The following is a 72,089-nucleotide window of genomic DNA, read 5'->3' as shown; positions in this document are numbered from 1 at the left end:
ATAGAATTTTTGTAGAATCAAGTCATGGATGTGGTCAAACCACACTTACTAGATTCTAACCGATTAGCTATAATTCTTACGGGATAAGATCCACATCATACTACGCCTTGAGTTAGGTTTGGCTAAATCGCCCAAGACTTAGTATGATCGGTAGATAACTAATTATCAATTACATCTCTATGCAACTCTTGTTTATAGGATCAAAATTTTCATTTACATTAAAACTTGAGTTAGCTTTGGCTAAATCGCCCAAGATTTAGTATAAATGTGATTTTTATCCTATCGTCCAACCGTTGGAAAATGCGTATAGTTATACCCGATCCAATTGAGTTAACTAGTTATACTCAATCTAATTGAGTTTGTACTCACCCAAGCTTTGATAGGCGGGACCAAGATTGTCCCTCCGCACCCTACCAAGATAATATGTGTTGCTCTGCTTTGGCAGATTCAACAACAATATGTGATCGAGGTAGTGATGGGTATCAAAATGTGGTAGGCATTTCGAGTTGACGCGATTAAGATCTAATCTAATCGTTAATGTGTATCATATATGTGATTAAGATCTAATCCAATCATTAAGATGTATCATATACGTAATTAATATCTAATCTAATCGTTAATATGTATCATATACGTGATTAAGATATAATCTAATCGTTAAGGCACTAATTAATTACTCTACTCTAGCATGCATCACATACACTTAGTCCAAGTAGACTCACTCTAAACAAATGAGCTCAATATCTCATATTGACTCATTTGGGCATGGTCATGCACTTAGTGGTCTCACTCTATCAAGAATGATGATGTCACTCCCGTCATATAGGAGGGATAGATCTCATCTACATCACTCACATCCCTCCGCATAATTTGTTACATACCCAGTAATCGCCTTTATAGTCCACCCAGTTATGGGTGACGTTTGACGAAGCCAAAGTATGCAACTGTAACACCCACTAAGCTTTTAAGATAAATATGAGAATGATGAATTTTCCTTAGAAAAATATTAGTAGAATGTTGAACCAAAAATAAATAAAAAGAAATAAAAATAGGGAGTGGTCAAGGATTGAACCTTGAACCTCTCATGATGTAAATGATAGGATTAATGGGTAATAACCAGTTGGGATAGGAATGATATATTGATAGCAAAGGAGGGAAACTCATGATAAGGATGAGAGTAAAAGCTAGCCAAAAGAAAGCAAGAAAAGAGCAAGAGAAAGGCAACTTGCCTTCCTTCTTTTCTCTCCCTCTTCCTCTCCCTTTGCCGTGACTTAAAGAGGACAATTAAGGGGATTCATTCCCCCTTGTTTCATCATGAATGATGAGAAAAAATAAATAAATAAAATAAAAAGAAAAAAAAAAAGGGCTAAGGGAGAAGGAAAGCAAAAAACTAATTTTGCTACCTCTTCCCCCTTAACATAAAAGGGAGCATGTAAAGAGAAGATTTTATTTTTCTCTCATTTCTCTCATTCTCTCCTCTCTACCACCAAGAGCCTCAGCCCCCTCTCCTCCATTTTCGGCCCCCAAAACAAGGTTCCTCCTAGGATACAAGGAAGGCTACCAAGAGAAATCAAAGGAGGAGAACAAGAAGAAGAGACCCTTTTTTCCATCACCACACTTTAGAACCACAAGCGAAAAGGAAGTAAGTATCCCCTCACCTGTGGTATAAGTGGTTTTAATGTGTTTTTGGATTTTATGAGGATTTTAAAACCTAGAAACAAAGTTGTGAAAATTCGGCCAAAGAAAGGACTTGTTGATCCTAGGAATGTTTAATATAAGCCTTGATTCATGATAATTTTTCTATACTTTGTAAGAAGGTTTTCTCTCATATTTTTATATATATGTGATGCTGGATTAGAGATGTACCTAACCCTAGAGTTTCGGCCAAAAAGGTTTTATAAGGGCTAGGGAATTTATTTGTTTACCTAACTTGCACAAAACCCTCTAAATAAATGGTTAAGGATCCATTATTGTTTTCATACTTGAAGGTTACTTGGAACCAAAAGTACCCCACTCACAAGTTTCGGCCAAGGAAGGGTTTAGGGTTAGGAAGACTTTGAATTTAAACTCACCATGTTTATATGATAGAATATAGAGTTTCTTAAAGAGTTGCATGCTTGTATGTTGATAGAAACTCATGAACATCACTTTTAATGTTTCGGCCATGGTAAGGTGGATGGTTTAGAATAGCTTAAACAGATTTTTTTTTTACATGCTCAAAACCTCCATGACAATAAGATATGAAAGTTGTTTGATGCTCCCATGCTTAATTAGAGTATAGGAAAATTGGTTGCATGATATATGATAATTATGACCACAAGGGTCCTAGCTTGTTTGTGAACCAAACTTATATGTATAGTTCCTTTGATGTTTTTGCCATAAAACTTGTTTAGGTTTTCCATACTTTAGGCCACCTAAAACCTAGTTTAAAGACTTGGAAGGTTTCGGCCAAACATATGCTATGAGATAAAGAAAGGAAAAACCTAGGAAACCTAAGACACAATTTAAACGTATGCTTATAGTGCTTGACTTTTATACATGTTATGAAATGTGTTATGACTTTCTATGCTTTTATGACATTTGAACAAATTCCATGCTTGATGAGGTTCGGCCATGTAGGGTTTAAAGACCTAGAAACCTTAAAATTTAGACCTCATGTATTAAAGATGCTTCTTATGAAATTGAGATAACATGTTGATTGTGTTCACATGCTTATATATTTAACTATGATTCAAATGGACACCTTAAAGTCTCGGCCATGAAGGGAAACATGCCTTAGAAACCCTAGAACTTACATTGAACATGCTCATGTCACTCTCCATGGAATATGAAATGTAGAAAGCTAAAAATTCACATGCTATATGTTGTTAGTGACCTAAATTGATGCTAAGGGAAGTTTCGGCCATGACCACTTGTATGATGCCATTTATAAATTTATACATGATGTTAGAGTAAGTTCACATGCTTGTATGCTTGCTTGAAAACCTAAATGAGTACTTGTAAGTTTCGGCCATGACATAATTTTAAGGGCTTAAAGGATTTAGGAACTAACTCAATTGTGCTTACCATATTCCTTGAAACAAATGCTATAAATATGGTTAAGGTTTCCATGCTTTATGTCATTTAGAACCTTGTTTCACACTTGTTAAGGTTCGGCGAAATGAGGTTTAAGGACTTGGAGAACTTAGAGTCCAAGTAAATCTTGTTTATAATACTTCCTATGAAAATGATATGTGGATGAATTAGGTTCTACATGCTTGGATGTTGTTTAAAACCTGAATTGGCACCTAAGAGGGTTTCGGCCAAGATAAAAACCCAAAGGATTAGGAAGCTTAGTACCCAAATTAATCATGTTTCATTGTTCCTTATGATTGGATGAGCACATGATACACTTTTATGCTTAGACATATATGCTTGTGAGCTATACAAGATGAGAATTTCTACGATATGTTATGAGTTCAAAATATGCATGCTTTATGTTATGATATGTGGGTAAATTTTACATGCTTTGATGATATGATATGAGCTGAAAATATGCATGCTTATATTATGATATGTGGTTAAATTATGCATGCTTTGATGCTATGTTTAGTGCTTAAAATATGCATGCTTTCATGATATGCTATGTGGTTAAATTATGCATGCTTGATGATATGCTTTATGCTTAAGATATGCATATTTTTATGATCTATGCCTAAGTGATGCATATTGTTATGATATGATGTATGCCTAAGTGATGCATACTTTTATGGTATGATGTATGCCTAAGTGATGCATACTTTTATGACATGATGTATGCCTAAGTGATGCATACCTTTATGATATGATGTATGCCTAAGTGATGCATACTTTTATGATAGGATGTGTGCCTAAGTGATGCATGCTTTTATGATGTATGATATGTATAAGTATGACATGTACTTTACTGTATATGGCTTGTACCAAGGGTGGGCTCCATAAGCGCCCCGGGGTCGATGGAATAAGACTCGAGCCTAGTTAGGGATGGGCTCCTAAGTGCCCCTAGGTCGATGGAGTAAGACTCGGGCCTAGTATGTTGCCTTGTAGGGTTCAAGACTTGCTACCTTGGACGTACATAGGTTGCGCGCAATATGTAAGTGGTACATAGCCGGGATCCCCTTTAAGTTGAGATTATGTTCAAGTATATATGTAAGAAGAAATGGTTTTAAAGATCATGAGACATACACATGTTTTTCGGATACATGTTTTTTAAAATCATATTGCATATACCTTATGATGATTTATGATATGCCATGGTTAGATATGATTATGTTATGTTCCATAATATGTCCATGTGTAGGATATGCCATGACTCCTTATGACGATATGTCATGATTAGATACGATTATGTTATGCTTCATGCTATGCTTTACGCTATGATATGCCATGACTAGTTATGATTTCTTCATGTTGCATGATATGCTTAAAAGAGTATGTTACATTATGTCATGACTAGTTGAAATGATGCCATGTTGAGACATTCTTTGATTATACTATGATTTTCGGTTTTAGTGAGTAGGAAAGGAACTTACTGAGCCATGAGTGCTCACAGCTTACTGTCCTTGTACCACAGATAAAGGAAAAAGCTGGATGAGCTAGAGGAGCAGCAGGAGAGGCAAGGAGATGTGTGTGGCAGTGGCTAGACAACCAAATAAGAACTTGCTTTAAAAAAAAAAACTTTTAAAGAACTATGCTTTGATATCATGAATTGTAGTACCGTATGTGTGACTTGATGTTATGTTTCTACTAATTTTGATATCATGTTATTGAGGCCATGGTAGTGTAGTTCGGATTTGATGAAAGGGAAAACAAAAGAAAAGTTTTTATTAAACTAAGAGAATTATTTTAAGTCTTCCGCTATTTTTTTTTAAAAAAAAAAGAGAAAAATTTGTACATAGAGTATCGTAGCCCCGTCCCTTAGGGTTAGCAGGGAGGGCGGGCGTTACAGCAACTCCTTATGTAGGGAACCATGGTGACTTCAGGTCTAAAGACTAATAATCATACTAATAGCCACATGAGAAAGTATATGACACTCATATAACGATCCATGATACTTTTTCATGGCGGGTCATTCAGTATACATTCTCCAATGCATACACATGTGTCAACTTGATATCTCTATATCCAAGACTTGTGAGATCAAGTCATCGAGTTGACCTACATGCTAGTCTTATCGCATTAACATTGTCCCTGAATGTTAATACTTGACTAGAAATGATTAAGAGTAGTGTTCTCTATATCATCTCACTATCGATTCAACCAATCGATTGATATAGATAAGAACCTTCTACTCAAGGACGCTATTATACTTAGTTTATTTGGCACCAATACAAATAAGTATAATAACCATAAAGAAATGTCTTTATAAATATATAAGAATATGATACATCGAGTTCATACAACAATCATCATATGATTGGATCTAGGGCTCTAACTAACAATCTCCCACTGGCACTAGTGCCAATCAGTGTAGGCTTTAAGGCCCAATGACCTAGTGTGACCATCATGTTTTCTCTGTGCCAAAGCCTTGGTCAAGGGATCAGCGACGTTAGCCTCTGTGGGTACTCTGCAAATCTTCACATCTCCTCTATCGATGATCTCTCGAATGAGATGGAAGCACCGTAGTATGTGTTTGGTCCGCTGGTGTGAGCGAGGTTCCTTAGCCTGCGCAATTGCTCCATTGTTGTCACAATAGAGCCCAATAGGATCTGCAATGCTAGGAACCACCCCAAGCTCAGTAATGAACTTGAGGATCCAAAATGCCTCTTTTGCTGCTTCTGATGCAGCAATATACTCGACCTCTGTTGTAGAATCAGCAACTGTGTCCTGCTTCGAACTCTTCCAGCACACAGCACCAACATTCAAGCAAAACACGAACCCAAACTGCGATCTATAGTCATCCTGGTTAGTTTGGAAACTGGCATCACTGTAACCCTTTACAGCTAGCTCATCATCGCCTCCATATATCAAGAAATATTCTTTAGTCATTCTCAAGAACTTAAGAATATTCTTGATCGCTATCCAATGACACTCACCTGGATCTTACAGGTATCTGCTCGTCATGCTCAAGGCATTCGAAGCATCAGGACGAGTACATAGCATGGCGTACATGATAGATCCTATGGCTGAAGCATAAGAGATCTTATCCATGCGGTCTCTCTCCTCTCTAGAATAGGGACTTTGAGTTTTTGAAAGACTCACACCATGTGACATCGACAGAAATCCTTTCTTGGAATTCTATATGGCAAACTGTAGTAATACCTTGTCAACATATGTACTCTGACTTAGGCCAAGCAATCTCTTAGATCTATCTCTATAGATCTTTATGCGTAGAATGAAGGCTGCTTCACCTAAGTCCTTCATTGAAAAATAATTCCCCAGCCAAGTCTTGACAGACTGCAGCAAAGGGATGTCGTTCCCAATGAGTAGTATGTCATCCACATACAATACAAGGAAGACAACTGTGTTCTCAACACTCTTCTCGTAGACACAGGGTTCATCTTCATTCTTGATGAAACCAAACTGTTTGATCGCATCATCGAATCGAAGATTCCAGCTTCGAGAAGCTTGATTTGGTCCATAAATGAACTTATGCAGCTTGCATACTCTGTCAGTATGCTGTGGATCTACAAAACCCTCAGGTTGTGTCATGTACACATCCTCGAGCAAGTTTCCATTCAGAAATGTGGTTTTTACATCCATCTTCCAGATCTCATAATCGTGTTATGCTGCAATAGCAAGCATGATCCGAATGGACTTAAACATCGCTACTGGAGAAAAGGTTTCATCATAGTCAATACCATGAATTTGCTTGAAACCTTTAGCTACCAAACGACCCTTATATATAAGTCCATCCATGTCAGTCTTTCTTTTAAAGACCCACTTACACCCAATGGGTTTGACACCTTCAGGTGGATCAACCAAAGTCCATACTTGGTTGGTGTACATGGATTCCATCTCGGATCTCATGACCTCTAGCCATTTCTCATAATCTGGTCTCATCACAGCTTTCTGATAGGAGATAGGCTCATTCTCAACGAGCATAACGTCATCATGGTCAGACAAGAGAAATGAGTATCTCTCAGGCTGACGACGAACCCTACCAAACCTGCGAAGAGGTAGGTCTACTTGAACTGGTTATTGTTCCTCAACTCCTTGTGGAACAGTCTCATCATCCACAACACCCTGTGGTTCCAGTTCAACTTCCATCAAGGCTTCAGTGCTATGGTCCATATCCTGAACTTCTTCAAAATTGAACATACTCCCACTAGTTTTTCTAGAAACAAAGTCCCTTTCTAGAAAAACCCCAGTCTTATCCACAACTACTTTGTGTTGACTAGGAATGTAGAAGTAATATCCCTTTGTTTCCTTGGGATATCCTATAAAATAGCACTTATCGGATTTGGGTCCCAGTTTGACCGAGACTTGACGTCGAACGTAAGCCTCACAATCCCAAATCCTCATAAAAGACACCTGGGCATCTCTCCCAGTCCATATCCTATATGGTGTCTTTATCACAGCCTTGGATGGAACACGGTTGAGTATGAAGGTTGCTGTGTCCAGAGCATAGCCCCAAAGAGATATAGGAAGATCTGTGTGACTCATCATAGACCGTACCATATCTAATAGGGTACGATTCCACTTTTTGGATACACCATTTCACTGTGGTGTTCCAGGAGGAGTGAGTTGGGATAGAATCCCACACTCAGCTAGATATTCACGAAACTCATGGCTAAGGTATTCACCACCTCAATCTGATCGAAGTATCTTTATACTCTTGCCAAGCTGTTTTTGCACTTCATTCTTGAATTCTTTGAACTTTTCAAAGAATTCTGACTTATGTGTCATTAGATACACATAACCATATCTACTGAAGTCATTAGTAAATGTAATGAAGTACCTATGACCACCTCTGGCAGCGACATTGAAAGGGCCACATACATCACTATGTATAAGTCCTAACAAGTCAGTCGCTCTTTCGCTGTGTCCACTAAAGGGAGTCTTGGTCATCTTGCCCAGTAGGCATGACTCGCATTTCTCATATGTTTCAAAATCAAATGAGTCCAGCAAACCATATTTATGAAGCTGGGATAAGTGTTTGTCATTTATATGACCTAAGCGACAGTACCAGAGATATATTTGGTTCATTTCATTTGATTTGAACCTTTTGGTATTTATGTTATAGATGGGGTTCTGTAAGTCTAGAATATAGAGTCTGTTCATCAAAAGTGCACTACAATGGAACATATCATTTAAATAGACGGAACAACATTTGTTCTTTATGATAAACGAAAAGCCTTTCTTGTCTAAACAAGAAATTGAAATTATGTTCTTAGTAAGAGCAGTCACATAACAACATTCATCTAATTCTAGTACAAGCCCAGAGGGCAGAGATAGAAAGTAAGTCCCTACAGCAACAGCAGCAACCCGTGCTCCATTGTCTACTCGTAGGTCCACCTCGCCCTTCATCAATGCACTGCTATTTCTCAATGCTTTCACATTAGTACAAATGTGAGAAGCACATCCGGTATCTAATACCCATGATGAAGAAATAAAGAGATTAACTTCTATAACATATATACTTGAAGTAGAAGTCTCACTTCTCTTCTTCTTAAGATCTTCCAGGTAAACCTTGCATTTCTCTTCCAGTACCCGGTCTGACCGCAGTGGAAGCAAACAGCATCCTTGGCCACCCCTCCTTTAGGTTTTAGTGCCTTGCCCTTGCCCTTGGCTTGGGACCTTCCCTTACCTTTAGGCTTGCCCTTGACTTTATGCTTTTTCACCATCAAAATGGAGTTAGGCTTCACCTTCTTAAGGTTAAGCTCAGCAGTTCGTAACATGCTTAGTAGTTCAGGCAGTGGCTTGTCAATTTCATTCATGTTGTAGTTCATGACAAATTGACTGTAGCTCTCTGGTAAGGATTGCAAGACCAAGTCAGTGGCCAGCTCTTGGCCAAGTGGGAATCCCAACCTCTGTAGGTTCTCTATGTACCCAATCATCTTGAGTACATATGGGCCTACGGGAGTCTCGTCTTGCATCTTGCACTGAAATAGTGCCTTAAAGATCTCAAATCTCTCATGCCTTGCTTGTCCTTGATATAGTTGATGAAGATGTTCAACCATATCATAAGCACCCATTAACTTATGTTGCTTATGAAGCTCAGAGTTCATGGTTGCGAGCATGAGACATGACACATCTAATACGTCATCTTGATGCTTCTTATAAGCATCTCTGTCAGCTCGCGTGGCAGTGGCAGGAGGTGCCTCAGGAATGGGCTGCTCCAGGACGTACAGTTTTCTTTCTTGAGAGAGAACTATTCTCATATTCCTATACCAGTCCAGGAAATTAGCTCCATTGAGCTTGTCCTTATAAAGGATAGAACGCAGAAAGAATGTGTTCGTGTTTATCGACATGGCAATGTACAACAGAACAATGCAGAAAATAAATACCATATTCCACTAATCATTTAATTAGGCCTTTAATTAAACGATGCTCCCACTGAATTATAGAGCTTTTGTAGAATCGAGTCATGGATGTGGTTAAACCACACTCACTAGATTCTAACCAACTAGCTATAATTCTTGTGGGACAAGATCCACATCATACTACGCCTTGAGTTAGCTTTGGCTAAATCACCCAAGACTTAATATGATCGGTAGGTAACTAATTATCAATTACATCTCTATGCAACTCTTGTTTATAGGATCAAGATCCGCATGTATATTAAAACTTGAGTTAGCTTTGGCTAAATCGCCCAAGTGTTAATATAAATGTGATTTTGACCTATCTTCCAACTATTGAAAAATGCATATAGTTAAACCCGATCCAATTGAGTTAACTAGTTTTACTCAATCTAGTTGAGTTTGTACTCACCCAAGCTTTGATAGGCGGGACCAAGATTGTCCCTCCGCACCCTACCAAGATAATGTTGGGACCTTGACGTTCGCTAGAGGGGGGTGAATAGCGTCTCACCCAAATCATCGCTTTCTATGCTTGTTAGTGCACAGCGGAAACAAAAATACTAACAAACAAAAACAAAGCTAACCCTAAAAAACAATAAACAAGAAGCAAACCCAATGACACGTTGTTTAACGTGGTTCGGAGATGAAGCTCCTACTCCACGGCTGTCCGTAAGGTGGACGATCCCGATCCGTCGATGGATGACTCCCCGGAAAACCTCCGGCTAGCTCGTGTAGCTCCTTGTGGGTGGAGAAACCTCGCCACAAACTCTCACCAAGAACACTTGGACACAAGAGAACCTTGAGCACTTTGGTGACTACTAATTAGGCTTTAACCAAGTCTAATTTCGTCACCTTGGTCGCTCATCCCAAGCTCCTTCTTATAGAGCTTGGAACAAATCAGTAAGCTGATTTGCCCGTTACCAGTCGACTGGTCCTTGCACCAGTCGACTGGTGTCAGCCCAACGGCTCTCTCAACGGCTCTTTACAGTGCACCAGTCGACTGCTACAGTCACTAGTCGACTGCTACAGTAACGCTACAGTACTACTGCTGTAACGCTACAGTACTGCTGCAGTAAACCCTAATTCTAGGATTTTACCTCGAGTACATTCACTCAGCACTCGTTCTCGCCCGACCAACCTACACCTAGCCTTCTAGCCTCCTTCATCAGCCTTGCGTCCCTCGGATGTCTCCCCATCCTTCACATCTTGCCTTTTGGAACTTCCATCGGCCTTGTCATTATTGTCGGGTCTACCTTTGCCAAGAGGCTCCTCACCTCCGGGACTTCATCCATTGCCAAGTCACACTTGGACTTACGTTGCCAAGACTACATACTTGGACTTACACCGCCAAGACTCATCCTTGGACTTTCCTCCTTTGCCAAGATCACACTTGGACTTTCCTTGTTGTACCTGTATCCTGCACACTCACAATGCATATCAAGTACAACAATAAACCTAACTTAAACCTTTGCCCAAACATCAAAACTTAGGGCACGTAGATTGCTCCAACAATCTCCCCCTTTTTGATGTTTGACAACCTGTTTAAGTTAGGGAAACATAAATGCAATACATATGCAAATAAATATACAAATCAACTCATGCATAAATAATGGAACCTAAATCCCTAGGCTCCCCCTTGAGCTAGGATTTCCCGCAAAGGTAAACTTCTCCCCCTTTGCCTAAACAATCTCTCCCCCTTCACCTAAGCTCTCCCTCAAGTTAGGATTTCTTGCAAAGGTGTATAGGTTTCCCACTTAAACCTAGACTTCTCCCCCTTTGCCATACATCAAAAAGAGCTCCAATAATATCCCAATTGTTGAAAACATGTCATCCAAATTGACCCTAAACTCATGTATTTATCCCCCATGGATCTCATACATTTAAACGAGTTGACACGGTCAAGAAAAACATTGAAAAACACTTTTAGGCTAGTATCAGTCGACTGAACTAGGTACCAGTCGACTGCCCCCTTCGACAGAACCTTACAGAAGCATTCTGTGGTCGAAATCTACTGTTACCAGTCGACTGGTATCGGCACCAGTCAACTGGTATCGACAAAATGAGCTTACAGAAACATTCTGTGCTCAAAAACACTGTTACCAGTCGACTGGTATCTGCACCAGTCAACTGGCACCCTATTTCTGCAAAAATCAGCCTTATCAGGCCAACTTCAGAAATGCACCAGAAATTCCCTAGATCTCCAAAAATCCCCAAATTTTGTGGAGAGGTCTATTGTACCATTGTCTACTTGGGAAAAATATATATAAAAATATATTTATCACAGATCCCAAGATTGACATAAAATTCAAAACTAGCTAAATAGTTTAATTGAACATTGACCTAAAGTCCTAGTTTTGGCTTCCTCTTGATGTATCTTCCCATACTAAATCACAATACTTCCCTAGCATGGGTTTATATGACATCTATACATCAAAAACTAATTTTTATGCAATATGACCCCCCAATGTCATATTTTCATGCATGAAACTCAACCCAATTGTGCCAACCAAGTATAATAGAGACTCAAATCCATCTCTAATCCCGTTGTCACATCTTGGTTCACTTAAGATCATTTACCATATGTCCCAAAGACTCTTTGAGCTCCCCCTTGAGCTCTTAATCTTAGCCACCTCCCTAGGTGACTCATTTACTATGACTAGGCTACTTCGGTGCACCTCAGGTGACACTTGGCCTACAAAACTCTCCTTCTTAACCTTAGACACCTTGTCTTTGGTTAATTTTTTCTTGTCCTTAATCTTGGACACCTTATCCTTGCTATAATTATATGTTACTCTAGCATATTCCTTCTTATTAGCCTTGGATAACTCTCCCTTGTTCTTGGTAACACCTCCCATACCAATATCATGTGCTACCTTAACATCTGACCTCCTTTTGGTCTTTGAAAAGATTTTTATGTTTTCAAAGAGTAACTCCCCCTAAAAATATGGTCAAACTTCTATCATTGCACCAACAATGACTTGGGGTTCCTAAATAATTAGGAAAACCAAAACTCGAAGTTTTGAGGTTCAAAATTCAATAATGAAACTAAACCTCAACCGAAACTTCACTTTGGTTTTTCGTAACAATACATACTTGTTTTCATCATGAAAACTCATGTAGACATTATTTAGGGTATACTTTATCAGGGGAAAATAGTTTTCTATGAAAATACTTTCTATTTTTAAAGATTGACATAAATTTGAAAACTCTTGAAAATTTCAATGTTTTCTCCTAGTTTGTGTCTAACTTTCCAATGATGATTACTATCAAAAGATAATCTTCACCAAGGTTTTTCAAAAGTATTTTGAAATCATTTTTAAAACCAATATCCAACCACGTTCTTTGGACTCAATGCACATGACTTGTACATTAGCTTTCCCAATGATTGGAAGACACATAACTATGTGTTTTGATGAACCTAAAACTCAACAAGATGCACTAGATCAACATCTTGAGTTTAGTTCACCATCTTAACATCTCACTTGTATCTAACATGTATTAAAACACATACAAGTCACCTTATAGCTCTTTGTGAGATGTATATTTGGTCTTGCCCTAAACTAAGGGATCATGCATATCTATCTAGGCATTATGAAACTTGTGATCATCCAACTTGGATGTCATTTGTTATAATCCCACTTGTTGGGATATTTACCATTCTTAATAAATGCCTTTTGTCCTTAATTACAAGGAAATTAAAATAATGCATGATGTTTTATGGCATACATCAAAATAAGTAATTTTTAAAGAAAAACATGCTATAACTACATGATGTATGTATGACATGACATGATATTTTTGTGTTTTTCATAATAAAGATGAATGAAAAAATAAATATGATCTCATGACATATGATGGGCAAACAAAGCATGACAAATTAGTATACATAAGATACCTAGATTACCTATCTAAGTGTCCTTAAACCTAGCTAACTCAAAATTTAACCCTAGATTGCCCATGATTTCTCATGAAAATGCCAAAACCCAATTTTGGCATTTCTTTTCCCTTTCTAAATTTGTGTCATTTTAACTTAAACCAATTTTTCAAAGTATGGCACATTTTACTCTTTCAAAGAGTAAATGAAATCAAATTAAGGCTTAGATTCGCCTTTAACCTTCTAAGAAAATGTCAAAACCCCAACTTGACATTTCTTATCTTTTTCTAAATGTGTCAATTTAAATTAAGTTCAAATCCTCAACGTTTGACACATTTTACTCTTCCAAAGAGTAAACATTTTACATTAGGACCTAGATTTCTCTTAAATCACTAAGAAGATACCAAAATCTCAACTTGGTATTTCTTATAATTCTCCAAATTGTGCCAATTTAATTCAAAGATAATTCCTTAAGATTTGGCACATGTTACTCTCTCCAAGAGTGATAATTTGGATTAAGGTTTACATTTCCCTTAATTCCATAATAAAATGCCGAATTCCAAATTTGGCATTACTTTTGCTTCTCTCAAGTGTGTCAATTTAAATTAGATTCAACTCCTCAAACTTTGACACATTTTACTCTTTCAAAGAGTAACACTTATCATCCTTTTCATTTTCAAAGGTTAACAATAACCTTGAAAATACTCTCAAGTGTCAACTTTAATAAGGTTAGGTTAACTACCCTTCCAATTTGAGTTGACACTCTCTAAACCCATCTAGGGTGTAGAGAATATGCTCCTAGGAACCCAAAACCTATTGGTGCTCCTTGGATGCTTTAGGTACTTACTAGGGATGACTTCCCTAGATACCTTCCTAAGGACCTTTCTAGGCTTCTTAGAAGCCTTGGTCACTTCTACTAGGTCACTTCTAGGAATAACTTCCCTTGTAACCTTCTTTGTGACTTTGTTAGAGTTCTTAGAAGTCTTCGTCACATTGGTCTTGCTAAAAGTACTTTTAGGGATTCCTTCCCTAGTATCTTTGGCTTGACATCTAAACCTAGGGTTGGTCCCATAACTATATGGAACCCTATGAAAGGAAGTCACATCCTTCTTGGCTTTAGGTTTGTATCCCAAACCTATATAGCCATTGGATGACTCTTGTCTAGCTTTTCCTAGGTTATGCTCATTTTGACCCCTAAGAATATTTTCCATTCTTGCTAGGGTTCTTTCTAAATTATCAAGTCTTGACCTCAAGACTTGGTTTTCCGTCATTGAATCCATAGACTTAGATTTTTCTTGACCCCTATGAGCATTTCTATATCTAGGCATATATCTATAATCCTAGAGTTATTGCCTAAATTGTTATCTACCTTCCTAGCCTTAGGTGTGATAAATCTAGCATGAGGAGGAATATATTTACCCTTAGTGTCATCATGCTTCCTACTTTCATGATAATTAGCATTAAAACGATTTAAATTTGAACTAGCATTTAAATTAGGGTTTACCACCCTTACCCTTGAAGCTCTCTTCTTCTCCCACTTCTTCAAGTGCACCAATTTCTTGAGCTCTCTTCTCCTTGGGCACTTTGTGTGGTAGTGACCCCACTCACCACATGTAAAGCACCTAATATGCTTCTTCTTCTTCTTCTTCTTCTTCCTACAACTCACATTAGTTTCTAAATTAACTTTAGTGAGTTTAGGGTTTACCTCCTTTACCTTCTTGAGCGAAAGACATCTACTCTTGTAGTGCCCCATCTTACCACACTCAAAGCATTTGATGTGGTCCTTTGTGCTCTTCTTGGTAGTTGAGGTGGAGGGTTGAGCTTCCAAGATCTCCTATTCCTTGGATTGCTCTTCTTCCTCTTCACTTGAAGATGTGGAAGGTTCCACTTCTTCCTCCCTTGATGATGTGGATGATACCTCCTCATCTTCCTTCTCCTTCTCGGATGTTGAGCTCATGTCAACATTCGATTGGTCCTTCTCTTCTTGGACCAATGAACCCTTCTCCTTGGGCTCTTCCACTCCTTGGATTTTTGTAGGGTCTTCATGATAGGCAATGATCTTTTTCCAAAGATCACTTGCATTTGTAGTTTCACCTACACTCAACAAAATATTAGAAGGTAGTAAACTATGTAAAATTCTCGTTACCTCCTTGTCCGCCTCCTATTGCTCCCGTTGCTCTTCGGTCCAATGCCGAGGTCGGAGGCGTTTACCCTTCTTGTCCGTAGGAGCTTCAAATGGGTCACTCAAGACAACCCATTGGTTCCAATCCATTTGGAACCATGTCTCCAACCGCTTCCTCCAATAATTAAAGTCTTCTTTGTCGTACGGAGGTGGAATTCGGATATCCCATCCGAGCGGTCCTTCAAACTCCATCTTCTTCTTCCTCTAGCTTCTTGCTCTCTTGGCGGTTAGTCCGTAGAAGAGCGCCCTCGCTCTGATACCACTTGTTGGGACCTTGACGTTCGCTAGAGGGGGGTGAATAGCGTCTCACCCAAATCGTCGCTTTCTACACTTGTTAGTGCACAGCGGAAACAAAAATACTAACAAACAAAAGCAAAGCTAACCCTAGAAAACAATAAACAAGAAGCAAACCCAATGACACGTTGTTTAACGTGGTTCGGAGATGAAGCTCCTACTCCACGGTTGTCCGTAAGGTGGACGATCCCGATCCGTCGATGGATGACTACCCGGAAAACCTCCGGCTAGCTCGTGTAGCTCCTTGTGGGTGGAGAAACCTCACTACAAACTCTCACCAAGAACACTTGGACACAAGAGAACCTTGAGCACTTTGGTGACTACTAATTAGGCTTTAACCAAGTCTAATTTCGTCACCTTGGTCGGCCATCCCAAGCTCCTTCTTATAGAGCTTGGAACAAATTAGTAAGTTGATTTACCCGTTACCAGTCGACTGGTCCTTGCACCAGTCGACTGGTGTCAGCCCAACGGCTCTTTACAGTGCACCAGTCGACTGCTACAGTCACCAGTCGACTGCTACAGTAACTCTATAGTACTGCTGCAGTAACGCTACAGTACTGCTGCAGTAAACCCTAATTCTAGGATTTTACCTCGAGTACATTCACTCAGCACTCGTTCTCGCCCGACCAACCTACACCTAGCCTTCTAGCCTCCTTCATCAGCCTTGCGTCTCTCGGATGCCTCCCCATCCTTCACGTCTTGCCTTCTGGAACTTCCATTGGCCTTGTCATTATTGTCGGGTCTGCCTTTGCCAAGAGGCTCCTCACCTCCGGGACTTCATCCATTGCCAAGTCACACTTGGACTTACGTTTCCAAGACTACATACTTGGACTTACACCGCCAAGACTCATCCTTGGACTTTCCTCGTTTGCCAAGATCACACTTAGACTTTCCTTGTTATACCTGTATCCTGCACACTTACAATGCATATCAAGTACAACAATAAACCTAACTTAAACATTTGCCCAAACATCAAAACTTAGGGCACCTAGATTGCTCCAACAGATAATATGCGTTTCTATGCTTTGGCAGATTCAACAACAACATGTGATCGAGGTAGTGATGGGTATCAAAACGTGGTAGGCATTTCAAGTTGACGCGATTAAGATCTAATCTAATCGTTAATGTGTATCATATACGCGATTAAGATATAATCCAATCGTTAAGATGTATCATATACGCGATTAAGATCTAGTCTAATCGTTAAGGCACTAATTAATTACTCTATTCTAGCATGCATCACATACACACAAGCAATTAATTAAATTTTTGATTAGGTCATGGCCCTACTACGATCTTCTCAAGCCAATGAGAAGATCGGACAGTCAACCTAGGGTCAATAGCTTCTCCAAGCTCCTCCTTTTGACCACCATGTGTTGCTCGCACCATCCTCGTAACTCCGTCTCGAGTGGACCTTCCACCGCTTCATTTTATTTGTATATTACAAATTTGAAACTCGAGTTACATTCGAGTCTAAAATCTATTTACAACAAGAATTAAATTAGAAAGGCACGACGCGCAGGTCGCGTATCAAATACAACACGCACAATCACACAAAAATGACACGCAGACTATATTATGAATTACAACACATATTTCCAATCAAATTGGGTTCTTTCGGCCATTACCATCACAAAATTATACATAATTCTAAATTATGTAATTTCCATACATTTCTATAATTTTATTACTATTTTTACAATTTTATGAGTTACAACTTCCCGACGGCCCCGTTTAGCAATTTTCGGGCGCGATCGCGGGACAATGGGGGGGGGGCACCCCTTCTCGTGAAATGAGTCTCACGAATGCCCCACGACGATCTAACAGCGCCTTAAGCCACTGTCCCAAAACATTTTGGACGAGACCTTGCCATTTCGGAAGGTGTTTCTCGATAGTCGAAGCCTACAAGTGTCCAAATACTTGTTGCTTCGCCTCTACGAGAAAAATACTCATAAAATACATAAAAATAGCAAATTTACAGAAACTTATAGATTTGATATTTTTCATAAAAATACAAAACGAAACAAGTACATGCTTTGCACGTGACTCTGATACCACTGTTGGGACTTTCGGGCTGCAAAACCCGCTTTTTACGTTGCGGAAACCCCGAAGTCTTGCCACGGATCCGTGTGAAGATATATAAAAATTATCATGTACATGTTTCCTAATCCTAGATCTACACTAGATCTACAAGAAAGGGGTTTATACCTTTGAAGTGAAGCCCTTCGCAAATCCCGCTCGTCCAGAAGGATTGCCGGATCTCGAGAGTCTCAAATGTACACTCCTCTATGTGTATCCACACGAACAATAGGTGGAGAAAAACAAAACTAAGAGTGTGCTAGCACCCTTAGAAGGTCACGGCAATGGAGGAAGAGAGGGAGAGAAGAGAGGAAGAGAGGAGGAAGAAGAAGGAATGAATGAGCACACAATTGCATTCACTTGCAATCAAGTGGCCGGCCACTTCATGGAGAGGTTATAAACCTCCATGGGATATCAAGAGTCAAGGCTGGATATCAAGAGTCAAGGCTCTTGATCTCCCTCATTAGGTGGCACACCTTGATGATGTGGAACACCATGATTGGTTGGCCCATGCCAAGTGGTTTTGGTCAAGTCAAACTTGACCAATGAAGTGGCATTTAGTCAAGTCAAACTTGACCCTTCACCTTCCCTCTCAAGTCAAGTCAAACTTGACCCATTTATCTCCCATGGTTGATCAAATCCAACCATAGATTCAAGTCAATTTGATTTAATGAATCTCTATTCATTAAATTAAATTGATTCAATGAATCATAATCTAAATTAGACTCATTGGACACATGAATCAAATTGAGTCCAACTCAATTAGTTTAATTTGGATTACTCTTAATCCAATTTGGTTCATCATATGAACCTAATCCTCTTGGTTCATCATATGAATCCATTCTCCATCTAATTTCCCTTTGTGTGTGACCTTATAGGTTCTTGTAACATTGGCAATGCTCCTAAACCCATTTAGAAGCATAAGTAATGAGCGGTATCTAGCAACACATCATTACTACCCAAGTTACAAGAATGTTGAGATCCAACATCACCTTGTGACTACTAATTGTGACCCTTCACAATATATGATAATGTCCTTCTATCCTTGACATCTAGATTCATTAAATTGAGGCATAGACCGTGTCATCCTCTAATCAATCTATATCTTGAACTCCAAGTAGACTCACTCTAAACAAATGAGCTCAATATCTCATATTGACTCATTTGGGCATGGTCATGCACTTATTGTTGGTTGCTACTCGGAAAACCTAATGGCTCCACTGTACAAAATTTTGTACGTGATCTGAACCATTCCTAGCTACCATGTGTTCTTTTAAGTTAAACTTGTATCTCCTGCGGAACTTAACACGTTTGATTCCAAGTTTAACTTATATGTTCTTTTAGGTTTAGATATGGATCTCCTGCGGAACTTAACACGTTTGATCCAAATCACCTAGGTTATAAATTCAATTAAATATTAGTTTCCAAAATTGGCTTCCAGTACTGCATGGCGAGGCACTTGGCCTTCTTGGATATGGGAGCAACCACCACCGACTAGACAAAGCCTTTTAAGGAAAGTTAATATTTAATTTCCTTATATAACTCTAGGTTAACCAAAAGGAACAATCAAATCACAAGGAAAAAAGAAAAGAACACAACATCAAAATTAAATTCGAAAAACAAGAATCGAATGTCTCTTGTATTTGGTATTTATACAAAGAAAAATTAACTAGTATGATGCGGAAATTAAATACTAGTTATACCTCTTCCTTGTATGCTAAAAACCTCGAGATCTTCTGCCGTATCCCTCGCCTCCTCTTGGACGTCGTGTGGGCGACGATCCTCCAAGACGAACACCACCCGGAAAGCTTCTCCTCCTTCTCTAGAATTCGGCCACCACCACCACAAAGGAGCAAAAGAGAGCAAAGGGAAGAGAGGGAGAGGGGCTGGCCACTTGATGATCTCCAACAACACAATATTAATTGTTATGTATTTCAAGGTCTCCCCTTCCCGCCTTTTTATATTAGTTTCTCAACGGAAAATTATGGAAAGAGTTTTATAAAAAATTAGACTCATTTCTATTTCCTTTTCTTTTTCTTTTTCTTTCCTTTTAATTAATCAATCCTAAATTGATTTATTAATTAAACAACTATTTTTTGATGTTTAATTATTTGACCGGCCCCTTGCTTGGGCACCAAGCAAGGTGGCCGGCCACTAATTAAAAGGAAAAGAAAGAAAAAAAATTTATAAAATTTTAAAAGAAGAAAACTTCTAATAAAATTTTACAAACTCTTTTTTTTTTAATGTGGATATTAAAAGGAAAGTTTTAAAATTTAAAACCAAGTTTTAAAATTTAAAACATCTCTAATAATATTTCTTTTTAAAATAAAGTTTTATAAATTTTACAACTCTCTTTTAAAACCTTGTGGCCTAATTTAAATTAGGAAAATTTTATAAATTTTTAAAATCTCTCTTTTTACAAATTGTAAATATCTGAGGAAATTTAAAAATTCAAAAACAACCTTCCTAATTTAAATATTGCGGCCGGCCCCCTTGCCCAAGGCAAGGGCCGGCCATTTCTAGAGAATATGTGGCCGGCCATTGCTTGGTCACCAAGCAATGAACCGGCCCCTTCTTGGACACCAAGATAGGCTTTTCTTTGGATGGACTTGAGGCTTTATTGAGGCTACAACAAGGACCTAGAGGAGAAATTGGTTTTGCCTTCCGATGAGCTTGAGTATCCCGTGCTCGCCCCGAACACACAACTCAAGTTCATCGATAATAACTCATTCCACTAGAGAATTATTAACGCACTACCGCACCAATCCCAAATTACATTATGGGCTCCTTCTTATCATGAGTGTGTTAGTCACCCTATGTTTAAGATTACGAATGTCCACTAATTAAGTGAGTTACTGACAACTCATTTAATTAATATCTAGCTCCAAGAGTAGTACCACTCAACTTTATTGTTATGTTGGACTAGGTCCACCTGCAGGGTTTAACATGGCAATCCTTATGAGCTCCTCTTGGGGAAATTCTCAGCATAGATAACTAGGACACAGATTCCTTCTATAATCAACAACACATACTATAAGTAATATCATTTCCCAACTTATCGGGCATATTGATTTATCGAGCTAAACCTCACCCTTTGATAAGTCAAAGAAATAAATATTAAATATACATGCTTGTTATTATATTAGGATTAAGAGCACACACTTCCATAATAACTAAGGTCTAGTTCTTTTACTAAGTCAGTACAAAAAGAACTTACCTAAATGATCCTACTCAATACACTTAAAGTGTATCAGTGTAATTTATTAGTCAAGATAAACTAATACTTAATTACACTGCGTCTATTCTGATGGTTTGTTCCTTTCCATCTTAGTCGTGAGCAACTGTTTATAATTTATAGAGAATCGACAACATGATCTTCTAAGTGTGACTCCACACTCCATGTTATCTACTATATAAATTAATTGAACAATTACATTTAACAAATAAATGAAACATTTGACCAATGTGATTCTTTATTTCAAAATAAATGTGTACAAAAGATAAACTTTTAAGTATACACTCCAACACTTAGTGGTCTCACTCTATCAAGAATGATGATGTCACTCCCGTCATATAGGAGGGATAGATCCCATCTACATCACTCACATCCCTCTGCATAATTTGTTACATACTCAGTAATCGCCTTTATAGTCCACCCAGTTACGAGTGGCGTTTGATGAAGCCAAAGTATGCAACTCCTTATATAGGGAACCATGGTGACTTCAGGTCTAAGGACTAATAGTCATACTAATAGCCACATGAGAAAGTATATGACACTCATATAACGATCCATGATACTTTCTCATGGTAGATCATTCAGTATACATTTTCCAATGCATACCCATGTGTTAACTTGATATCTCTATATCCATGACTTGTGAGATCAAGTCATCGAGTTGACCTACATGCTAGTCTCATCGCATTAACATTGTTCCTGAATGTTAATATTTGATTTAGAATGATTAAGAGTAGTGTTATCTATATCATCTCACTATCAATTCAACCAATCGATTGATATAGATAACAACCTTCTACTCAATGACGCTATTATATTTAGTTTATTTGGCACCAATACAAGTAAGTATAATAACCATAAAGAAATACCTTTATAAATATATAGGAATATGATACATCGAGTTCATACAACAATGATTATATGATTGACTTTAGGGCTCTAACTAACACCTAATTCAACCAAATGATGAAATATTTTTTCTCAAGAATGTAAAAGGAAGTACAGTCACTTGGTTATTTAAATTTATAGTTTTATTTGAGTGATATAGATTTTACTGATTTTAAAATCATATATACTGTTTGTAAGAAAAGTCAAGTTACTAGTTTGGATTGTTTTCACTTACTAAGAAACATATTGTTTTGCTTAAGTATGAGGTTAATGATGGCATGTAGTATTATAATTGTTTGAATTTTGATTTATAATTGTGTGTACATGATATTATATAATTATGTACAGTATCTATATGTGGTATTATAATTGTATTGATATTTGTATGTGGCATTATAAATATGTGTATTATATGTGGTTGACATTACACTCTAATTATAGCATGCACCGTGAGCTATGGATACTGTTAACCGCAATGCACACCGTAAGTTACGGATTCTGTTAACCACAGCATGTGTTGCCAGCTACGGATGTTATTAACCATAGTCCTCAGCACACACCATGAGCAATGGATGTTGTTAACCACAACACGCACCTAGCTGTGGATGCTGTTAACCATAATGTGCACCGTGAGTTGTGGGCACTGTTAACCACAGTGCGCAATTGCGTGCTATAAAGTGAGTTAACCATAGCGTGCTAGAATACACTCTCGATGTAGACTTTCAACAGCTAGCAGTTGTGTGTTGCATGTCAATGCGCGCTACGGATAAAATAATTGTGAGATGTGGAAAGTCATATTTATTGTAGTAATTAGATGAGCTTCATCTTTTACAAGAATTGCATTTTTGGTAAGCAAAAATAATTATTTTAATTGTCACCCTCGAGTAATTTATAACAAATCTTAATTCAACTCTTAGAATTTAGGAAAATTTCAATCTGTGATACTATTATTCATGGAGAAAGTTACGAGAATATTGTTACCAAAGAAACTATCACTCAAGAGGTGAAACAGCCTTAACTTGGCTTCCAATGTTATCTATGTAAAATTAAATAAATGTTTGTCAATTTTTTCATTTGTATTCATTACAAAAATGAAGTATGATGTTTCCTTATTGATCGATATTTTTTTTCTCTATTCCTATTATTTTGTTAAAAGATAAAGTAAGTTCAAACCCCTCCAGAGAGGAGTTTTAAAACTTCAACGTGATAATGAATTGATTCTTATTTTATTGCCTTACTAAGAGATGTACATCACTTGTGATCAAACTATTATTTCACTCCACGCAATATATTTTTTATCCATTCCACAAACATAGCAATTTTAACATATATGTCATTGTTTGGGCACTCAAACAATTATTTCTTAAATCTATTTGCACTAGTAGTGCACGTAATTAGTTGAGTGCATATTCTGCTACTGCACGAGTATAAAAATTTAAGCGTGACAGTTAAAGAGAAAATATCACTGGAAAAAAAATGGCAACATGTGCCATTGTGGCTTACAAATATTATTCTTCATTTTGATGCACTTAAGATCAAATGTAACCATCTTGTTGGTGGAGTTGGCGCGCATATCAAACCTTGCATTATATACAATAAGAAGAGATTTTAAGATTTTCTTATTATTCTTTTCTCAGAAGAATTCTTCTTATATGCATTACATAAAAATAAATAAATAAATAAAATACAATAAACTAGGGTTGGAATTTAGTTGAATGTTAATAAATAAGTAGGTGAAGATCGAAGAATGTATTTAATGCATTGTTATGAAGATGTAACTATCTACCTACCTAACTGGCACTGAATTAAGAAATGGGGAATGTATAGTGTCAGCTAGAGCGGTAAATGGACTAAATATTCGTGAATAAGTTTAGTGTTCAGCTTAGTAAAAAATTTATTTATATTCGTTCAATATACACAAGATTAATTAAACAAACAAAGTTGAATAGCTCGTTAAAATAAATAAACAAACTTGAATACATATGTATTCAGCTCGTTAACATTTATGAACAATGTTTGTGAATAATGTTCATGACAATATTCGTGAACAACGTTCGTAATCAATGTTTGTGAACAACGATCGTGAACAAGATTGATAAATTATATTTCTTAATAAAACTCTTATCAATATACTAAATAAATAATAAAATAAAACAAACAAATAAGTTATTGGAATTATCAAGCTCAATAATCAATCAAACAACTAAAGATTTCAAACAATCAAATAAGCTTGAATTGAGAGATCAATAACATCTAAATGAACCAAGCTCAGGCTAAGCTTGAATTGAGAGCTTGATAGCATCTAAACAAATTAAACTCAAGTCAAGCTTCAAACAGGCTCAAGCTCATAAAAAAATAAACTAAGTCAAGCTTGAACAATCATTTCAAAAGCTTGATTCATTTTAAACTCGACTTGCCTTGGCTCGGTTACCTTATTAAATAAGCTTGAACACACTAAAACTCCATTAAGACACTTTGGTGCTAGAGGGAGGTTGAATAGCTCATCTCGCTCGCTCGCTTGCTCGCATCGTAGATGATGTTGCAATGGATAAACTCGAAGTAAGCTCCTTTAATGCTAACAAGATGGATTTACTTAGTGTCTACCTCAAATGAGATTACTAATCCAAGGATCCGACCCTCTTTCATACATCCACTATGAAAACACTCATTCTTAGAAACAATCCGGAGGCGGAGAAGCCTCGTACAAGGTCACACACAAAGTAATACAAGAAGAAAGAAATGAGAAGTTAATACAAATGAAATCTTACAAGATTACACAATGAAATCCTAGCTTGCTCTTCTTGCTTGGAAACACCTCTTGATTAGCTTGGAAGTGCATCAACACTCCTCTCTAAGCCCCCGAGAGCATATGTGTGTCAGTGAGAAATGTAGACGAGAGAGTTCTTTTGAAACAGTGCATGTCAAAACCCTTTTCTAGGGATCTTCGAGCGCTCTAATCGCTTAAGCTTACTCGTAAGCAATTACCATGTGAGTAACTTGCTTCAAATAACTATATTTTTACAGCTTAATCGATTAGGCATACTTCTATTTACATGAAAATGACCCGTGAGCAATTAAGCTTCCTTGCTTAATCGCTTACTGTAACTACTAATTCCCATATAAACAACCTTAATTGATTGACCTAATCGATTAAGGCTTGCTTAATCGATTACCCTAATCGATTCAACTTCATTTATTTCTCGCAACATTGATCTTAAGTGATTACCCTAATCGCTTAAGTTATGATAATATATTAGCTTAATCGATTACCAAATCCTAACTTCCAAACCTAAGTCTAGGGTTCCTTTACCCAACATCCGATCAACCGTGACCTGTTAGGACTCCTCTTTGTCTAGCATCCGGTCAATCTTGACCTGTTGGGACTTTTTCATTAAGTGATCAGTCATTCCTTTGACCCACTTAGACTTTTCTCCTCGTACCAAGTGTCTGGTCAATCCTTTGACCCTCCTAAACTTTTCATCTCATGTCAAGTGTCTCATCATCCATGACCCATTTAAACTTTTACTCACCAGATATCCGGTCAACTTTGACTCACTTAGACTTCAACTGTCTGGCTTCACTCACCAAGACTTCCTCATTGCCTTGCTTCACTCACTAGGACTTTCTCACCTATTTAGCTTCACTCACTAGGGCTTTCCAACTGCCTGGCTTCACTCACCAGGACTTTCCAATCTTCCTAGCTTCACTCACCAAGACTTTCTCACCTATCTAGCTTCTCTCATTAGGACTTTCCTGTTGGGACCTTGATGCCTGGCTAGAGGGGGTGAATAGTCGATCACCCACAATGTTCACTTCCTACAACTTGTTAACACACAGCGAAATACAAAAATAAGATTAACAAGTAGAAAGCTAAACCCTAGAAGACAATAAACTAGAAAACAAATCGACACATTGCATTTAACATGGTTCGAAGATTAGGGTTCTTACTCCACGACTGTCCGTAAGGTGGACGATCTTGATCCGTCGATGGATAGCTCTCCGAAAAACCTCCGGCTAGCTCAAGCTCCTTGCCGACGGAGAAACCTTACCACAAACACTTGAATACAAGCACACTGATCACATGAGGGCTTGGGAAACTTAAATAGACTTTAACCAAGTCTATTATGTTAACTATAATCATGAATCCGAGCTCTTTTAAATACAGCTCGGGAGGAAACACCTAGCTATGTTTCTCGCCACCAGTCGATTGATAAAATCATCAATCGACTGATCTTTTGCGAATTCGACCATAATAGGCTCACGGCTCGATACCAATCAAATGATGGAAGTACCAGTCGACTGTTATAGTACTTGCTATAGTAATTACTACAGTAACTGCTACAATACCAGTTTACTATTTTCATAGCCGTTAGACATAGAAATATTCTATGCCCTGGCCCAGTTGACTGGTCCAGTTTCTAGTCGATTGGTAAAACCCTAACACTAGGGGTTTGACCCCCGAGTGCATTCACTTAGCGCTCATCCTTGTACGACCAACTTAGACCTAGCCTTCTAGCCTCCTCCATCAGCCTAGCGCCCCTCGAATGTCTCCCCATCCTTCACGTCTTGCCTTCTGGAGTTTCCTTCAGCCTTTTCCTAGTTGTCGGGTCTCCCTTTGCCGAGAGACTCCTCACCTCTTGGACTTCAACCATTGCCAAGTCACACTTGGACTTACATTGCCAAGACTACATACTTAGACTTACACCGCCAAGACTCCTTTTAGACTTTTCTCCTTTGCCAAGATCATACTTAGACTTTTCTTATTGTACTTGTATCCTACACACTCACAATGCATATCAAATACAACAATAAACCTAACTTGAACCTTTGCCCAAACATCAAAATATAGGACACATAGATTGCTCCAACATTTCCAACTATCTAACTTCGCTCTCTAGAACTTTTCAATCTGTCTGGCTTCACTCACCAGGACTTTCTCACTACTTAACTTCACTCACTAAGGCTTTTTACCTAGTTTCATTCACCAGGACTTTTTATATCTGCATAGCTTTACTCATTAGGATTTTTCAATGTGTTTAGCTTCACTCACTAGGACTTTCCATATCTATCTAGTTTCACTCACTAGGATTTTTTATCACCTAACTTCACTCATTAGGATTTTTCATTCTGCCTGCCTTCAGTCATTAGGGCTTTCCACACCAAGTGTTCAGTCAATATTTACTCACTTGAATTTTCTTCTTCTGCCAATCTTCCCGTTTGACTTGTCCTTACTAACCTTCACTTAGGACTTTCCAGTCAAGTATCCGATCAATTTTGACGTACTTGACTCTTCTGATCAACCTTTGACCGTCAATCTTACATATGAATAATTATAGCTACAATCTCTATATACTATCAAATATTAAAACTTAAAAATTAAGATCAAATTTGATCCAACTAAATTTAGTCAATGTAATTAATTTTAATTAAACAAAAATATATACTAACAAACTTGACTCGAACCGCCAGCGCTGCCAAGAGAGGCTTCTTCATGCTGCGTTGTTTCTGCATGGCCAGTTGGATGATTGAAAAATATTTCCTCTATTATTCTTCTGATCAATAGAATAATTATTTCATGAAAACGTAAAGTGGAAATAAAGAATTTTTATTAATTTGATTTATGTAATATAATAATATAAAACAATTTTTTTATACATTTGATGGATAGACGTTAATTATAGGATATACATATATATATAATTAAAATAATTTCAATAATAAATTTAATATAAATAATTTGTTTCACTTGGGGATGCTTGGTTGGGGGAATGGGAAAGGGATTGTGATAAATTTGTCAATTTCGATTATTTTATGACTCATCCATCCTAGCTAATTCTCTCAATTGATTGTAGTGGTTCATGTAGCTCAACCAGCTAGATGACTCTTTCAATTAGTTTGTCTAACTTAATTGCATAAGCACCTAGCTCGTTTAGATTGACCATCCGAATCAATTTTTCTAACTGATCATCTAGCTAATCCGATTTAAGTACTAGTTCATCTAGTATAATTAATCCCTCTAACCATCCAAACGGCCTAAAGAGTTCAACTAGCACGTTTGATTTATTTAACTTGATTAACTCATTCTACTCAATCAAGTCAGTTGATCTATCAAGCGTGAGTGATTTGTCACTTCAGCCTAAATGAATCCATCTAGAACAATCAAACTTTCATTATCAAATTATTGACTTTCACAACCTACAATAATAGAAGATATATTGTTGCGAGTTTTCCTAATTTTCTCTACCAACTAAGTTTGTCTATTTGGCCCAACTAATCAAGTCATTTGACTTGATTATCCCAATCAACTTGTCCAACATGGTTGGCCTAGCCTATCTAGCCCAACCACACAATGCCCTAGTCTATCTATCCCAATCACCCCAATCAATTCAATTCCCTACTCTAGCTCACAACTCATTTGGTTCTACTAACCTTATTAGTCCATCCGCCATAATTAGTTCCTCTAATCTATCTACCTCGATCGGACCAACCACGACTAGCTCATTTGGCCAACCAACTCGCTCGATTCATCTTTACTAGATCAATCCATCTTAGGTCGTGCTACCTATTCAAGATCATCGGTCCCCTCCCTCTCAATACAAACGTACACTGCCTTTTTACGATAGCAACAGAAACAAAAAAATGCCATTTCATTTTACATATAAATTGCAAAGAATACCGAAATTCTCTCCCCCTCTTAGGCACCATCAAACACTAATAAGCTACTTCATAGCACAGTGGAGGAAACTACTAATCATTCGAAGTTAACACAGTCCCAGTTCAAGTCTGGAATATATATAGAAGGATGTAATCATTAATCATAACAACGTTGAGAATGCACGAAAACAGCCGACGAATAGGCACGGAATGACTTTACATCGTATAAATGACAAAGCATGTCGAACATATATACTCTAGATGCATTGCCATAATAGCTCAGCTTTGCATCCGATGTTCGATATATACTATCATTCTCAAGGACCCCGGTGGCTATGGAAACACCCAAAACATCCTTGTTGCTGATCAGGAGGGATCATACCTCCTCCCTTGGATGTATCAATAGCTTCCAACATGGTCACCGCTTCATTCATCTCAGGTCGTTTGTCGGGGTTTGCATCCCAGCAGATTTTCATCACATTTGCCAGAGAGCTGGGGCAGCACCGCGGGATATCTGGCCTCAAGTTCTGTGTTTACGGGTAAGTCATAAATGCAGTTCTACAAGCATTCTAGAAATTGGTCAAGGAAAAACGTCTACCTGCCGCACAACTGCAGATGTAATCTCAGAAAAGCTAAGGTCAGGATACGGCATATCACAGCAATATACCTCCCACAAGCAGATGCCAAAGCTATATACGTCACATTTTCTATTATAAGGGTTACCATTAAGGACCTGCAAGTGTGTTGGTGTGATGTCAGTCAGTCATTTCACAGTTAAACGAGTAGTTGAAGAAAACATTGAAACATATGGCATAGGTGTTCAGGAAAAAATGGAAGCTTAGAAGATATATTGAAGTGTACAAGGACAAATGATTCTAATTCCGGCCTGGAGAATCTGCGTCTTAATCAGTGTACAGATTAGAAATATACTCCATGAGCTTACATTGAAGGGGGAAAAGGGAAATCGAGAAGCTTAAACAATGAACTTATATCTTTTTATGAGTTGATGGATCTTGTTGTCTTTCTTAGAGCATCCTTTTCTTTCCTATATCTTGGTCTTAAAGTTAGCATCGGTCAGAACTTGAATCTTTTCTTTTCTACTTTGTGTTTGCTTCACTCATTTAAGCATTTAACTAATGTTTTGCTATGATCATTTTTCCTGTAGATGCTTGTATGAATCATTCTAAATCAACAAACCTGCAAGTCCCTCAGTCTTCTGCTAAAATTTCTTCATAAAAGGTCTAGGATTCTAATGATCCAAGTTATTTGATAGAAAAGAGGGAAAAGGAAGAACTTGAAACATGAAAGCAAAAGTAAGCGAAAAAGAATTGGTTGAAAATAAGCGGACCATGTTAAAGTAAAGTTTATCTAATTCGCTCCAATTTGATTCCGAATCCATAATTTGTAAAATACCGGAAATAGGCGAATATGATTAAGGGAATTTTCCGGAATTTTTGGAAATTTTTCGGGAATTTTTCGGAGCTCGTACGGACGAGTTAACGGGGACAAAAACGGGGTTCGGAAAAGCCTGTTTAGGCTACCCGATTTAAGCGAGGAAAAGATTATATATATATATTCTTTTCCTTTTATTTTCTTATTTCTTTTTCCTTTGCTTTTGTTGCCGTTTCTTCCCTTGCCGAGCCATCCCGACGCCGCCTCCTTTCTTCTCCTCCGTGCCCTAACCGCCGGCCACTCGGCGGTTACCTCCTCTCCTCTCCCACGCGAGCATAAGTCCCGGACCAAGGGAGAAAGCCGACGCCTTCTCCTCTCTGTGCTTGGGCCGTGACGCCGGTTTCCTCCACCCGACAGCAACGCCGGTGCCTTTTCTTCCGCGCGGCGTCTTCTCCCGTGCCCTAACCGGCGATCTCTCCATCTTCCTCTCCTTTCCCTCTTCGGCCACCTCCGCACGGTAGAGAACCCCAGTGCCGGCCCCTCTTCTGTGTCGGTGCCCTAGCAAGCCGTCGGCGTCGCCCGTAGCAGTGCCGCTCCTCACTACGCTGCCTCATTTAGGCTGTGCCCTAGCGCTGGTAGCCGATTCATCTGTGTCCTAGCACTGTCGCCGGAGTCTTGGATCACCTCCGATCAGTGGAGAGGAAGAAGGTAAGGTGAGTTGGAAAATTTGGGTCCCGACAGCCACCTTCCAACGGCTGTTTTGTTTTTCTTCGGCAGCAACGTCCCTGTTGTGAATTAAGGTGAGCATCTGTGCAGTGATAAATTTTAAGTCAGTTAAGTGTGGATTATTGATGTAGGGTATTTGATTTAGAGGGCAACACCATTTACCTCACTTCGGTCAGGATTATTGGCAGCAAGAGTGGCTGTGAGAGTAGGTAAGGTTTATTGGGTATCTGGATTAAGCATTTGCTTAGTTGTAGATCGTAGTGTACTTGATTTTTGTTAGATGATTATTCATGTGTCAGTTGATTAGGTTTATGTGTTTTTGGCATTAGGGTTTTTGCCCTAATTTAGGGTTAAAGAATTTATTTAGCTATTTATAAGAATTTAGCTAAATAATCGTATATGTTTGGTATTACAGGACTTTGAAGAGAGACGAGTATCTCGGAGTCAGATTTGGACCATTTTATCGGAGGCGGGTACTTTTGACTTATGTCATTTGATATGCTTAGTAATTAAATTAACATGTTGCATTAATTGTGTTTCTTATCTATTTCGGTTAATCACTACCCAAATCTTACATGCTTGATTGATTGATTGGTTTTGCATCTCGGTATATTTACCTGTTTATATATGCTTATAGGGTAGTGATATGCCATGCTTGACCATGTTCGGGACCTAGGTTTTTATACCTTCGTGTACCTTGATTTGATATGATTCTTTGACCTAGGGTGCACATTTCTATATATATGGATTAGGTCGGGATGTTTATATGGTTATTGCCATGCATCATTTGCATGATTGCATCTGTGCGATAGTCCGCTCCATTATTCTTGAGCACATCGCCATTACGTGGATCTGCACACACCACTCATGGGTTAGTGGTCGATTCGGTGAGTGTGTTGCGGTGAGGACTCTGTTAGGCACCGCTTCGTGGGTAGTGTGACACAACGTGTTATCCGGCAGGATTCCTCTGGGAGTTGGGAGCATTGCGCTCCCCCATCTATGATTTGGGGTAGGAGGATAGGTGTACTCCAAAGTCCGTCACTCGGTCACTCCATCGTGAGTAGTGACGAGTCTGCGGTTGTCGCACCTACCCACTCGGCCTCGCGTTTGTATGAGATGATCGGTGGCGTCGGGGTGACCGGGACGCATCATCGCATCATATGCTGATGCATTTATTGTTTGTTTGTGGTTACTGCATTTTATCTTTGCGTATTGTTTGGATACCTATGTTTGACATGCATCGGATTTCCTTATCCCTCGGACTGTTTGACCTTATACTTAGGACCTTCTCTGTTTACTTCGGATGCATATTTATATCTTTCTTATATCGGAGATACGCATGATTAGTGTTAGGTGTTATTTCTTTACTTTGCATATCAACTGTCTGAGTGTTGGACTCACCCGCCTCCGTTGTTGTTATTTTCGGGTTGATCTTTGTCAGGAGGGAGTTAGTCCCCACTGCACGTAGTGCTACTCCTCTCTGGTTTTTGAGTTGTTTCATTTTAGCTTTTCGCTATCGGACATTATTTTAGTTTTGTTTGGACTTACATATGGATATTGTATGGAATCTTTCCGTTGGATGAACTTTTCGTATGATTTGGATTTACTCTACTACATGCTTGCCTGGATTAGAATCGTGTGATTTGGGCTTTACTGGTGTAGTTGAGTAGGGTTGATTTGAGTCGATATTATAAGCTGCGTGGTGATTGATTTTCATTCTGTTATTATTCCACCGCTTGTGGCTGAGTATTTAGTGCTTGTAGAAAATTTTGATTGTCCGCCGTACAGGGGAGATTTTCCCGGAAGGACTCTTCCGGGGCGTGACAATTTAGTGGTATCGGAGCCAGTTTTACGATCTTTTGTTTCGTATTTTGGATTTTTAGATTTAGGCGATACAATTTTTATTGGTATCGGGCGGGTTATGATACACCTTTTGGTGTTACGGAGATTTATCGGATACACCGTTGTTGGTATTCGATATTTGGGTTAGCTTTGCATGAGTCAATGGGCATTATCAGTTTTCGATATGGTTATGTTTGGTTCCGTTTGATTTATTTGGATTCCGTGATATGCGTCACAATTTTGAGGTCAAATTGGGGGCGGAACATCTCTAGGCAAATAGGTATGTTGTTATTTTATGTTTGTTATATTGGTATTGATATCGTAATTTAATTTAAGAGATATGAGCGATCTACTCAGATTCTTTGCGAGGCGTGGTCTTGGGCGACCACGTGGGAGGACCAAGGATCTCGGATATGCGAGAGATGCCCTGATGAAGCACTGTCGATCGGGGCAGACTCGGGATCGGTCGGGCTCTCAAATCTGATAGCTCCTGTAGAGATACCTACTTTGGCCACACCGACGGTATCCACGCCTACCCTGTTTACCGTACCATCAGGAGTACCATTGGTGTACCCGACATCTGCTCCAGCGCAGCCTACGGTGTATTCAGGACCACCGCCACTTGGACCTACAGTGTACCCGACACCAGTGGCACCTGTACCTCCAGTGCCTATAGTAGCAGTAGGAGTTCCTCCTCCGATTTATTCCGCGGTACCACCTGTAGTATCAGCTCCAGTGTTTCCGCCAGTTCCTGCAGCCGTCCCGACACAGCTCACTGATATTGTCGCTGCACGAGCTAGGATTCCAGCACTGGCCGAGTCGATGAAGACTCGTTTCACTCTTTTCCGCGGAGATCTCGATCCGAGTATGGCTCTGTCATGGATAGAGACTATGGAGCAGACTTTCTTTTCGAGTGGGAGAAAGCAGAGCTGCTGCTTATCATTTACGGGATGAAGCTAATGCACGGTGGGTTACTCGGTTCGATTATTGGTGAGCTAACGTCGCGTGGACAGTTGAGAGGCTTTGAGAGCCGTTCTTTCCTTGTCTGCTATCGGATGGCTCGCCGCGATTTTATGAGTCGAGGCGAATAATCGCTCGAAGTATATCAATTCCTCCGGTTGTACAGTTTTGTCGAGTTAGTTCGGAGGACGAACTCGCGTAATCTGATTTATCGAGTTGGGCGGTTACTGCGTATACGGCTTGCGGATTAGGGATTACATCTTACTCGATGCATTGAATCGAGCTTTGATGATAGAGTTAGCTCGGCGATATCCGGACAGGAAAAAGCATCTGGTCGATCGCGGTCCACAGGGAGTAATCGCGAGCGATCAGTCGAGTTCTTCCGGTTTCTCGTAGGCCTCGAAGTCGGGCGATTTTCCTCGGGGCGTTTCCGGTCTCCTCGGCGGAGATCGGAAGCAGTCCACCACGATATCTGATGTTTCCGATGTGGTTCAGACCACATCACTCTGGAGCAGTCGGTTTGCTTTTATTGCAACACCAGAGCCGATGATCGGTGAAGGCTCAACCGGGAGGTCGAGCAGAGGGCGATCTAGTCGATCGATGTCTCGACGAGGCGGAGATTCACACCCTCACGGCGTCGGCGAGCAGCTCCCTCCCAGCATTTGGCATGCTTGGGCGAGAGTACTCCGAGCACCCCCAGTTTTGCTCGGGACCATATTATCCGACTCAAGCGAGACTCGATCGGCCAGTGCCCAACAAGATATCGTCACCATCCTCTCGGTCTTATCTCGTAGTCCAGCGCCCTCGATAACGTGGCGATGTTACCACCTCCTCCTCAGAGAGGATGGTCGTGTTCGCGATTACAGAGAGGATGCTCGGTGGGCCGAGGATCCGTTTTCCGCCAGACGATTTCCATTTATGCATTCTGCGATATTTTGATTGATCATGGTAGTTCACTCTTTTATATCCGTACTTTTATGCGGAGATGGTAGATTACCTACTCGTTAGGTTCGGCGATTGATTGTCTCCTACCGTCGGTGATACTTTAGACGTCACCCAGAGATCGAGGTTGCCGTTAGACTTTGGCAACATGATACTTACGGTAGATCTTCTAGTATTGGAGATGGTCGAGTTTGATATCATTCTTGGTATGGATTGGCTATCAGTATATCATGCTACCGTTGATTGTCGACGAGGGTGGTCACCTTCCGGCCTCCGAACCAACCCTCGTGGAGTTTCACTCGCTATCACCATGGCGTCTCGATTATTATTGCGATTTTGACTATGTTTCTGACCATTATTGTTGCAGTTTGATGTATTACCAGAACATGATATCGAACTTTGATCATAGTTAGACGCAGCATCATGGAATCGTTGGTAGTGAGGAGTCGGTGCTTCCAGGCCGGCCGACATCGAAAGCTCCGTGTCGTATGGCACCAAAAGAGTTGAGCAGTGAAGGTTCAACTCCAGGAGCTTTGGATAGGGGATTCATTCGCCCTAGTGTTTCACCGTGGGGTTCTCCATTCTATTTGTCAAGAAAAAGGATGGTACTATAGGCAGCTGAATGCAATGACCGTCGAAATAAATATCCATTACCACGGATTGAGGATTTGTTTGATCCGAGGTACTTCATGTATTCTAAGATTGATCCGCGATCCGGATATCATCGGTGAGTCGAGATTACGATATCCGAAGACGACTTCCGTACGGATCACTGTCGTTATGAGTTTTGGTAATGCCGTTTGGGCTTACCAATGCTCAGCGGTGTTTATGGACTTGATGAACCGCGTTTTTAGAGATCGGTTTGTTATCGTTTTCATTGATGACATATTGGTCTACTTCGTTCGAGGAGGGCGACATCTTCGCGCATCTTGGAGATTCTTAGGCGGCGTCATCTGCACGAGTTCAAGTGTGCGTCGCTATCTTTGGTTTTCTTGGACACGTGGTTTCTAGCGGTATTTCATTGATCTCGAAGATCGTATCACGGTTGGGAGCGGTAAGTCGATTCGAGATCGCAGCTCGATTCGGATATTACCGGCGTTTTGTCGAGGGCTTCGCACTGACACGTCTTACCCGGAAAGGCGTGAAGTTCATATGGTCCGAGGATTGCGAGACCAGCTTTCAGGAGCTGAAGCGGAGATTAGTGTCGGCTCCAGTTTTGGTTCTACCTTCTGGAGAGGATGGGTTTGTACTTTACACCGACGCGTCTCTACAGGGTTTGGGCGCTGTTCTGATGCAGCACGGCAGAGTAGTCTCTTATGCTTCTCGACAGCTGAAGGAGCATGAGAAGAACTACCCAGTTCATGACTTGGAGTTAGCTGCCATCATCTTTGCTCTTAAGCTTTGGCGTCATCATTTATACGGTATCACATTTGAGATTCTCACTGATCATAAGAGTCTCAAATATATTTTCACTCAGAAGGAGCTTAATCTCCGACAGAGGAGATGGATGGAGTTCCTGAAGGACTACGATTGTACCATTAGCTACCACCCTGGGAAAGCTAATGTGGTTGCAGATGCACTCAGCAGGAAGTCCAGAGGGACTTTGTGTCCGGACTTGATCGGTTTGATTGAGTTTCTGAGTTAGATCTTGAGGAGCAGGGACAGGCAGTACTCGTTACCATGGTTGCTCAATCGTCGATCGGGACGAGGATCCGAGAGGCACAGCCGGTGATCGGCATTTGCGGTTTATTAGCGATCGATATCTTAAGGCGTGACCGAGTTTACGAGCGAGGAGGGTATCATATACTTCAGGCGTATGCACTCGCGTCTCATCCGGTCTTACGGGAGCTATTACAGGAGGCACACTGTTCTCGATTTGCGATCCATCCAGGTGGAACCCGTATGTATCGAGACTTGAGGCGTTCCTATTGGTGGAACGGTATGAAGAAGGACATCGCGGATTTCGTAGCTAGATGTCTTGTCTGTCAGCTGAACACCGAGACCTGCAGGATTACTTCAATGGATTCCTATTCCCGAGTGGAAGTGGGATCACATTACCATGGACTTTGTGGTAGGGTTGCCGAGGACACGACGAGGCCATCGTTGATCGATTAACCAAATCCGCGCACTTTTAGCGATTCGGAGGACCGATTCCCTTGATCGATTAGCAGATTTGTATTGTCGAGATATCGACTACATGGTGTTCCGTTAAGTATCATTTCGGATAGAGATCCACGGTTTACGCCTCTGTTTGCGTCTGCGCAGCAGCCTTAGCACAGCTCCGTTTAATCTGACTTTCCATCCATGACGGATGGGCGGTCGAGGCGGACCATTCAGACTTTGGAGGACTGCCGAGGTCGTATGTTATGGATTTCGGAGGCGCTGGGAGGACCATCTGCCGTTAGTAGAGTTTGCCTACAACACAGCTTCCATTCGGCTATCCGGATGGCACCGCTGAGGCGTTGTATGGTAGACCTTGTCGGACACCCGTCCTTTGGGATGAGGTTGGAGAGGCTCATTGTTGGGACCTCGGAGAGTTCAGCAGGATGCAGAGTTGGTCCGTATTATCAGACGGAGGATGGCAGAGCCGCCAGAAGAGTTACGCTGATCGGAGACGCAGACCACTAGAGTTCTCTGTTGGTGACCATGTATTTCTGCGAGTTTCACCCACGAAGGGGTGAAGAGATTTGGCCTCAGGTAAGCTAGCTCCGCGGTATATTGGTCCTTTCGAGATCTTGGAGAGGATAGGAGCGGTAGCTTACCGGTTAGCACTCCCTGTCAGGCGCCCACGATGTATTCCACGTATCTCTTGAGGAGATACGCACTGACCCGACGCACTTGCTGATATTCCAGTTCGATTCACTGACATTACTTATGAGGAGGTTCCGATGCGGATTCTCGGCCGGAAAGAGCGTCGATTGGAACAAGACCATCCTGGTTAAAGTCGGATGGCAAGATCATTCTGACGAGGAGGCTACTTGGGAGCTCAAGACACTATCCGAGCTCGATATCCCCATCTTTTCACTGGTATGAAATTTATTTACCGTTCAAAGATTTATACTCTATATCCATTGTTAGTACTTTGCGATGGTAGATACTAAATTGGGGACCAAATTTTATAAGTGGGGGAGAATGTAAAATACCGGAAATAGGCGAATATGATTAAGGGAATTTTCCGGAATTTTTGGAAATTTTTCGGGAATTTTTCGGAGCTCGTACGGACGAGTTAACGGGGACAAAAACGGGGTTCGGAAAAGCCTGTTTAGGCTACCCGATTTAAGCGAGGAAAAGATTATATATATATATTCTTTTCCTTTTATTTTCTTATTTCTTTTTCCTTTGCTTTTGTTGCCGTTTCTTCCCTTGCCGAGCCATCCCGACGCCGCCTCCTTTCTTCTCCTCCGTGCCCTAACCGCCGGCCACTCGGCGGTTACCTCCTCTCCTCTCCCACGCGAGCATAAGTCCCGGACCAAGGGAGAAAGCCGACGCCTTCTCCTCTCTGTGCTTGGGCCGTGACGCCGGTTTCCTCCACCCGACAGCAACGCCGGTGCCTTTTCTTCCGCGCGGCGTCTTCTCCCGTGCCCTAACCGGCGATCTCTCCATCTTCCTCTCCTTTCCCTCTTCGGCCACCTCCGCACGGTAGAGAACCCCAGTGCCGGCCCCTCTTCTGTGTCGGTGCCCTAGCAAGCCGTCGGCGTCGCCCGTAGCAGTGCCGCTCCTCACTACGCTGCCTCATTTAGGCTGTGCCCTAGCGCTGGTAGCCGATTCATCTGTGTCCTAGCACTGTCGCCGGAGTCTTGGATCACCTCCGATCAGTGGAGAGGAAGAAGGTAAGGTGAGTTGGAAAATTTGGGTCCCGACAGCCACCTTCCAACGGCTGTTTTGTTTTTCTTCGGCAGCAACGTCCCTGTTGTGAATTAAGGTGAGCATCTGTGCAGTGATAAATTTTAAGTCAGTTAAGTGTGGATTATTGATGTAGGGTATTTGATTTAGAGGGCAACACCATTTACCTCACTTCGGTCAGGATTATTGGCAGCAAGAGTGGCTGTGAGAGTAGGTAAGGTTTATTGGGTATCTGGATTAAGCATTTGCTTAGTTGTAGATCGTAGTGTACTTGATTTTTGTTAGATGATTATTCATGTGTCGGTTGATTAGGTTTATGTGTTTTTGGCATTAGGGTTTTTGCCCTAATTTAGGGTTAAAGAATTTATTTAGCTATTTATAAGAATTTAGCTAAATAATCGTATATGTTTGGTATTACAGGACTTTGACGCGAGACGAGTATCTCGAGTCGATTTGGACCATTTTATTGGAGGCGGGTACTTTTGACTTATGTCATTTGATATGCTTAGTAATTAAATTAACATGTTGCATTAATTGTGTTTCTTATCTGTTTCGGTTAATCACTACCCAAATCTTACATGCTTGATTGATTGATTGGTTTGCATCTCGTATATTTTACCTGTTTATATATGCTTATAGGGGTAGTGATATGCCATGCCACCATGTTCGGGACCTAGGTTTTTATACCTTCGTGTACCTTGATTTGATTCTTTGACCTATGGTGCACATTTCTATATATATGGATTAGGTCGGGATGTTTATATGGTTATTGCCATGCATCATTTGCATGATCGCATCTTGCGCGATAGTCCGCTCCATTATTCTTTGAGCACATCGCCTATTCGTGGATCTCGCACACACCACCTCGTGGGTTAGTGGTCCATTCGGTGAGTGTGTTGCGGTGAGGACTCTGTTAGGCACCGTTGGTCCGCTCGTGGGTAGTGTGACACAACGTGTTATCCGGCAGGGATTCCTCCCGTCTTGAGTACTGGAGTTGAGAGCATTGCGCTCCCCATCTATGATTTGGGGTAGGAGGATAGGTGTACTCCGACAGATCCCCCACTCGGTCACTCGTCAGGAGTAGTGACGACAGAGTGCACGGTTGTCCACTCGGCCTCACGTTTGTATGAGATGATCGACCGCCGTCGGGTGACCAGATCGATCATCGCATCATGCATGATGCATTTATTGTTCTGTTTGTGGTTCTGCGTTTATATCTGCGTATTGTTTGGATACCTATGTTTGACGTCAGATTTCCTTATCCCTCGACCGTTGACCTTATACTCGGGACTGGTTAGACGTTCTCCGCTTACTTGGATGTATTTATATCTTTCTTATATCAGACGCATGATTAGTGTTAGGTGTTATTTCTTTACTTTGCATATCAACTGCACTGAGTGTTGGACTCACCCGCCTCCATTGTTGTTATTTTGGTTGATCTTGTCGCGGAGGGAGTTCGATCGCTAGTCCCCATGCGTAGTGCTACTCCGCCTGGTTTTGAGTTGTTTCATTTTAGCTTTTTCGTCAGACATTATTTTAGTTTTGTTTTGGACTTACATATGGATATTGTATGGAATCTTTCCGTTGGATGAACTTTTCGTATGATTTGGATTTACTCTACTACATGCCTGCCTGAACGGCAGAAGAGGTAAGAAAAAAATCGGATTTGGGCTTTACGAGTGTAGTTGAGTAGGGTTGATTTCGAGTCAGAGTATTATAACTGCGTGGTGATTGATTTTCATTACTGTTATTATTCCAGCCGCCTGTGGCTGAGTATTTAGTGCTTGTAGAAAATTTTGATTGTCCGCCGTACAGGGGAGATGCTGCCGAAATTTTCTCGGACAGGGACTCTTCTGGGGGCGTGACATAATTAGCCTGAGATTATTTCTTAATATGAAGTTTTGACCTTCCTACCTGATCGTGCCCTTCCATCTCAATCATCTTTCGGCCACCTGTGTTGCTTCCTCCTCCCCATCCCTTGGCTTCCAGCCAAACTCAATCTTGCTGCCCAGTCATTCAGACCCTTGATCCTTGAAAGTCCTCAGCAAACCTTTCTCCCCCATTTATTCTATCACATCTGACGAAGTCGATAGCCTCCTTGCTCCTTTCCCTGCACTATCTCCACCATACCCTACAACGATATTGGCTTTCGGATCAAATGCCAAGATCCTTCCGCCATCCCTTCCTCTTGGCAACCTTGGTTGCCCACCTGTCTCTGTGCATTTGGTGTGTTTGCTAGCCCATCACACAGAGGGCATCTCCATAGCATTGAACTATCGCATTGCATATCAAGATCTTCTAAACCATTGCCTTTCTAGTACATTTTTTTTTCTCTTAGTGAACTCTAGTTAGCTTTCTATACATGTCATAATGAGAAAATCTATTAAGGTCAACACCATTGCATCACCTGGACCAAACGTATTACCATCCTGTATAATGTATGTGCATGCATATCATCTGTGGATCATCCTAAAATTTGTATAGATAATCCTAGGTTAGATTTGTCATTTGAAGAGGCTTTCATAATCCAGTAACATTTGAGCATCCAATCATCTTTATCTTTATCTAGTACAATGCAAACTAAGTTACTTGCAATATATGAGGATGCCAAAGGAAAGACTATCTAACTGATTTGGTCTGATTGTGGCGCTCATGTTAAGATTGATAAAAATTCTTACAGTAGTAAGCATGGATAGATATGAGCTAACCTAATATTCGTAATTGCAGAGGAGATTGAGAAGTCACTCTTGTGAAATGAAATCACAAGCTAAAAAACGTCACAAAAGTAGGTTGTCTGCTTGTCTTACCATATCCAAATCATAATGAAAATTACATCAGCCATGAAAGGTGCTCAAGCAACATAGTTGGAAAAACGAATATAGAAATTACCCAAATGAAATGTCACAAATGGGCATACCTCTGGTGCCATGTATCCAAGAGTTCCGGTCTCACCCGTCATGTCATTGGGATTTTGGGCCTCAATACGAGCAACACCGAAATCAGCTATTTTCACTGTTCCAGTCCTATCAAGAAGCATGTTTTCTGTCTTAACATCTCTATGCACAATCTTTTGGGAATGAAGGTAACTTAACCTACAAATATAAATCCAAATTGCAAAAAGTTATTTGGCTTGCATATTGCTCTGACCACTGGAGGGGAGGCAATGAGTAAGTACAAATCAGAACAAGATGTTATAAGCTAAAGACTCTCAACTAGAAGAGTTCAAAGATCAGTGCTGACCCTCTTGCAAGATCCAAAGCTATCTGTACTACTACCTTGAAAGCTAGTTTTCTTCTATGGTGCTTTATAAGAAAGGATTTCAGTGCACCACCAGGGAGATATTCAACGATGACACAGCATACATTGCTGGCCATGCCAAGATGGCCGTTTTCTGTTTGTATGTTTAGGTCTGTTGCCCCAATTGCAGCCCCAATAAACTACAGGAACAGGAGAACATACAATTGCAACTGTCAACAATAAATAGAAATACAAGTAGAAAGATAGGAGCATATGGGATCCAAGAATGATCTTAATCAATGATCTGTATATACACAATGATCTGTACCTTTGTAACATTTGGATGATCGAGTTTATGCCAAACTGACACTTCTTGAGAGAATGCTGCACGTACTGCAGCCACTTCAGAATCTGTTTTGTTTCCCTCCTCCCCCCAGTCAAGCAACTTCACTGGAAATAGCACAAGGGAGATTTATTATTACTAACAATAGAACTGCAGATTGTATATCAAGGGTGTACACTTTATTTTGGCACAAGGTTAAGAAAAATCAGAGTGACGACAATTGGGATGCTGTTTTGATTCAGAGTATCCTTCTGAAGAATGAAGGATGATGAACAGTTGTCGGATATTTTCACACTGCGTGAACTGTGAAGGCACATGATGAGAAGCTTCACAGCTTATGGATGCACTGGCTAAAGTGTAAAGCAGATAAGAAAAGGTAAAGGCAATAACCTAACTCAATTGCCGAATTGTGACTCATAACTGCATTTTGGTTTCTTCCTTCAAAAGATATCACAAGACCAACACGTCATTATCTTGGCAAGGTTCACATGAAAGTACAAGCTAATCCAACAAAGGGCACGGGAAACACACAGGCCACAAGATGAGCAACCTTCTATATATGAAACCAACTGGAGCATACCAAACACAAAGTGATGTCAATTACCAACTACAAAAGAAGAGTAGAGATACACAGAAATTCCGTGGCACCATTAATGCAAAATGCAATAAACCATTGAAGAAATTTTCAACATATGAATATTCTTCACACCAGAAGAAATTATTTTCCCACTTCCCAGTATGCAAAATAAGCCAATCAGGAAAAACAGAACACTAGAATTCATAGAGTCCAAAGTTCAGATTGAACACTGATCTGGGTGGTTATACACTCCTTTACTGCAAGGGGAAAAAAAGGAGGGAGAGAATTGCGCATTATAGAAAAGCTGAATTCACCAAAAATCTTTGAAAAAACAAAGGAAGATTTCAAGCAGTCGGGGTGGCATCATGTAGGGACAAAACCCTATTTATTTCTCAGAATTTTAGGGCATGGCTCACCGGCGACGTCCTGGCCGTCGTAGACGCCGCGGTGGACGGTGCCGAAGGTACCCCTGGCGATGACTCCTTTGATGACCAGCTTGGAGGGGTCGATCTCCCACTCTTCTCGCCGCCTCTCCCTCCTCTCTTCCTCCTTCCTCTTCTCCATCGTCAATGCCCTGCTCAGGTGCCGCTCCAGCTGCTCGTCCAAGTTCTTCAGATCGATCTGGTCCGCCCTCACGAACCCATCTCCACCTCCCTCCTTCATCGCGCTCTCTCTCTCTCTCTCTCGCAAAAGAAAGATGTGATCTTTACAACCTCCGCCTTTTCCTCTACTCACTCTTCTCTTCCTTCTTTAAAAAAAAACACAATTTTTTCCAGCTTCCTCTCTTGTTTCTGTTCTCCTATTCTCCTAGTATTTGTCTCCCCTCCCCTCCCTATGCTTCCATGTGAGCACATGGGTTGCCTGCCTCTCTCCATAATCAAAGCTTGGAATTTTCATATCTTATCATCGTGAAATCTCTCGTCTTTTGTTGTATTTTGTTTTGTTTGGAGCCTTGGACTCTTCCTCTTACCTCGCTCCTCACGGGCTCACAATTACCCACAATGGATTGTTTTATATATATATGAAATGGACCTTCTGCCTTATCTTAGCATGTGCTGCCTTGGTCAGCTGAAGGAGATTGCAGATGTAACGGGTGGATATATCACTGTGTTTGGAGTTTGGACTGGAACTAACAAACAAGAATTCGCAAAATAAAATAAAATAAAATAATCATTGCTATCTTTGCAAACAGAACATATGCTGCTGCGTCTGCTCAATCAAACAAACAAGTTTCAAAAGTTTGAGATGTGTGAATCCAACTTGACTAGATTGCTCTTCAGACAGACAAAAACATATGGTAGAAGATTAATCAATCTTCAGTTTTGCAATTCATGGTTCGACATTTCGGTCAGAGATTTCGGGTGCAGTGAGCTCATGCCATATATAAACTCAATCAGAGCCGTATCTTTAAGGTCGATATCTCTCTGTTTTGTGTGATTTCACATGAAGAGCATGTCGTAAACTTTTAGATTCGTTAATTTTAAACGTAATGATTGTTGGAAGTCACGGGAGAAAAGATGAAGGAACTAACTATTTAAGAACAAGAATCAGAATATTTAGAAGGGAAAAGATTTAAGAGGGCATTCAGAGGATCATTCTACAATAACACAGTCATTTTCTAAGACGGATATGCTCAAAAGAAGATGAAACTATAGAGAGGAAGAGAATGAAGGAGAACTCAATAACAATTGTTTTAAACTTCTTCATTGATTCAAATGACAAATACAAGAACATATTATACATATAAAGAAATTCTTTAAGAGACACAGACAAATAGATTTTTAAATAGACACTTCTCTTCATAACTAAATGTTAGGAATATGCTCTAGATGCTAAGGATATGCTCTAGTAATATACTCGAGTTAATGAATAATATTCATTCATATATAAAAGATTAAGTTTATTATTTCAACATCCCTTTAAACTTAAATTCTTGTTACTCCTAGCTTTGCTTTTAATCTTGCAAAATCTTCAATCTTCAATGTTTTTGGTGAAAATATCAACAATTTGATCTTGTGTCTTCACATACTTTAGTTGAACTTCATTTTTAATGATGTTCTCTCTAATAAAATAATATCTTGTATCTCTATACTTGCTCTTGTCATGAAAAATAGAATTATTTCCCAAAGCAATAGCTAATTTATTATCAATAAAATTTTCAGTATCTTCTTCTTGTGGCAAATGCATTATCTTCAATAATTTGCTTAGCCACATAGCATGACAAACACAAGTAACAATAGCTACATATTTTGCTTCACAAGTTGACAACATCACAATCAGTTGCTTCTTTGAACTCCAAGTGAATGTAGTATCTCCAATGCAAAATAGAAAACTAAAAGTATTTTTTCTATCATCAATATCTCCTTCCCAATCACTATCACTATATCCAACTAACTTGTAATTCTTGAAAAATGAATAAATTAAACCATAATCCAAAGTTCCCTTAACATACCTCAATATTCTTTTGGCAGCCTTCATATGAAATTGAGTTCGGAATTCCATATAACGACTATTAAGTCCAACTCCATAAACAATATCAAGTCTAGAACATGTCAAGTACCTCAAATTTCTAACAAGCTTTTGATATATGTTGGGTTTACTTTCTTACCATCATTAAATCTAAACAACTTGACTCCACATTCAACAAGGGTGCCAAGATTGACAATCTTCCATACAAAATTCCTGCAATATTTTATTTACATATCCTTTTTGAGAAACAAAGATACTATTATCACTTTATTTTATCTCAATGCCAAGATAATATTACATTATTCCAATATCCATCAAGCCCCGGGGGAGTCCCTACTAGAGGAAATTCCGGCAACATTTCCCTTTTACGGGTGATAATCTAATACTTGACTACAACGCCCGCAGGGCCTCACAATCCTCGGCCAACACAGCCAGAATATATACAATAATATAAACAAATAATCCACACAGTTTATAATAAATCAGCCTCCGGCTGACTACACAACAAATCATAACACGCACTTTATTATAAAACCTACTCCACTACTCGAGGAAAACACAACCCACAACGGAAAACCATCGTAGCGAAACACAAGGGTAGTAGACCAAAACTCGATATAACATCCACGAGTACGAGATCTACACATCACATGCATGTAGATCACAAAACAAGGAAACAAAGTCTGAAAGTATAAAACCATATCTACACGAGGTGGGAGACTAGCGACTGGAACCTCCTGACAACCTCAACCTGAAATACAAATAAAGCAACAGGGTGAGTTCAATGAACTCAGCGGGTATCAAGCTGACATGCATAATAAGATATAGCTATCAGTAATAATCATGGAGTACACTCTCTTGATCAAAAATAGGAAATGCGAAAACTGAACAAGCAAAGAAGTTGTACTCACTAGTGTTGGAGCAATCCCAATGGTCCGTGCGACCATGTGTTTTGGTGTTTGGGCAAAGGGTTTAAGTTAGGTTCACCCTTGTATTTGATATGTGTATTTGAGTTGTGCAAGTTTATAGGATACACATGTGACTCAGGTTGATGGCTTCGGGTCCGGTGAAGGATGGAGCATCCGAGGGACCATGGACAAGGCAGTGAGGACAAGGGCCGAGGGAAGCGACTTCGAGGCATACGCGAAGGATGACATTGGGACGAGCCGCGGGCTTGAATGTATCCGAGGGACGAGAGCCAAAGGAAGTAGGCTTGAACGCAAGAGGTCAAGGCTGCAAAGAAACATCAAGCGAGTCATAAGGGTGAGGGTACGAGTGTACGAGAGATTGTACTCGGAGTAAAATCCTAGTTTTAGGGGTTTACTGTAGCAGTACTGTAGCAGTCGACTGCATGTTTTAGCAGTCGACTGGTGCATGTTTTAGCAGTCGACTGCAAGGTTTAGCAGTCGACTGGTATCGAGCTGTTGGGATGTAACGGTCAAATTTCTACAAAGGGCAGTCGACTGCATGTTTTGGCAATCGACTGGTAGGCGGGGTTTTCAACTCGCTGCCTATATAACCAAAACTTGGGAGCTTGGTTATAGTTGACAAAATTGGACTTGGTTAAAGTCTAATTAGTTGTCTTTTGTGCTCAAGAGATCTTTGTGTGCCAAGAGGTCTTGGTTGGAGTTGTGGTGAGGTTTCTCCACCCACAAGGAGGTTGAGCTAGCCGGAGTTTGTTGGGGACTAATCCACAGACGGATTAAGGGATCGTCCACCTTACGAACACGCCGTGGAGTAGGAGCAAGTTATCTCTGAACCACGTAAACGAACGTGTTAGCGATTTACATCTCTTCCTTTGTATTTAGCTTTCATATTTGTATTCGTGGTTGTATTCTTTGTTTTCCGTTGTGCACTAACGAATACGTAGGAAGCGATCATTTTTGGGGTGTCGTCTATCCAACCCCCCTTCAAGCCGGCCACCGATCCCTTACAAGTGGTATCAGAGCGAGGTCGCTCTCTGTCGGATTAACCGCCAAGGAAGCAAAGATGACTGGCTTGATAGAACCGCCAAAGTTTGAAGGCGGAGGCTTATGGGACTTCACATATTGGATGATGAAGATGGAGGTCTTCTTCAACACGGATTGGGACACCATGATGGTGGTCCAAGAGCCGTTCAAAGTTCCGAAGGACAAGAAGGGAAAGAGACTCCGACCGCGTCATTGGATGGAGGAGCAAACCTCACGGTCAAAGGCAAATTCAAAGGTAATATCGATTTTAATTGATATTTTACCTAATGACATGATGAGTCATGTAGGTGAATATGAGAACACCCATGATTTGTGGAGCAAGATAAAGAAGGTTCCATGGGAAGAACCTTTGTCTACACAAGAGGAGGAAAAATCCGAAGAAACGGATGAAGAAGCTCAAGTAGAGAAGGATCAATCGGATGTGGAGACCAATTCAACATCAAAAGAAGAAGAGGAAGTGAATTTGGTCACATTTGAGGAAAAGGATGAAGAAAGGACATCCACAAGTGTGGATGAGGAAGATATAACATCTACATCCTCAAAGGTTGAAGAAGAATCCAAGACAAGTGAAGAAGAAAAAGAAGAAATCTTGGAAGAAGTCAACCTAGTGAGCACCTCCACCGAAGCAAAGTCAAAAGATCACATTGTGTGCTTCGGATGCAATGAAAGGGGACACTACTGTTGGGTTTTTCGGGCTGCAAAAACAGCTTTTTGCATTGCGGAAACCCCGAAACCCCCATGCCACGGATCCGTGCGAAGTAAAAATTTTGTAAAAACTTCACGTACGAGTTTCTAAGCCTAGATCTACTTTAGATCTACGAGATAAGAATTTACCCTTGATGCGAAGCCCTTCGCAATCCCGCTCGTCCAAGGTTCATCGCCGAATCTCGAGAGTATCAAAGTAGATACTCCTCTATGTGTATCCACACGAACAACTTGATGGAGAGAACCTCTAAGGATGTGCTAGCAACCTTAGAAGATCAGTAATGGAGGAGGAGAGGGAGAGAAGAGAAGAGCTTGAGGAAGAAGAAGGAGTTACTCACCAAGCACACAAAATGCACTAACTCCCTCATCTAAAGTGGCCTACCACTTTAAGAGAGAATGTAACCTCCATGGGATGCCAAGAGTCACAACTCTTGGTAACTCCCATGAGGTGGCATCTCACTTAAGCAACCATGATGATGTGGAGCATCATCATTGGTCCACTTCTTGCCAACTCACCAATGAGGTGGCAAATGGTTAAGTCAAACTTGACTCTTCATCTTCCTCTCAAGTCAAGTCAAACTTGACCACGTTTCTCCCATGGTTGATCAAATCTAACCATTGGTTCAAGTCAATTTTAATTTAATGAATCCCTATTCATTGAATTAAATTGATTCAATGAATCTAAGTCCAAATTAGACTCATTTAATACATGAACCAAATTGAGTCCAACTCAATTAGCCGAATTTGGATTACTCTTAATCTAATTTGGTTCATCACATTAACCTAATCCTTTAGGTTCATCAAATGAACCTAATCTCCATCTAATTCCCTTTGTGTGTGACCCTATAGGTTCTTGTAACGTTGGCAATTCTCCTAAACCCATTTAGAAGCATAAGTAATGAGCGGTATCTAGCAATACATCATTACTACCCAAGTTATAAGAATGTTGAGATCCAACATCACCTTGTGACTACTAATTGTGACTCTTCACAATATATGACAAGTGTCCTTCTATCCTTGACATCTAGATTGATCAATGTGAGGTATAGACCGTGTCATCCTCTAATCAATCTAAATCTTGAACTCTAAGTAGACTCACTCAATCAAATGAGCTCAATATCTCATATTGACTCATTTGGGCATGGTCATGCACTTCGTGGTCTCACTCTATCAAGAATATTGATGTCACTCCCGTCATATAGGAGGGATAGATCCCATCTACATCACTCACATCCCTCCGCATAATTTGTTACATACCCGGTAATCGCCTTTATAGTCCACCCAATTACGAGTGGCGTTTGACGAAGCCAAAGTACGTAACTCCTTATGTAGGGAACCATGGTGACTTCAGGTCCAAGGACTAGTAGTCATACTAATAGCCACATGAGAAAGTATATGACACTCATATAACGATCCATGATACTTTCTCATGGCGGGTCATTCAGTATGCATTCTCCAATGCATACCCATGTGTCAACTTGATATCTCCATATCCATGACTTGTGAGATCAAGTCATCGAGTTGACCTACATGCTAGTCTCGTCGCATTAACATTGTCCCTGAATGTTAATACTCGACTAGGAATGATTAAGAGTAGTGTTCCCTATATCATCTCACTATCGATTCAACCAATCGATTGATATAGGTAAGAACCTTCTACTCAAGGACGCTATTATATTTAGTTATTTGGTACTAATACAAGTAAGTATAATAACCATAAATAAATGCCTTTATTTATATATAAGAATATGATACAACGAGTCCATACAACAATCATCAAATGATTGACTCTAGGGCTTTAACTAACAACTACAAAAGTAGATGTCCAATGGGTAAGAAGGTAACTCCTAAACCCACTCAAATTATTTTAGATACTAATTTGGGTTGTAGGAATGATGGTGCCAAGAAGAAGAAGGAGAAGAAGAACATTAAATGCTTCACTTGTGGTGAAATAGGGCACTACCACACTAAATGCCCAAGGAAGAGAGAGCTCAAAAAGTTGGGGCATTTAAGGATGTGGGAAAAGAAGTGGAGGAAGAATGGAGGCCCATGTCAAGGGGGAGCTCCAAAGGTAAAGGGTAAGGTAAACCCTAATTTAAATTTGAAGTCAAATTTAAATTCCTCCATGCATGCTAGAAATAATTCTTATTATTTACCCATGCAAAATTTTGGTTTCAAATATCATGATAGGAATAGGGTAATTGTAGATCATACCCCTAAGGTGTCTATTCATGATAAATCTAGAAATTATAGACCTAAGGAAACCCAAGGCATTAATCCCAAGAAGGGGAGACACATGCCTAGAAATGGTAGGTCTAGGAATGTCCATGGTGGACATGTTGATTCTAGGGTTAGGAACCTAGAAAGGGAAAATCAAGCTTTGAAGGCAAAGCTTGATAAGTTGGAGAAACCCCTAGAAAGATTCAATGTTAGATCTAAGGGTTTAGGTATGGTGTTGGGTAGCCAAAGACCCAACAATGATAGATCGGGTTTGGGATACCGATCTAGTGTCTCCAAGGCTAAGGGAAAGTCTTATGCTAGGATTGCATATGACTATAGCAAGGAGAAACTAATAAATGAAAAGGGAAAGTCATTTAAAGGTAAGGAGAAACTAACCAAGGATAAGGTATCCAAGGTTAAAAAGGTTAGATTTGTAGGACAATTGTCATCGGAGGTGCACCGATGTGGCCTAGCCATTGTGGATGAGTCACCTAGGAAGGTGACTAAGATTAAGAGCTCTAGGGGGAGCTCAAAGAGTCAATTTGGGACCCATGGCCAATGGATCTCAAGGGAGTTTTACTTGGGAGTCTAGACAAGCCATGGAATATGCCAAGTGGTTTGGAGACGGACTTGAGTCTCAAACCTAGGGTTTTAGCACAATTGGTTTATGTTTCATGTAAGAAATATGACAATTGGGGTCATATATCATGAAAATTGATTTTGGATATATAGATGCCATATAAACCAATGTCAGGGATGCATTGTGGGTTAGTATGGGCAAAAACATCAAGAGGAAGCCAAAACTAGGACTTTAGGTCAATGTTCAATTGAACTTTTTAGCTAGTTTCGTGTTTTGTGTCAATCTTGGGATTTGTGATAAATATATTTTTATATATATTTTTCCCAAGTAGACATTGATAAAATAGACCTCTCCACAAAATTTGAGAATTTTTGGAGGTTTGTGGAATTTCTGGCGCATTTCTGAAGTTGGCCAGAAAAGGCTGATTTTTGCATGAATAGTGTACCAGTCGACGGGTAACTTCTTGCAGTCGACTGATACCAGTCTGAAAGTATTTTCAGCACTGGATTTTGACCGGGTCAGATCGTATAGATGTATAGGATCCATGGGGGGATAAATACATGAGTTTAGGGTCAGTTGGATAATAAGTTTTCAACAATTGGGATATTGTTCGAAAGCTTTTTGGATGTTAGGCAAAGGAGGAGAAGTAAGGTTTAGTTGGGAAAACCTTAGTGCCTTTGCGTAGGGGGAGCCTTGGGATAGGTTCTTAAAAATTCCTAGCTCAATGGGGAGCATAGGTGTAGGGGGAGCCTTGGGATAGGTTCCAATGCATGATGCATTGATTCGGCGGTGTAAGTCCAAGTGTGTAGCCTTGGCAACGTAAGTCCATCCGGCGGTGTAAGTCCAAGTGTGTAGCCTTGACAACATAAGTCCATTTGTTTTAGCATATTTATTTGCTATTGTTTTCCCTAACTTAAACGTATTGCCAAATATCAAAAAGGGAGAGATTGTTGGAGCAATCCCAATGGTCCGTGCGACCATGTGTTTTGGTATTTGGGCAAAGGGTTTAAGTTAGGTTCACCCTTGTATTTGATATGTGTATTTGAGTTGTGCAGGTTTACATGATACACATGTGACTCAGGTTGATGGCTTCAGGTCCGGTGAAGGATGGAGCATCCGAGGGACCGTGGACAAAGCAGCGAGGACAAGGGCCGAGGGAACCGACTTCGAGGCATACGCGAAGGATAACATTGGGACGAGCCGCGGGTTTGAATGTATCCGAGGGACGAGAGCCAAAGGAAATAGGCTTGAAGGCAAGAGGTCAAGGCTTCAAAGAAACATCAAGCAAGTCATAAGGGTGAGGGTACGAGTGCACGAGAGATTGTACTCGGAGTAAAATCCTAGTTTTAGGGCTTTACTGTAGCAGTACTGTAGCAGTCGACTGCATGTTTTAGCAATCGACTGGTGCAGTCGACCGCACAGTCGACTGGGTGCGAACAGAATGGTTCTGTTCGTTCAGTCAGTGTGGATCAGTCGACTGCATGTTTTAGTAGTCGACTACACCAGTCGACTGGTATCGAGTCGTTGGGATGTAACGGTCGAATTTCCACAGAGGGTAGTCGACTGCATGTTTTGACAGTCGATTGGTAGGCGGGGTTTTCAACCCGCGGCCTATATAATCAAAGCTTGGGAGCTTGGTTATAGTTGACGAAATTGGACTTAGTTAAAGTCTAATTAGTTGTCTTTTGTGCTCAAGAGATCTTTGTGTGCCAAGAGGTCTTGGTTGGAGTTGTGGTGAGGTTTCTCCACCCACAAGGAGGTTGAGCTAGCCGGAGTTTGCCAGGGACTAATCCACCGACGGATTAAGGGATCGTCCACCTTACGGACATGCCGTGGAGTAGGAGCAAGTTATCTCCGAACCACGTAAACGAGCGTGTTAGCGATTTACATCTCTTCCTTTGTATTTAGCTTTCATATTTGTATTCGTGGTTGTATTCTTTGTTTTCTGCTATGCACTAACGAATACGTAGGAAGCGATCATTTTTATGGTGTCGTCTATCAAACCCCCCCTTTAAGCCGGCCACCGATCCCCTACAACTAGGACCTCCTATCCGGATATAAGGGTAGTCAGACTAAATACCTCATATCTCTTGTATGCATGTCAACCATATGCAACAAAAAAAATAGAACATCCAATATGCAGCAATCACAAGCAATAAATGTAATCCATGCATATTATGCAAATGACATGGTCACCCCTGACGTCAGTCAGCCACCTCACACACTATGGTGAGGTTGAGTAGGTAGGGCTGTGATAACTATGCACTCTGCCATCACTACTCCTGAGTGACCGAGTGGATAGGATGTGTCGGAGTATACCTATCCTCCTACCCCAAATCATAGTAGGGGAGCTCAATGCTCTCATCTCCCTGTGTCATAGTCAAGAGGAGGGATCTCTGTCCGCTACCACACTGCAATCACACTACCTATGAGCGAACTAGTGGAGCCCTGACAGAGCAATTTGCTGCAACACACCCTGCCTGATATACCATTAACCCATGAATGGTTGTGTGTGCAGATCCATGTAACTGGCAATGTGCTCAACAATAATGGAGTCAACAATCGCTCAGCATGCAATCGTGCAAGATGGTGCATGACACTAAGCATGTAAATCCTGAAAAATACCAGCCTCCTCATAATGTGTACCAAAAAGGAAGCCAAGTCCAAAACAATTATCTAGGTACACATGCCAGAAAATAAACCTAGGTACACATGCCAAGTAATAAAATTAGGTACACAAGCCAAGTATATCTAGTAGCTAGACCTATATCCGGTAATACATTGTATATCACTACATAAGTATACAATGCTAGAATCAAGAGAACATAAGTATAAATGCATAACAAATAACAATATGGTAAACTACGGTATCAAGTAGTGACATACCAAGTAGATATAAGCATAACTATTACTACTAGTTATAACTCACTAAGCATATCAGAATGACAATATCAAAAAGATAAATCAAAGGTCATGTAACAACGTGCCTCAAATATAGCACGTGTAAAATACTATCTCCATGTCAAGCGGTTCATCGTGAATCAAGGTCATGTAACAACGTGCATATAATTAATCCAACCAAATTTAATTCCATTATTAACTAAGCAATCCAAGAATCCATAAAGAATCACAACCCCACATACGAACACATCCACATCAAGGCATCAACCCAAACCTCAATCCACTACCTCTAAACCAAACAACTTACCCCTTATCGACCTCTGATTTCTTATCTAAATAGTGCTGGTCAAGCCAGAATTTCACGTCGGGCCAAGGTAAGAAATCCAACACCAATCTCAAATTGCAAGATGAAATCAGATTGATGCTAAATCTTATACCAAGCCTTTTCTTACCCAAAACCAAAGATCCCTTACCCTACTACAAGCCTTCTCCTGTTGACGCACCGCCAAGAAGATCAGCTACTAGAAATTGCTAGCCAAAAGTACTCGCTGCCAAAAATTTATGGCCAAAGCTACAATGAATCTACAACCAAAGACAATCATCTCGCAATTAGCATAACATCCCATACCAACATTGGAACCCAGATCTCTACAAAACGAGAATCCAAATCCATCCAACTTACCCTTTCTTAATGTTCTCAGTTTCTCTCCAACCAAGCCTAGGTCAAGCGATGGTAGAGATTGGTGATGAAGGAATCCAAGGTGGTCGCTGACTCGAAGCAATGGAGGATGGTGAGGCTGCCAGGTTAGACTCGGCTCCCGAAAACTAGGCCACAGCGATGGAGAATTTGTACTGGCACAGTAACGACGTCGGGATTGTGAGGGAGGTGGATCGACGAAGAGAGCTTTACCTGAAAGATGGAATTGAGCGCTAGACTCCCGGTGAGTTCTTGGTGTCTGTGGCTAGGGATGGGGAAAACGGTTGACCTATTTGGAGAAGAATGGTGGGGCGACGACGCAAGGGAGAGGGCGAGGCTTCCCGTGGCCGATGGCTTTGTATGCGTGGGAGGTGAGGCGTCGCGAGGCATCGGGTTGGGGGAGATGAAGAGGAGGTCGGCGTTGTGAGAGGGAGAGGCGACGTCGAGTTAGGGGAAGAATCGGACGGTGAGGGAGAGAAATGAAAGGAAATAAGGAAAATAAAAAGAAAAGAAATTAACTTAGGTATCTTTAATTCAATCCTAGGTTAATTCCTCAATCAAATCTCACTTGTGGATATTCCAAACAGGCTTTTTCCAAGCCTATAAATGCATCCCCGCAAAATACCTTATACGAGCTCTAAATAATTCCCAGAAAATTTCTAAAAAATTTTAAAAATTTTGTTTAGGTTATTCGTCTATTAAATCTTATTATTTAATTATTATTTTATTGTCATATTTTACATTCTCCTCCACTAATAAAAATTTGATCCCTAAATTTTTATTATTTACCATCAGCAAGTATTAGCAACAGATAAACAGTATAAATACTGAACGAAAAACTAACCCACATACCTCAAGTAAAAAGGTGGGGGTATCGAGCTCGGATCATATCCTCGAGCTCCCAGGTAGCCTCCTCATAATAATAATACTGTCATCCGACTTTAACTCGTCGAATAATTTTGTTCCGTAGCTAATGCTCTTTGTGGTCCAGAATCCATACCGGAACCTCCTCGTAGGTAACGTCAGGCTGAATGGGAACTGATATGTCTGACAGAATATGTGTTGGGTCAGATACATATCTCCTTAACATAGACACATGGAATATATCGTGAATGCCTGCCAGAGCTGGCGGTAGCGCCAGATGATAAGCTACCTCTACAATCCTCTCCAAGATCTGGAAAGGCCCAACGTATCGTGGAGCTAGCTTACCTCGGAGACCAAATCTCTTCACCCCTTTTGTGGGTGAGACTCTCAAAAATACATGGTCGCCGGTAGAGAACTTCAGGGGTCTACGTCTCTGATCCGCATAACTCTTCTGACGGTCCTGTGTCTCAAACATCCTCCGTCTGATAGTACGGACCAACTATGACTCCTGCTAAGCTCTTTGAGGTCCTAGCAGCTAGGCCTCCCCAACCTCCTCCCAGAGGGTGGGTATCCGACAAGGTCTACCATACAACGCTTCAAACAGTGCCATCTGGATAGCCGAATGATAGTTGTTATTGTAGGCAAACTCTACTAATGGCAGGTGGTCCTCTCAGCTGCCTCTGAAATCTATAACGCAAGTCCTCTAATGTTTGGATGGTCCACTGTGACTGTCCATCTGTCTGCGGATGGAATGCTATACTGAAACGAAGCTGTGTGTCCAAGGCCTGTTGTAGACTCTGCGAGAACTAGGACGTGAATCATGGGTCTCTATCCGATATAATACTCAAGAGAACATCATGCAATCTAATGATCTCCTGATAATACAGCTCTGGCAATCGATCTAGCGAATCAGTCTTCCAGATCGCTAAGAAGTGTGCTGATTTGGTTAATTGATCAACGATTTGTTAGTGAGAGCCCTAGAGCCGATCATGTGATGATTATTGTATGGACTCAATGTATCATATTCCTATATTTATAAAGACATTTATTTATAGTTATTATACTTGTATTGGTGCCAAATAACTAAGTATAATAGCGTCCTTGAGTGGAAGGTTCTTATCTATATCAATCGATTGGTTGAATTGATAGTGAGATGATATAGAGAACACTATTCTTAATCATTCCTAGTCAAGTATTAACATTCAGGGACAATGTTAATACGATGAGACTAGCATGTAGGTCAATACGATGACTTGATCTCACAAGTCATGGATATTAGATATTAAGTTGACACATGAGTATGCATTGGAGAATGTATACTGAATGACCCGCCATAAGAAAATATCATGGTTCGTTATATGAGTGTCATATACTTTCTCGTGTGACTATTAGTATGACTATCCGTCCTTGGACCTGAAGTCACCATGGTTTCCTACATAAGGAGTTGCATACTTTGGCTTCGTCAAACGTCACCCGTAAATGGGTGGACTATGAAGGTGATTACTGGGTATGTAACAAATTATGCGGAGGGATGTGAGTGATGTAGATGGGATCATCCCTCCTATATGACGGGAGTGACATCATGATTCTTGATAGAGTGAGACCACTAAGTGCATGACCATGCCCAAATGAGTCAATATAAGATATTGAGCTCATTTGATTAGAGTGAGTCTACTTGGAGTTCAAGATATAAATTGATTAGAGGATGACACGGTCTATGCCTCAAATGATCAATTTAGATGTCAAGGATAGAAGGACATTGTCACATATTGTGAGAGTCACAATTAGTAGTCACAAAAGTGATGTTGGATCTCAACATTCTTGTAACTTAGGTAGTAATGATGTGTTGCTAGATACCGCTCATTACTTATGTTTCTAAATGGGTTTAGAAGCATTGCCAATATTACAAGAACCTATTGGGTCACACACAAAGGGCAATTAGATGGAGATTATGTTCATATGATGGACCAAAAGGATTAGGTTCATATGATGAACCAAATTGGATTAAGAGTAATCCAAATTAGACTAATTGAGTTGGACTCAATTTGATTCATGTGTTGAATAAGTCTAATTTTAACTATGATTCATTGAGTCAATTTAATTCAATGAATAGAGATTCATTAAATTAAATTGACTTAAATTAAAGGTTAGGTTTGATCAACCATGGGAGAAAAAAAGGTCAAGTTTGACTTGACTTGAGAGGGAAGATGAAGGGTCAAGTTTGACTTGACCAAATGCCACCTCATTGTGACTTGGCATGGGGCCGGCCAATGATGATGTTCCACATCATCAAGGATACATCATTGTGTGCCACCTCATGAGGAATACCAAGAGCTATGATTCTTGGTGTTCCATGGAGGTATTAAACCTCCATTAAGTGGCCGACCACTTGAGGTGTGTGAATGAATTGCATGGTGTGCTCATTCACTTCTTCTTCTTCCTCTCTAGTTTTTCTCTCCCTCTCATCCTCCATTGCCGAGACTTCTCAAGGGTGCTAGCACACTCTAAGTTGTTCTCTCCACCTTTTTGTCCATGTGGATACGTGTAGAGGAGTGTTCACTTGACACTCTACGAAATCCGACAACCTTTGGACGAGCGGGATAAGCGAAGGGCATCGCTACAAGGGTAACGCTCTTTTTATGTAGATATAAGGTAGATCTAGTGTAAACAAACATGTACAAGATTATTTTATATATTTTCGCACGGATCCGTGGCTAGCTTCGGGGTTTCCGCAAAGCAAAAAGCGGTTTTTGTGGCTCGAAATGCTAACAGTGGTATCAGAGCCACGTGCGAAGCTTGTACATGTTTTGTTTTTGTTATTATGAAAAATGTTTCAGATCTGTAAGTTTCTGTAATTTTTCTATTTTTATGGATTTTGTGAGTATTTTTCTTGTAGAGACGAAGCAACAAGTGCTTGGACACTTGTAGGCTTCATCTACCAAGAAAAACCTTTCGAAACAGCAAGGTCTCGCCAAAAAAAAAATATTTTTGTTTGGGACAGCAACTTAAGGCGCTGTTAGATCAAGATGGGACACTCGTGATATTCATTTCGCGAGAAGGGGCGCTGCCCCTAACCCCGCAAGGGGCATTGTCTCACGATCGCGCCCGAAAATCGCTAATCGGGACCGTCGGGAAGTTGTGACTCATAAAATTGATAAAAAAAAGTAGTAAAATTATAGAAATTTATGTAAAATACATAATTTAGAATTATGTATGATATTGTGATGATCATGGCCCAAAAACCCAATTTGATTGGATAAAATTATGTTGTAATTCATAATATGGCCTGCGCGCCATTTTTTTGTATTGTGCGTGTTGTATATGATATACGACCTGCGTGTTGTGCCTCCCCTTTTATGTTCCTATTGTAAATAGATTTTAGACTTGAATGTAACTCGAGTTTCATATTTGTAATGTATAAAATGAAGCGGTGGAAGGTCCACTCAAGAAGGAGCTACGAGGAGGGTGATTTCAACACATGGCGGTCAAAAGGAGACGCTTGAAGAAGCCGTTAACCCTAGGTTGACCGTTCGATCTTTTCATTGGCTTGAAAAGATCGTAGTAGGGCCATGACCTCATCACAAATTATTTTTCTTATGTGTATGTGATGCATGCTAATGTAGGGTAATTAGTGCCTTAATGTGTATATGATACACATTCATGATTAAATTAGATCTTAATCAAGTCAACTCGAAATGCCTACCAAGTTTTGATATCCATCACTACCTCGATCATTTGTTGTTGTTGAATCTGCCAAAGCAGAGCAACGTATATTATCTTAGTAGGGTGCAGAGGGACAATCTTGGTCCCGCCTATCAAAGCTTGGGTGAGTACAAACTCAATTAGATTGAGTATAACTAGTTAACTCAATTGGATCGGGTAAAACTATAGGCATTTTCCAACGGTTGGATAAACAAGAGTTGCATAGAGATGTAATTGATATTAGTTATCTACCGATCATACTAATCTTGGGTGATTTAGCCAAAGCTAACTCAAGGCGTAGTATGATGTGGGTCTTGTCCCATGAGAATTATAGCTAATAGGTATGAATCTAGTAGTGTGGTTTGACCACATCCATGACTTGATTCTACAAAAATCCTATAATTCAGTGGGAGCATCATTTAGTTAAAGGCCTAATTAAATGATAAATGAAATATGATATTTACTTTCTGCTTTATTTATGTTGTAGATTGCCATGTCGACAAACACGAACACTTTCTCCCTGCGTTCTGTCCTTGACAAGGACAAGCTCAATGGAGCTAATTTCCTGGACTGGTACAGGAATCTGAGAATCATTCTGACACAAGAAAGAAAACTGTACGTCCTGGAGCAGCCCATTCCGGAGGCTCCTCCTGCCACTGCCACGCGAGCTGACCGAGATGCTTATAAGAAGCATCAAGTTGATGCATTAGATGTATCATGCCTCATGATCGCAACCATGAACTCTGAGCTTCAGAAGCAACACGAGTTGATGACTGCTTATGATATGGATGAACATCTTCGCCAAGTATATCAAGGACAAGCAAGACACAAGAGATTCGAGATCTCTAAGGCACTGTTTCAGTGCAAGATGCAAGATGGGACTCCCGTAGGTCCATATGTACTCAAGATGATTGGGTACATAGAGAACCTACAGAAGTTGGGATTCCCACTTGGCCAAGAACTGGCCACTGACTTGATTTTGCAATCCTTGCCAGAAAGTTACAATCAATTTGTCATGAATTACAACATGAACGAAATTGATAAGCCACCGCCTGAGCTGCTAAGCATGTTGCGAACTACTGAGCTCAACCTTAAGAAGTTAAAGCCAAACTCCATTTTGATGGTGCAAAAGCATAAAGGCAAGGGCAAGCCTAAAAGCAAGGGAAAGTCCCAAGCCAAGGGCAAAGGCAAGGTAATGAAACCTAAAGGAGGTGTTGCCAAGGATGCTACCTGCTTCCACTACGGTCAGACCGGACACTGGAAGAGGAACTACAAAGTATACCTGGAATATCTTAAGAAGAAGAGAAATAAAGTTTCTACTTCAGGTATATATGTTATAGAAGTTAATCTCTCTATTTCTTTATTATGGGTATTAGATACCGGATGTGCTTCTCACATTTATACTAATGTACAGGCACTGAGAAATATCAGGACATTGACGAAGGGCAAGGTGGACCTACGAGTAGGCAATGGAGCACGGGTTGCTGCTGTTGCTGTAGGAACTTACTTTCTATCTCTGCCTTTTGGGCTTGTACTAGAATTAGATGAATGTTGTTATGTGTCTGCTCTCACAAAGAACATCATTTGAGTTTCTTGTTTAGACAAGAAAGGCTTTTCTTTTATAATAAAGAACAAATGTTGTTTCGTTTATTTGAAAGATATGTTCTATTGTAGTGCACCTCTGATAAACGAACTTTACATTCTAGACTTAGAGAACCCCATCTATAACATAAGTACCAAAAGGTTCAAGTCAAATGAAATGAACAGATCCTATCTCTAGCATTGTCGCTTAGGTCATATAAATGAGAATCGCTTATCCCAGCTCCATAAAGATGGTTTTCTGGACTCATTTGATTTTGAATCATATGAGACATGCGAGTCATGCCTACTGGGCAAGATGACCAAGACTCCCTTTAGTGGGCACAGCGAAAGAGCAACTGACTTGTTAGGACTTATATATAGTGATGTATGTGGTCCTTTCAATGTCACTGCCAGAGGTGGTTATAGGTACTTCATTACATTTACTGATGACTTAAGTAGATATGGTTATGTGTATCTGACGACACATAAGTCACAATCCTTTGAAAAGTTCAAAGAATTCAAGAATGAAGTACAAAACCCGCTAGGCAAGAGTATTAAGATACTTCGATCAGATCAAGGTGGAGAATACCTTAGACATGAGTTTCGTGACTATCTAGCTGAGTGTGGGATTCTATCCCAACTCACTCCTCCTGGAACACCACAGTGGAATGGTGTATCCGAAAGGAGAAATCGTACCCTATTAGATATGGTACGATCTATGCTGAGTCACACAGATCTTCCTATATCTTTTTGGGGATATGCTCTAGACACAGCAGCCTTCACACTTAACCGTGTTCCATCCAAAGCTGTGATAAAGACACCATATAGGATATGGACTGGGAGAGATGCCCAGATATCTTTTATCAAAATTTGGGGTTGTGAGGCTTACGTTCAACGTCAAGTCTCGGACAAACTGGGACCCAAATCTGATAAGTGCTATTTTATAGGATATCCCAAGGAAACGAAGGGATATTACTTCTACATTCCCAGTCAACACAAAGTGTTTGTAGCTAAGATTAAGGTATTTCTAGAAAAGGACTTTGTTTCTAAAAAAACTAGTGGGAGTACGTTCAATCTTGAAGAAGTTCAAGATATGGACCATGGCACTGAAGCCTTGATGGAAGTTGAACTGGAACCACAAAATGTTGTGGATGATGAGATTGTTGCTCAAGGAGTTAAGGAACAACAACCAGTTCAAGTAGACCTACCTCTTCGCAGGTCTGACAGGGTACGTCGTCAGCCTGAGAGATACTCATTTCTCTTGCCTGACCATGATGACGTTATACTCGTTGAGAATGAGCCTACCTCCTATCAGGAAGCTGTGATGAGACCAGATTCTGAGAAATGGCTAGAGGCCATGAGATCCGAGATGAAATCCATGTACACCAATCAAGTATGGACTTTGGTTGATCCACCTGAAGGCGTCAAACCCATTAGGTGTAAGTGGGTCTTTAAGAGAAAGACTGACATGGATGGACATTTTCATACCTATAAGGGTCGTTTGGTAGCTAAAGGTTTCAAGCAAATTCATGGTATTGACTATGATGAAACTTTTTCTCTAGTAGCGATGTTTAAGTCCATTTGGATCATGCTTGCTATTGTAGCATACCACGATTATGAGATCTGGCAGATGGATGTCAAAACCACATTTCTGAATGGAAACTTGCTCGAGGATGTGTACATGACACAACCTGAGGATTTTGTAGATCCACTGCATACTGGCAGAGTATGCAAGCTGCATAAGTCCATTTATGGACTAAAGCAAGCTTCTCGGAGCTGGAATCTTCGATTCGAGGATGCGATTAAACAGTTTGATTTTATCAAAAATGAAGATGAACCCTGTGTCTACAAGAAGGTTGTTGGGAATACAGTTATCTTCCTTGTATTGTATGTGGATAACATACTACTCATTGGAAATGACATCCCTCTACTGCAGTCTGTAAAGACTTGGCTGGGGAATTGTTTCTCAATGAAGGACTTAGGTGAAGCAGCCTGTATTCTAGAGATAGATCTAAGAGATTGCTTGGCCTAAGTCAAAGTACATATATTGACACGGTATTACTACGGTTTGCCATACAGAATTCCAAGAAAGGATTTCTGCCGATGTCACATGGTGTGAGTCTTTCGAAGACTCAAAGTCCCTCTACTAGAGAGGAGAGAGACTGCATGGATAAGATCCCTTATGCTTCAGCCATAGGATCTATCATGTACGCCATGCTATGTACTCATCCTGATGTTTCGTATACTTTGAGCATGACGAGCAGATACCAGTCAGATCCAGGTGAGCGTCACTAGATAGCGGTCAAGAATATCCTTAAGTACTTGAGAAGGACTAAGGAATATTTCTTGATATTTGGAGGTGATGGCGAGCTAGCTGTAAAGGGTTACAGTGATGTCAGCTTCCAAACTGACCAGGATGATTATCGATCGCAGTCTGAGTTCGTGTTTTGTTTGAATGATGGTGTTGTGAGCTGGAAGAGTTCGAAGCATGACACAGTTACTGATTCTACAACAGAGGCCGAGTATATTGCAGCATCAGAAGTAACAAAGGAGGTAGTTTGGATCCGCAAGTTCATTATTGAGCTTGGGGTGGTTCCTAGCATAGTCGATCCCATAGAGCTCTATTGTGACAACAATGGAGCAATTACACAGGCTAAGGAACCTCGCTCACACCAGCAGACCAAACACATACTACGGCGCTTCCATCTCATTTGAGAGATCATCGATAGAGGAGATGTGAAAATTTTCATCTCATCCTGACCAAGGCTTTGGCACAGAGAAAGCATGATGGTCACACTAGGTCATTGGGTATTAGACCCTATACTGATTGGCACTAGTGCTAGTGAGAGATTGTTAGTGAGAGCCCTAGAGCCAATCATATGATGATTGTTGTATGGATTCGATGTATCATATTCCTATATATTTATAAAGGCATTTCTTTATGGTTATTTTACTTACTTGTATTGGTGCCGAATAACTAAGTATAATAACGTCCTTGAGTAGAAGGTTCTTATCTATATCAATCGATTGGTTGAATCGATAATGAGATGATATAGAGAACACTACTCTTAATCATTCCTAGTCAAGTATTATCATTCAGGGACAATGTTAATACGATGAGACTAGCATGAAGGTCAACTCGATGACTTGATCTCACAAGTCATGGATATAGAGATATCAAGTTGACACATGGGTATGCATTGGAGAATGTATACTGAATGACCCGCCATGAGAAAGTATCATGGATCGTTATATGAGTGTCATATACTTTCTCATGTGACTATTAGTATGACTATTAGTCCTTGGACCTGAAGTCACCATAGTTCCCTACATAAGGAGTTGCATACTTTGGCTTTGTCAAACGTCACCCGTAAATGGGTGGACTATAAAGGTGATTACTGGGTATGTAACAAATTATACGGAGGAATATGAGTGATGTAGATGAGATCTATGCCTCCTATATGACGAGAGTGACATCATGATTCTTGATAGAGTGAGACCACCAAGTGCATGGCCATGCCCAAATGAGTCAATATGAGATATTGAGCTCATTTGATTAGAGTGAGTCTACTTGAAGTTCAAGACATAAATTGATTAGAGGATGACATGGTCTATGCCTCAATTGATCAATTTAGTTGTCAAGGATAGAAGGACATTGTCACATATTGTGAGAGTCACAATTAGTAGTCACAAAGGTGATGTTGGATCTCAACATTCTTGTAACTTGGGTAGTAATGATGTGTTGCTAGATACCGCTCATTACTTATGTTTCTAAATAGGTTTAGGAGCATTGCCAACGTTACAAGAACCTATAAGGTCACACACAAAGGGTAATTAGATGGAGATTAGGTTCATATGATGGACCAAAAGGATTAGGTTCATATGATGAACCAAATTGGATTAAGAGTAATCCAAATTAGACTAATTGAGTTGGACTCAATTTGATTCATGTGTTGAATAAGTTTAATTTTGGCTATGATTCATTGAGTTAATTTAATTCAATGAATAGAGATTCATTAAATTAAATTGACTTGAATCAAAGGTTAGGTTTGATCAACCATGGGAGATAAAAAGGTCAAGTTTGACTTGACTTGAGAGGGAAGATGAAGGGTCAAGTTTAACTTGACCAAATGCCACCTCATTGTGACTTGCCATGGGACCGGCCAATGATGATGTTCCACATCATCAAGGCTACATCATTGTGTGTCACCTCATGAGGAAGACCAAGAGCCATGACTCTTGGTGTTCCATGGAGGTATTAAACCTCCATTAAGTGGTCGGCCACTTGAGGTGTGTGAATGAATTGCATGGTGTGCTCATTCACTTCTTCTTCTTCCTCTCTAGTTTTTCTCTCCCTCTCATCCTCCATCGCCGAGACTTCTCAAGGGTGCTAGCACACTCTAAGTTTTTCTCTCCACCTTTTTGTCCGTGTGGATACGTGTAGAGGAGTGTTCACTTGACACTCTATGAGATCCGGTAACCTTTGGACGAGCGGGATAAGCGAAGGGCATCGCTACAAGGGTAACGCTCTTTTCATGTAGATCTAAGGTAGATCTAGTGTAGACAAACATGTATAAGATTATTTTATATATTTTCACACGGATCTGTGGCTAGCTTCGGGGTTTCCGCAACGCAAAAAGCGGTTTTTGCGGCTCGAAATGCTAACACGATTACACAAATCATGTCATGGCCTCGTCATGTCCTAGGCAATCCCACCACAAAACCCATAGTGATATGCTCCCATTTCCACTCCGAAATGGGAATCCTCTGAAATAAACCGGCAGGTCTCTGGTGCTCAGCCTTCACCTGCTGACAGACTAGACTTCTAGCTACAAAATCCGTGATGTCTTTCTTCGTGTCATTCCACTAATAGAAACGTCTCAAATCTCGATACATGCGAGTTCCGCCGGGGTGGATAGCAAATCGGGAGCGATGAGCCTCCTGAAGTAACTCCTCCATAACCGGGTGAGCTTGAGGTACGCATAACCTGCCTCAAAAATTAATAATACCCTCGTCATCTTGGGTGAACTCTGTCTGCTGCTCGGAAGCTATCTGGTTGCCAATGAACTGTAAGCACTGATCACCGGCCTGGGCCTCTCGGATCCTCATCCTGATTGACGACTGAGCAACAATGGTAACCAAAATACCCTGCTCTGTCTGTCCCTGCTCCTCAAGGCCCAACTTAGAGAAACTTTGAATCAAGTCCGTGACCAAAACTCGGTGACATGCTAAAGTCCCTCTAGACTTCCAGCTAAGTGCATCGACAACCACATTAGCTTTCCCTGGGTGGTAGCTAATAGTGCAGTCATAATACTTCAAGAACTCCATCCATCTCCTCTGTCGGAGATTGAGTTCCTTCTGAGTGAAAAGATATTTGAGACTCTTATGATCAGTGAGAATCTCAAATGTAATACCATACAGATGATGCCACCAAATCTTCAAAGCAAAGATAATAGCGGCTAGCTCTAAATCATGTACTTGGTAGTTCTTCTCATGCTCCTTCAACTAAAGAGAAGCATATGAGACTACCCTGCCATGCTGCCTCAAAACAGCACCCAAACACTGTAGAGAAGTGTCGGTCTAGAGCACGAATCCATCCTCTCCAAAGGGCAAAACTTGTACTGGTGCCGACACTAGTCTCCGCTTCAGCTCCGGGAAGCTAGTCTCGCATGCTTCTGACCATGTGAATTTCACACCTTTCCTGGTCAGGCGTGTCAGCGGCATAGCAATGCGAGAGGACCCCTCAACGAACCGTCTATATATCCGACTAATCCCAAGAAACTGCGAATATCTTAAACTGATTTCTGTTGCTCCAAACTGCTGACCGTCTTGATCTTCTGAGGATCTGCGGAAATACCTCATCTAGAAATCACGTGTCTCAAAAAATTGACTGAGGATAGCCAGAAAGCACACTTGTTGAACTTCGCATATAGACGATGTCGTCGAAGAGTCTCCAAGGCTATGTGAAGATGCTCTGCATGTTCCTCCTCGGAACGAGAGTAGATCAAAATGTCGTTGATGAAAATGATAACGAACTGATCTAGATATTCCAGAAAGATGCGGTTCATCAAATCCATAAATACTGCTGGAGCATTGGTAAATCCAAATGACATTACCAAAAACTCATAATGTTTATATCTGGTGCGGAATCCTGTCTTCTGAACATCAGAATCTTTGACTCTCAGCTGATGATATCTGGACTGCAGCTCAATCTTAGAATACACTGATGTACCTTTGAGCTGATTAAACAAATCCTTGATCTGTGGTAAAGGATACTTATTTCTGATGGTCACTGCATTCAACTGTCTATAATCGATGCACAACCTCAGAATACCATCCTTTTTCTTGACAAACAATACCGGAGAACCCCATGGAGATACGCTAGGGCGAATAAATCCCTTGTCCAATAACTCCTGGAGTTGGACTTTTAACTACTCCAACTCTTTCGATGTCATACGATAAGGAGCTTTCAATGTCAGCGCGGTCCTTGGAATCAACTCAATAGCAAACTCCACTTGCCTTCGGGGAGGCAATCTTGGTATCTCATCTAGAAATACATCCGGATACTCTCGGACCACTGGAATGTCTGAGAGCTGAGAACTACTGTCGTCATCAGTATTAATTAACGACAATAAAAATCTCTGATGGCCATGTGACAGCAGTTTTTGAGCTTGAATCGTAGAAATAGTCGATATACCGTCATCCCTGATGCCAGTGAAATCCCATGAGGGTTCGTTCAGAGGTCGGAATGTGACCACCCTCGTTTGGCAATCAACCATAGTATGATATGCTGACAGCCAATCCATGCCAAGAATAATGTCGAACTCAACCATTTCCAATATTAATAAATCTACAATGAGTATATTGTTACCAAAATCTAATGGGCGTCCTCTGACCTCCTAAGTGACGTCCAATGTATCACCGGACTATAGGGCGACGATCAGTCACCACGGTCTAAGGATAGGTAGTCTACCAATCTCTCTCATAAATGCACGAGAAATAAAGGAATGCAAACTACCAGTATCAACTAGCATATCAGCGGAAAATGCATAAAGTAAAATCGTATCGCGGAAAATGGATTCGTCGGCCCGCTGTGCATCCTCTCTAGTAACCACGTGAATTTGTCCAGTCTTTGGCAGGGGTGGAGGTGGTACCACTGCCAGAGGCTGCTGCGCCTGAGTCTAAGCCTGCCACTGAGGCGGTATCGGATGCTGAGCCAGAGATGGATAGGAGGGCTGAGTCTAATACTGAACCGGTGGCTAGGGCTGTGATTGGTACTGAACTAGTGGTTGAGGCTACGACTGGTACTGAACCAGTGGCTGGGGCTGCAGTTGATACTGCACTAGCTGTTGAGGCTGCAACTGATACTACCCCTGCGTCAGATACTAACGTCCCGAGACAAGACTCTGTGATACCGTAAAAGAACTGGAGTGCTCCTATCCATGCATGTCATATGCAGCTACTGAAGGGGGGCCTGTCCTTTGCTGGCGGTGCGAAGATTGGGCTTTCTGCCCTCCTCTCTGAGTCCTTGTATGACTAATCTGTCCTCCCTGAACAGAAACCCCGGAAGCTACATGCTGAGCCTTCAGTGAACAATCTCGGCTCATGTGCCCAGGCAGTTTACAATAATAGTAAACTGATTGTTCCAGGGAGCAGGCTGATGTGATGTGATCTCTGGACCCACATCGGGTGTAGTGAATGTCACTGGCGGGTTGTTTTCGGTTCTGCTGAGAAGATCGGGAACATCCTGATGAGGTCCGTCCTGATTTTTGAGGCCGATCAGATGCCCTAGAAGTACCCTGACCCGCCTGACTGCGACCACTCTACTGCGGTCTGGTAGCCTGTGACTATTGGATCTGTCCTGAAGCCCGATCTGTCTGCTTTCTTTTCTTGTCCGGATACGCTCTCTGCTAAACCGACTCAATTATAAGTTCTCTATCCAATGCCTCTATGCAAGACGAATTACCAAAACCCGCAATCTTTACTTGCAGATGTCCATCCAGTACCTAGACAAACTGAACCATATGTGATTTATCCTCGGCAACTAACTCTGGATAAAATTTGACTAACCAATTAAATTCAGTATTATATTTTGTCAATGTGCAGTTGTTCTGCCGAAGACTCGGAAAATCCTAATGGCGTGTCATCTAATATGACCGTGGAAAATACTGGCTCTCAAAAGCCTCTCTAAATCTCGCCTAGGTGATGTGCTGCTCGCCTATGATCGAGCGTTGTGTGTCCCACCAGATATCAGCCTCGTCCCATAAATGGTAAGCAACCAGTTCTGCCTTCTCCCACTCGGAGCAAGCCATATAGAAGAAAGTCCGCTCCAAATTCTCTATCCAAGACTGAGTCATGCTCGGATCGGTCTCTCCGTGGAATAGCATGAATCGACTTTTCACCAACTCCGCCAAAGCTGGGATCCAAGCTCATGCCGCAATAATATCAGTAGGGTGAGTAGGGATCACCGCGGGAACTGGCGGAACCACTGGATCTGGTACTACAAGTGGTATCGCTGGATAGGCCGGGGAAGGTACCCCTGGTGCTGCTGCATAAGCCGGGGCAGGTACCGCTGGTGGCACTGCAGGGTCAATATAGGTAGGAGAGACTGGAGGTTTGGTAGGTGGTGGTACCGAATAAGGAGCAACTGATACTTCTGGGTCAACTAGTACTATTGGTACGGGGTGCTAGGTACACAGCAGTAGGCACTGTTGATGGAGGGGATGGATATGCCATAGGTGGTACCGCTGGTGGTACCATGAATACTGTAAGGGTGGGTCCGATGGGTATGGTCGGGATAAGTACCTTTGGTGAAGGAACCGTCAGAAACTAAGAGCTTGACGCGCTAACAGTACCATGTGGAATCTGTCCCTAACTAACAGGCTCGATCCTAGCAGACCTCTCTAGCGACTCCGTCGCCAGGGATTCCAACGTCCTCTTACGTGGTAGTCCTGCGCCATGTCTCGGCGCGGGAGCACGTGTAGCTCGCTTTATATCTGTTAAATTATTACACATGTATTACTACGGGTACCAAAATTATAAAATTAACTATCATACCTATTTTCCATCTGGAGATGTTCCGTCGCTGCCAAGTCCCCAAATATTACCTCGTCGAAGACTACCTCAGAATTCCAAAACATAAAAATCGATGAAAATCCGTATAAATCTGAAAATACCCAGATTGACTCACAAAACCTAGGCTATGATACCAAATAAATTGTCACGCCCCGGGGGAGTCCCTACCAAAGGAAATTTCGGCAGCATCTCCCTTGTACGGGTGACAATCTGATACTTGACTACATAGCCTGCAGGGCCTCACAATTTTTGACCAACACAGCTAGAACATATACAATAATATAAACAAACAATCCATGCAGTTTATAAAAAATCAGCCTCCGGCTGACTACACAACAAATCATAACACGCACTTTATTATAAAACCTACTCCACTACTCAAGGAAAACACAACCCACAACGGAAAACCATCGTAGCGGAACACAAGGGTAGTAGGCCAAAACTCGATATAACATCCATGAGTAAGAGATCTACACATCACATGCGTGTAGATCACAAAACAAGGAAACAAAATCTGAAAGTAGAAAACCATATCTACACAAGGTGGGGGACTAGCGACTGGAACCTCCTGACAACCTCAACCTGAAATAGAAATAAAGCAATAGGACGAGTTCAATGAACTCAGCGGGTATCAAGCTGACATGCATAATAAGATATAGCTATCAGTAATAATCATGGAGTATAGTCTCTTGATCAAAAACAAGAAATGCGAAAACTGAACAAGCAAAGAAGTTGTACTCACCAGGACCTCCTATCCGAATATAAGGGTCGTCAGACCAAAGACCTCATGTCTCCTATATGCATGTCAATCATATGCAACCACAAAAATGCAACAATCTAATATGCAACAATCACAAGCAATAAATACAATCCAAGTATGTGATACAAATGACATGGTCACCTCTGTCGTCAGTCAACCACCTCACACACGATGGTGAGGTCGAGTGGGTAGGGTTGTGACAACTATGCACTCTGTCATCACTACTCCTGAGTGATTGAATGGACAGGATGTTGTCGAAGTACACCTATCCTCCTACCCCAAATCATAGTGGGGGAGCTCAATGCTCTCATCTCCCTGTGTCATAGTCAAGAGGAGGGATCCCTGTCCGCTACCACGCTGCAATCACACTACCTATGAGTGGACTAGTGGAGCCCTGACAGAGCGACTTGCTGCAACACACCCTGCCTGATATACCATTAACCCATGAATGGTTGTGTGTGCAGATCCATGTAACTGACAATGTGCTCAACAATAATGGAGCCGACAATCGCTCAGCATGCAATCGTGCAAGATGGTGCATGACACTAAGCATGTAAATCCTGAAAAATACCAGCCTCCTCATAATTATGTACCAGAAAGGAAATCAAGTCCAAAACAATGATCTAGGTACACATGCTAGAAAATAAATCTAGGTACGCATGCCAGGTAATAAAATTAGGTACACAAGCCAAGTATATCAAGTAGCTAGATCTATATCCGATAATGCATTGTATGTCACTACATAAGTACACAATGCAAGAATCAAGAGGACATAAGCATAAATGCATAATAAATAACAATATGGTAAACTATGGTATCAAGTAGTGACATACCAAGCAGATATAAGCATAACTATTACTACTAGTTATAACTCACTAAGCATATCAGAATAACAATATCAAAAAGATAAGTCAAAGGTACACGCTTCAAATACAATACGTGTAAAATGGTATCTCCACGTCAAGCAGTTCGTCGTGAATCAAGGTCCTGTAACAACGTGCATATAATTAATCCAACCAAATTTAATTCCATTATTGACTAAGCAATCCAAGCATCCATAAAGAATTACAACCCCACATACTAACACACCCACATCAAGGCATCAACCCAAACCTCAATCCACAACCTCTAAACCAAACAACTTACCCCTTATCGACCTCTAATTTTTTATCTGAACAGTGCTGGTCAAGCCGGAATTTCACGTTGAGCCAAGTAAAGAAATTGAGCACCAATCTCAAACTGTAAGATGAAATCAGATCGATACTAAATCTAATGCCAAGCCTTTTCTTACCCAAAACCAAAGATCCCTTACCCTACTACAAGCCTTCTCTTGTTGACGCACCACCAGGAAGATCAGCTGCTGGAAATTGCTAGCCAAAACAACTCGCTGTCGAAAATTTGTAGCCAAAGCTACAATGAATCTACAACCAGAGACAACCATCCCGCAATTAGCATAACATCCCATACCAACACCGGAACCCAGATCTCTACAAACTGAGAAGCCAAATCCATCCAACTTACCCTTTCTTAATGTTGTCTGTCACGCCCCAGGAAAGTCCCTGTCCGAAAAAATTTCGGCAGCACCTCCCCTGTACGGGTGACAATCTGAAACATTTCTACAGACACAATATACATCAGCCACAGGCGACTGAAATATACACACAACCACGCAGTTATATATGCAGTCTACTCGGCTGATACCACAAAAATACAATCACGCAGTTATATATAATTCTAACAGCCCAATCGGCTGTACCAAAAATCAAACACAACAGAAATCCAATAGAAAACCAAATACAAACCAAAATACAAGACTGCTAGCCGGCTAGACTTACACCACAATACAAAACACCACTCCGGAAATAAAATCGAAACACAAGCTAGATACACAAATACCAAAATATAAATGGACAACAGCGAAGACAGGTCTTCTGATGTGACATGGGGACTAGCAGACATGATACTCCAAGCGACTCCATAAACAACCTGGTACCTGAAAAAGATAGTGTCCACGGGGG

General features: G+C 40.8%; 1 protein-coding gene across 1 annotated transcript; it reads right to left on the bottom strand.

The window, feature by feature from the left end:
- Nucleotides 1-28,758: 28,758 nt before the first annotated feature.
- On the bottom strand, nt 28,759-43,531 carry LOC122005645 (serine/threonine-protein kinase STY13-like). The gene is made up of 6 exons (XM_042560765.1): nt 42,964-43,531; nt 41,956-42,077; nt 41,631-41,827; nt 41,308-41,482; nt 29,284-29,418; nt 28,759-29,212 (listed from the first exon to the last, which is right to left on the bottom strand). Exons 1-6 carry the CDS (start codon nt 43,208-43,210, stop codon nt 29,003-29,005), a joined length of 1,086 nt encoding a protein of 361 aa, XP_042416699.1. The 5' UTR covers nt 43,211-43,531; the 3' UTR covers nt 28,759-29,002.
- Between the last annotated feature and the right edge of the window lie 28,558 nt (nt 43,532-72,089).

Source organism: Zingiber officinale, chromosome 7B (genome assembly GCF_018446385.1).
Source record: "Zingiber officinale cultivar Zhangliang chromosome 7B, Zo_v1.1, whole genome shotgun sequence".
Classification (NCBI taxonomy): Eukaryota; Viridiplantae; Streptophyta; class Magnoliopsida; order Zingiberales; family Zingiberaceae; genus Zingiber; species Zingiber officinale.
The sequence above is the reverse complement of the archived record's forward strand: the minus strand, read 5'-3'. Positions and strand labels throughout refer to the sequence as shown.

What these genes read in the sequence shown, in the direction of transcription:
- LOC122005645 (XM_042560765.1), bottom strand. Translation starts at nt 43,210, where the DNA reads ATGAAGGAGGGAGGTGGAGATGGGTTCGTGAGGGCGGACCAGATCGAT. An exon ending in GCTTTGGATCTTGCAAGAGG is followed by an intron (nt 41,483 to 41,630) that starts GTCAGCACTGAT and finishes TTATATTTGTAG; the next exon opens with GTTAAGTTACCTTCATTCCC. An exon ending in CATCTGCAGTTGTGCGGCAG is followed by an intron (nt 29,213 to 29,283) that starts GTAGACGTTTTT and finishes CCGTAAACACAG; the next exon opens with AACTTGAGGCCAGATATCCC.